This window comes from Malus domestica, chromosome 14 (assembly GCF_042453785.1).
Source record: "Malus domestica chromosome 14, GDT2T_hap1".
NCBI classification, from domain to species: Eukaryota; Viridiplantae; Streptophyta; class Magnoliopsida; order Rosales; family Rosaceae; genus Malus; species Malus domestica.
Window position 1 is genome coordinate 26,692,715 of NC_091674.1, and position 60,948 is coordinate 26,753,662.

General features: G+C 36.5%; 8 protein-coding genes across 10 annotated transcripts; 3 read left to right on the forward strand and 5 right to left on the reverse strand.

The window, feature by feature from the left end:
• Nucleotides 1–16,948: 16,948 nt before the first annotated feature.
• Nucleotides 16,949–18,212, forward strand: LOC103455312 (transcription factor bHLH162-like). Its single transcript, XM_008394897.4, has 3 exons — nt 16,949–17,204; nt 17,470–17,826; nt 17,959–18,212. Exons 1-3 carry the CDS (start codon nt 17,064–17,066, stop codon nt 18,022–18,024), a joined length of 564 nt encoding a protein of 187 aa, XP_008393119.2. The 5' UTR covers nt 16,949–17,063; the 3' UTR covers nt 18,025–18,212.
• A 13,026-nt stretch (nt 18,213–31,238) lies between these two features.
• LOC103455233 (serine/threonine-protein kinase 52-like) lies at nt 31,239–35,376 on the forward strand. The gene is made up of 6 exons (XM_070812020.1): nt 31,239–31,863; nt 32,738–32,859; nt 33,846–34,042; nt 34,179–34,353; nt 34,630–34,764; nt 34,865–35,376. Exons 1-6 carry the CDS (start codon nt 31,518–31,520, stop codon nt 35,069–35,071), a joined length of 1,182 nt encoding a protein of 393 aa, XP_070668121.1. The 5' UTR covers nt 31,239–31,517; the 3' UTR covers nt 35,072–35,376.
• A 384-nt stretch (nt 35,377–35,760) lies between these two features.
• On the reverse strand, nt 35,761–38,085 carry LOC103455232 (bidirectional sugar transporter SWEET5). The gene is made up of 6 exons (XM_008394821.3): nt 37,978–38,085; nt 37,401–37,437; nt 37,090–37,306; nt 36,682–36,843; nt 36,290–36,409; nt 35,761–36,158 (listed from the first exon to the last, which is right to left on the reverse strand). The coding sequence occupies exons 1-6, from the start codon at nt 38,018–38,020 to the stop codon at nt 36,027–36,029; spliced, it is 711 nt and encodes a 236-aa protein (XP_008393043.2). The 5' UTR covers nt 38,021–38,085; the 3' UTR covers nt 35,761–36,026.
• Nucleotides 38,086–41,986: 3,901 nt separating this feature from the next.
• On the forward strand, nt 41,987–42,433 carry LOC103455314 (RING-H2 finger protein ATL56-like). Its single transcript, XM_008394898.2, has one exon. The coding sequence runs from the start codon at nt 41,987–41,989 to the stop codon at nt 42,431–42,433; it is 447 nt and encodes a 148-aa protein (XP_008393120.2).
• Nucleotides 42,434–43,190: 757 nt separating this feature from the next.
• On the reverse strand, nt 43,191–44,966 carry LOC103424514 (protein DELETION OF SUV3 SUPPRESSOR 1(I)-like). 2 transcript variants are annotated; one of them, XM_070812078.1, is made up of 3 exons: nt 44,790–44,966; nt 44,050–44,163; nt 43,191–43,461 (listed from the first exon to the last, which is right to left on the reverse strand). In XM_070812078.1, the coding sequence occupies exons 2-3, from the start codon at nt 44,138–44,140 to the stop codon at nt 43,325–43,327; spliced, it is 228 nt and encodes a 75-aa protein (XP_070668179.1). In that variant the 5' UTR covers nt 44,141–44,163; nt 44,790–44,966; the 3' UTR covers nt 43,191–43,324. The 2 variants fall into 2 exon arrangements, with proteins under 2 accessions (XP_070668179.1, XP_008360815.2); XM_008362593.4 differs by lacking the exon at nt 44,790–44,966 and adding an exon at nt 44,251–44,386.
• Nucleotides 44,786–45,469, reverse strand: LOC139191262 (U-box domain-containing protein 19-like). Its single transcript, XM_070811839.1, has one exon. It carries the CDS (start codon nt 45,467–45,469, stop codon nt 44,786–44,788), a length of 684 nt encoding a protein of 227 aa, XP_070667940.1.
• Nucleotides 44,960–46,961, reverse strand: LOC103455230 (U-box domain-containing protein 19-like). Of its 2 annotated transcripts, XM_070812077.1 has the most exons (3): nt 46,041–46,961; nt 45,872–45,945; nt 44,960–45,782 (listed from the first exon to the last, which is right to left on the reverse strand). In XM_070812077.1, the coding sequence occupies exons 1-3, from the start codon at nt 46,904–46,906 to the stop codon at nt 45,712–45,714; spliced, it is 1,011 nt and encodes a 336-aa protein (XP_070668178.1). In that variant the 5' UTR covers nt 46,907–46,961; the 3' UTR covers nt 44,960–45,711. The 2 variants fall into 2 exon arrangements, with proteins under 2 accessions (XP_070668178.1, XP_070668177.1); XM_070812076.1 differs by having other exon boundaries at nt 45,519–45,782; nt 45,872–46,961.
• Nucleotides 46,962–49,947: 2,986 nt separating this feature from the next.
• LOC103431162 (aldehyde dehydrogenase family 2 member B4, mitochondrial-like) lies at nt 49,948–53,850 on the reverse strand. The gene is made up of 11 exons (XM_008369305.4): nt 53,565–53,850; nt 52,605–52,724; nt 52,325–52,467; nt 52,022–52,175; nt 51,696–51,925; nt 51,433–51,522; nt 51,183–51,356; nt 50,957–51,094; nt 50,707–50,844; nt 50,554–50,615; nt 49,948–50,471 (listed from the first exon to the last, which is right to left on the reverse strand). Exons 1-11 carry the CDS (start codon nt 53,668–53,670, stop codon nt 50,198–50,200), a joined length of 1,629 nt encoding a protein of 542 aa, XP_008367527.2. The 5' UTR covers nt 53,671–53,850; the 3' UTR covers nt 49,948–50,197.
• Nucleotides 53,851–60,948: the final 7,098 nt, after the last annotated feature.

Below are 60,948 nucleotides of genomic sequence, written 5' to 3' on the forward strand. Positions count from 1 at the left end.
ACAAAAGAAGATATTGTTAATTTATGTCCCATTAATTCAAAATATTTCAAAATAAAAAAAAGAATAAAATTTCTATAATAACAAAAAATACATTCAATTGTGGGTGGAAAAAGACAATTTTTTGAACAAAAGAAAACTAAATGGTGATATTTTAAACGTACTAATGTACTCCAAATGTGATACCCCGTATTTAAAAATGGCTATATATATATATGTATGTTTGTGCGAAGTTATTTTTATTGGGTTCCTTATATAAGTTATGAATACCCCAAAAAAAAAAAACTCGTATTTTTAGCATGTAAGTTAGTAGAGATTATTTCACTACAAAATTATATTTTTGTGCCTAACCAATACTTTTCAACTCAAATTTCCCCAACTAGAGAGGTTTCTAGTGTTTGCCATCCTCACTGTAGTTTTGTAATTTTGTACATAACTTATATATGTATTAGATTGTTTTTGGTAGGCCTTAAAGTTGTTTTTACTTGCTAATGGCAATTATCATTGCTATAGCCGAGCTTCAAGTGGGATTATTTGAGTAGTTTTTGCTTGATTCATTTTTCTCCCAAGGATGAGGTGGAAGTTGAAAATTAATAGAAGTTAATGATTAGGGTGAAGAGGTGGAAGTCTACTTAAGGGTGAGTTGGCAAGTTTGTAGTCATTAGGAATTTAGTAGTTAATGATTGGTGATGATTCATTCCCCAAATTTGGAGAGGTGTGAGTCTAGATAGGGCCATAAGCATGCAGGTGGCATTGTATTGTGATTTATAGGGGTGCTTACTCACTAGCCTAGGGGAATTTCAATTATTTGTCTATATTCTGATGCGAAAATTAACTTAACACACAAATTAAACCCTCTTGTTGTCAATTGTAGCAAAGAATGTAAGTAGGGATCGTTCTAGGCCGGGGATTAGGAGGGATTGCTAAAACACCTGAAACTGACTTTAAAATGTAGAATTAAATTTAAAACACCAAACTAGACTCAAAAGATGCAATGCAAACTAAAAAGACTCAAAACTAGTTTGAAAAACTCAAAACAGCTTAAAACAATGAATTAGACTCTAAACTGACTCTAGGGATGGGTTTGGACGATATTGGGTTCTAACTTGACTCAAGACACTTAAAAACACAAATCAAAACAGATTTTGACTAATAAAACACTTTAAAGAAAAGGGGGATTGGATTTTGATGAATTTGAAAACAAAACAAACAGATTGTAAGCTAAAACAGATTTTGGACGAATTTGGGTAAACTATGGATGATAGGCTAGCTAAAGGGTTCTTCTCCACACATGACACACTTGCACATAAACCAATTTTCAGTTGTTCTTTCAATGAATCATGAAACTCAACACCCCAGATTAATTAAGTCCGCTTAAATTAACCTTCAAGTTCTCCTTGAGTTATTGAATTGGATAGGAAAGCGCATACAACAATTCAAGCATTCTTCAAAAGTCCTTTACGTGAACAGCACAATAAAGAAACAATCAAAGATCATTAAGCATTATGAAAACTATAAGTATTGACGAGGCATTCGTTACTATGATGAGCATGAAACTCCTGCCAAGAATTTATTTAACGCGATCGTTTATAAGCGACCTCCACTACTTGTGAATATAAGTTTGTAACTATTAGGTGAAACTCCCTTATATTCTAGCATCATATTCATGCATGCAACTAAGTGTGCACTCTTAATAAACATACACGAATAAGTTAACAATCAAGCAGCTAAACAAATTGAAATCACAACTTATGAATCACAACTGAAAGCAATCAAATCATATTGCAAGCATGAACATGGTTTCGAATTCCCCCTAGCTAAGTGGGGTTTAGTTACTCATAATTGCAACAAAATCAAAAAATAACATAGTAAACATTGAAAGCAAGAACGAAGTACACCTAAAAACGCTCCAAAGTTTCAAGCTTGAAACGCCAAGGACCTTCGTTTTCACCACCTTGTTGCAGCACAAGTGTTTAAGGATGTCTATGGATATATGGAAAGGTTATGAATGTATTTAGGATTGGCGAATGTCTCGGCCAAGGGAATGGAGTGTATAGAGTTATGAGATGTGAATGTAGTGTCTTTTTTTATGGATTTTTTCTGATCTCTTGTTATGGTGAAGGGTGGATGTATTTATAGGCTAGGGAGAGGACCACCATCTAATTAAGGTGGTAGTGGTGTATGTTGTGGTAATGAGTGGATGTAATGGGTGTAGTGGATGAGTGTTTGGTAATGAGTGGATGTAATGGGTGTAGTGGATGAATGTTTGGTAATGAGTGGATGTAATGGGTGTAGTGGATGGATGTTTGGTAATGAGTGGGTGTAATGGGTGTAGTGGATGAGTGTTTGGTAATGAGTGGATGTAATGGGTGTAGGTAATGAATGGATGTAATAGCTGTAGTGGATGGATGTTTGGTAATGAGTGAATGTAATTGGTGTAGTGGATGAATGTTTGGTAATGAGTGGATGTAATGGGTGTAGTGGATGAGTGTTTTGTAATGAGTGGATGTAATGGGTGTAGTGGATGGATGTTAGGTAATGAATGGATGTAATGGGTGTAGTGGATGAATGTTTGGTAATGAGTGGATGTAATAGGTGTAGTAGATGAGTGTTTGTAGTTGTAGGTCAACACACTTGCACACACACATGCTGATTTCTAGCCTTCTAAACTTCAAAAACATCCATCCTCATGTCTCCATGCTAGCACTATCCAATCTTGGCCCAAAAATGCTCCAAAATGCTCCAAATAGCACTTTGTTGCCAACTTTGTTATTTGAACCTACAAACACACGAAAATAACTTAAAGTACCAAAATAACTAGAATTAAACTAAGTAAATGCCAAGAAACAAGCTCACTAAGTTGCATAAATATGCTCCTATCAAATTCCCCCACACTTGGCTTCTGCTAGTCTTCGAGCAAAACAAAAGAAACAAAACGAAACAAAACAAACAAAACACAACCTAACCTTCCAACATTTGCCTCAGGGATTTCCAATGCACATGACATGTTAAAAATCATCATTCCCACATATTTTGGTTATCTTCACAATTGAGCACAAACTTAATCACATGCACTACTTACTAGTTCACAATTAACCAATTAAAACGATGTTTTGAATGTAGTAACATGCCTTAGAGAATTTGCTCAATTCCTTACAAGATACTCTCTATTTTCACACACATTTTCTGACTACACACCCTACACTAGTTATATGTGAGAAGATTGATGTAACACGAAAGACTGGGACTCACATATGTTATAACAAATGAAGCAATTTTCTGGAGTTATTAAGCATGTTTGGATATGATCTCATGAATAGAATGCTACTACTTAGATACGAGAACCAGTGACACCATATGCTCATACCAATTTCGAACTCCACAAATAGAAACACACAACACTCAAGATTGAAGTCGAGGGTTGTAACAGGGCTTGGGGGTAATGGCTAATAAAGAAAGGGTAGGAATAACAAATGTTCTTAAAGCGATAGCAAGCAAAGCAATGAAATAGACACTTGGAATTCACTTTAGAATGCAGAATCAACTTTTACATACAAAGGGAAGATTCATGCAACTCTTAGGGCCGAATTCAATGTTTTGGACCATTTTTTAACAAACAACACTTTAGAGCTCTTTTTCATACTCTTTTTTTTTTTCTTTTCTCTACCCGTGCCTTATTAAGGACTTTGGCAAACACACACACACAAGAATCACTTCCCCCACACTTGCTTTCTGCAATACATTGATAAAAAAGGAGTTCATTTTAGGTCATGCTTTACTATGCTTCAAGAACAAGGGTATGGATGATCCTAAAACTAGGCTAGGTAAGGATAGTGTGGGTTAACAAAGAATATAGGCTTAACAAAGCTCAACGGGGTTAAACTTAAACACATAATGAAATAAGGGCACGGCAATTTGGCTTTGGTGGTTACTACACAACTTCATCTTGAATATGTGTTATGCAAATCAATAGCATGCTTTGAATGAAATAGGCATGAGTTCTAGCATTTGGAACTAAATAATGAAATGCATTCTAAGTAGTAACCAAGCTAAGAATAATGAGACCATGCAACGACTTTAGAAAACAATGATGCATAGATTATTAACTCTCCAAATAAACGTTTAGGCTCAAGTCTCACAAGGTTGTAGCGTTCATTTGATCATTTGAGTTTCTTCCTTCAAGCATGTTACAAAAACTGATTTTTCCTTTATGATTGCATGTGAATTCATAAATTATAACAACAACCAAGCATACACCAAAGAGGAAATCAAATTTTCATCCATGTTTATAACTCTCTTTAACAGTCATGTACTTAAAAACCAAATCATCATCATTGTGTTGGAAGGTACCCTAAGACACAAATAAACACACAAAAACAACTCTTTTTGGGTTTTTCAAAACAGTTTTTCAAATTTTTAAGAGATTTTTGGATTTTTATGTCAAAACACACTAAAACATTCCAAAACAGCTTTAAAACACAGCAAGGAACAACACTAGAAGTAATGGGTGATAAACTCCTACGAATTTCATGCAGAACAACTTGGTTACCCCCCCCACACTTAAATCAAACATTGTCCTCAATGTTTCAAGCATAAACTCACACAAGAACAAGCAAACAAACAAACAACGAATAAACATGACAAGTATAGCAAAGTAAAAACAAGAAAGAGTAGAGTTTAGGAACGCAAATCTAGTTTTGAAGATAGATGATCTTGGCGACTTTCCATAGCTTTGATCTCGAACTGGTTTGGAATTCTAAGCGAGGGATATTAGAGTTCCTTGGTTTCAACTCAGACTCCTTGTGCAGTCTGCATTCTTCTTTGCTTGTTGCTTCTGCACGACAGGCCGGCACGAGGTAGAGGTGATGGTCTGTTTCTTTGTTTAATCTATCCAAGTGCCGACTGATTGCTTTCTTTCTTCTTGTAGGCAAGAGCAAGGGTAAAGGAAAAGCATGCCATGAGATATCTTTGTCTTCGACTTTGACGATATGAGATACTTTTGCTTTTGAAGAAGTATCTTTCCACATGCTTTTTCTTGAACTGGGCTAGGATTCTGAGCAAGGAATAAGAGAGTTCTTTGGTGGTGGTGAATTGATAGCATTGTACGGTGAGGCTTTGCGCTTTGGTGATGGTGCCGTCAATATGTTGTTGAAACTTTTCGAGCTCTTTGTCCTTAGTTGAAGATGAATCAGCACGTTGTCTCCACATGCTTCGAGGTATCATTTTCACTTCCCTTATCTGTTCTCCAGGCAGATGTGGTATCTTTTCTTGAAGCATAAGATGTTGAAAAAAATGAGTACTCGAGAGCAATGCTAGGTAAGCAATCGAGAAGGGGTTCCAGGCAGTTGGTTCTTAGATCGGAAGATTGATACCAAGTGCTGGCCGATTGCTCTTTTTCTCCTTGTCACAAAGACAAGGAAAATGACAGGGAGAAAGCATGATATGAGATACTCTTGCTTTCAACCTTCATGATATGAAATACTTTTGCTTTTGATGAGTTGTTTGCAGAGGTACCCCAGGGAATAAAGAACACTGAGTGACTCGAGAGGCTTCGTTAGGAAGGCATTCTCGGAGATGAATAAGGGTTATGTATGTCTGCCTTGTAATGGAGGGTGAAGGTCGACATTTATATGAATTAATAACCGGTACTATTCTTTCACTCTTGTCGGCAACCGTTGGATGATTGAACATAAACTTCACGTGCTTTCTACTTCACCAGAAATCTTCGATCGATTGCCCGTTATTTCCGCAAGGCTGAGTGTGCATGTGACAGGTGATGACACGTCTAAAAAAACAAGTGCCTCTTCGATATCTGAGATCGGCGATTCGACAAATTATCCGTGATTTTTGCAAAACTGAGTGTGCATATGATAAATGATAACACGTCTTGGAAAAATAGGTGCCTCTTCGATATCTGAGATCGGTGCTTCGACAAATTATCCGTGATTTTCGCAAAGCTGAGTGTGCATGTGATAGGTGATGACACGTCTGGAAAAGCACGTGCCTCTTCGATATCTGTGATCGGCGCGTGGTTTCTGAGTAGCCCAACTTTTGAGAAATAAGGCGTCTCTTCGATTTTCGAGATTGGCCCGTGGTTTTTAAGTAGCCCAGCTTTTGAGAAAGCAGGCGTCTCTTCGATTTCTAAGCAGGCACCTCTAAAGCTCTGTCGGGTGCTGATTTATAGAGGCACGCATTACGTTTCAAAGCACACTTGCATTGCCACCTATAGAAATTTCCTTTTTGCACTTCTGAAATCTTGATTTGTCTGACCTCTTCTTCAACACCTTAGGAAATGTCTTGCCCATCTGACCGTCATCTTAACTTGAATGTCGGGTAAGATATTGACATGTCTTCTCCAGACAACATTTGGCATCCATCCTTCGTATCCCCCAATGGTCCTCTTATAGTTGGGGATTCTATGATGATGAACGATACAACTGCTTCGGTGGTGGCCAGAAATCTTCTCACTCCTAGAGACAATAGGATACTTTCCAAGTGGTCCGATGAGCTGGCTGTTCAGGACTATCTGGCCTTCAGTGTCCGATGTGCAGGCTCAGTATCAAACATGGGCCAACGCCTTCTTGCTCGATCTCGTCAGGTTGAGTCGTTGATGGCTGAAGTGGCCAGTCTTCAGCAAAAGGTCAGAGTGCTTAGGCACGAGAATAAAGAGTTACACATGCTTGCAACTAATTACTCAACAAGTATGAAGAGGAAGCTTGACCAACTGCAGGAGTCCGAAGTTCAAATTCAGAGTGATCATCAATGGTTTGTGGCCTTACTCCAGCGGCAACTTCTGCCTTCGTCATCTGGCACTTCACCAAGTGTTGTGGCTCCGGAAAATCAAATTATGGCGCTTTGACTTTCTGGAGGTCCGTCGAATGCTAAGGCACCACCTAACCAATGAAGGCTCATTCCTGCTCATTTGCACTTGCTTGTATTTTTCTACCTTTCTACCTAATGTTCCTTTTCCACGAAAATTAATGTAAAAATACCTTGTTTACCTGTCAATGTTTCAAAAATAAACCCACACCAAAAACAATTAAACAAGCAACAAATAAAAATGACAATCATGGCAAAATAAAAATGCAGAAAAGGGAAAGTTTTTAGGAACGCAAAACCAATCGTGGAGCAATTCAAAAATCTTCCTTATTTGAATACATGGGTTGCTCCTCAAGAAGCGCTTGCTTTAACATCTTCCAGCCGGACGATACCCCTCTTTAAGTTCCCCTAGGTCCCATAGCATGAAATTGATCCTTGAATGGAAGGTGATACTTGACGTGATCCGACAATGGTTTAAATTCTAGTGTAGGTGCCTGAATCATCAAAATCAGCAAGTTAGTAGAAAATGAAGTTGGAAAAGATAGCTTACTTGCTTGCTCTGACACAAACTCAATTATGAACACCACATCTTTGAAGGTTGTAGGGATATTGGACTTGGCCAGATTGAATGTGATGGTTGGGCCTTGTCCCATGCCATAAAATTCAACTTCTTTGGGCTTTGTTGTCTCATGTACAACCTCCTTGATGCATTTTACACATTCACCAACCACTTCTTTCTCTTGACTCCTTCTTCTTGGTGTACAAGGTTCTTTGAACACTTCAACACAATCTGGAACTTGACTTGGTGTGCCAAGAATTGGGATATCACTTTGCACCTTTGGAATGGCTTCCAAAATGTCTCTTTCACTCTCATCTTTCTTGGGAATTAAAAACTTGAGAGGAAAAGGTGCATTCGGAGGAATAACATTAGAATGAAATAAAACTGGGACGTTCTTACTTATGGTGGGTGGTTTAGAAGGCTTAGGGGGCTGCGGCAAGGGTTGTTCTACCATTGCCGTGTGTATGTCTTCTTCCTCCTCCTCAATCAGCAGCTCCTCATCCACTTCTAGGCTATGTTTGGACATTTTTAAGTCAGCTCCAACCTCCATAGCACTTCCCAAAGTGATAGCATCATGGATTTCAAAATCTTCCTTCAAATTTTCAATAGTTGAGTTGAAGAGTTCACTTTGCTCTTGAATTTGTGCCATGAACTCCATAATCTGCCCAATTTGCATCTCCAATTCGCCCGTCTTCTTGGCTTGATTTTGCATCTCTTTGTTTCGATTTTCTACTTCCTGGTTCAAAGAGGTGAGTAACTTATTAAACATATCATTATCCAAAGACGTACCTGAATTGAATTGGGCAGATTGTTGTGGTGGCTGTATAGGTCTTGAATAGAACTCCTCTTCTTGCTGCCAATATCCATCTTGTTGGAATTGTTGAGGTTCTCCCTACATGTAATCTGAACAATCTCTCCAATCCAAATTGTAAGCATTGGAAAACATGTTGTCTCATGATTGGCTATGGCCTTCATAACCCCAAACATCTTCATTTGCAGCGAATTGAGAACATTGATGAGTTGGATATCCTTGCCCATAGGACACACCACATGTAGGGATACTTTGCATTGTGGTCCTTTCGGCTTATTGTGACAATTGAGAAGTAAGTTTCGCCAATTGAGCTTGAATGGTAGCAAAATCCATGTCTTACTTCTCTAGTACCTGAACTCAAGGAAACAAAACTAAATCAAATATCAAAAGTAAAAATAAAAGATACAAACAAAAACAAAGTCAGTAACTAAAACAAAAGACATGTAAAAGAAACAATGGGGGATTAGCAAAGTTGCTAATCCCCGGCAACGGCGCCAAAAACTTGATGCGAAAATTAACTTAACACACAAATTAAACTCTCTTGTTGTCAATTGTAGTAAAGAATGTAAGTAGGGATCGTTCCAGGCCGGGGATTATGAGGGATTGCTAAAACACCTGAAACTGACTTAAAAATGTAGAATTAAGTTTAAAACACCAAACTAGACTCAAAAGATGCAATACAAACTAAAAAGACTCAAAACTAGTTTGAAAAACTCAAAACAGCTTAAAACAATGAATTAGACTCTAAACTGACTCTAGGGATGGGTTTGGACGATATTGGGTTCTAACTTGACTCAAGACACTTAAAAACACAAATCAAAACAGATTTTGACTAATAAAACACTTTAAAGTAAAGGGGGATTGGATTTTGACGAATTTGAAAATAAAACAAACAGATTGTAAGCTAAAACAGATTTTGGACGAATTTGGGTAAACTATGGATGATAGGCTAATTAGAGGGTTCTTCTTCACACATGACACACTTGCACATAAACCAATTTTCAGTTGTTCTTTCAATGAATCATGAAACTCAACACCCCAGATTAATTAAGTCCGCTTAAATTAACCTTCAAGTTCTCCTTAAGTTATTGAATTGGATGGGAAAGCGCATACAACAATTCAAGCATTCTTCAAAAGTCCTTTACGTGAACAGCACAATAAAGAAACAATCAAAGATCATTAAGCATTATGAAAACTATAAGTATTGACGAGGTATTCGTTACTATGATGAGTATGAAACTCCTGCCAAGAATTTATTTAACGCGATCATTTAGAAGCGACCTCCACTACTTGTGAATATAAGTTTGTAACTATTAGGTGAAACTCCCTTATATTCTAGCATCATATTCATGCATGCAACTAAGTGTGCACTCTTAATAAACATACCCGAATAAGTTAACAATCAAGCAGCTAAACAAATTGAAATCACAACTTATGAATCACAACTAAAAGTAATCAAATCATATTGCAAGCATGAACATGGTTTCGAATTCCCCCCTAGCTAAGTGGGGTTTAGTTACTCACAATTGCAACAAAATCAGAAAATAACATAGTAGACATTGAAAGCAAGAACGAAGTACACCTAAAAACGCTCCAAAGTTTCAAGCTTGAAACGCCAAGGACCTTCGTTTTCACCACCTTGTTGTAGCACAAGTGTCTAAGGATGTGTGTGGATATATGGAAAGTTATGAATGTATTTAGGATTGGTGAATGTCTCGGCCATGGGAATGGAGTGTATGGAGTTGTGAGATGTGAATGTAGTGTCTTTTTTTTTATGGATTTTTTCTGATCTCTTGTTATGGTGAAGGGTGGATGTATTTATAGGCTAGGGAGAGGACCACCATCTAATTAAGGTGGTAGTGGTGTATGTTGTGGTAATGAGTGGATGTAATGGTGCAGTGGATGAGTGTTTGGTAATAAGTGGATGTAATGGGTGGAGTGGATGGATGTTTGGTAATGAGTGGATGTAATGGGTGTAGTGGATGAATGTTTGGTAATGAGTGGATGTATTGGGTGTAGTGGATGGATGTTTGGTAATGAGTGGATGGGTGTAGTGGATGAATGTTTGGTAATGAGTGGATGTAATGGGTGTAGTGGATGGATGTTTGGTAATGAGTGGATGTAATGGGTGTAGTGGATGAGTGTTTGGTAATGAGTGGATGTAATAGGTGTAGGTAATGAGTAGATGTAATGGGTGTAATGGATAGATGTTTGGTAATGAGTGGATGTAATGGGTGTAGTGGATGGATGTTAGGTAATGAGTGGATGTAATGGGTGTAGTGGATGAGTGTTTGGTAATGAGTGGATGTAATGGGTGTAGTGGATGGATGTTAGGTAATGAGTGGATGTAATGGGTGTAGTGAATGAATGTTTGGTAATGAGTGGATGTAATGGGTGTAGTGGATGAGTGTTTGTAGTTGTAGGTCAACACACTTGCACACACACATGCTGATTTCTAGCCTTCTAATCTTCAAAAACGTCCATCATCATGTCTCCATGCTAGCACTATCCAATCTTGGCCCAAAAATGCTCCAAAATGCTCCAAATAGCACTTTGTTGCCAACTTTGTTATTTGAACCTACAAACACACGAAAATAACTTAAAGTACCAAAATAACTAGAATTAAACTAAGTAAATGCCAAGAAACAAGCTCACTAAGTTGCATAAATATGCTCCTATCATATTCTCTCTTCAATGCTTCAATCTATCATTCCAAATATTCCAATGATATGATAACAAATGAGTTTCAGACGTCAAGGGGGACAAAAGTGGCCAAGTAGCAACAAGAGATATGATTCCATTCTCTATAAATGAAGGAGACGTAAGTGACCAAATAGCAACAAGAGATATGATTTCATTCTCTATAAATGAATATGATTTCATTCTCTATAAATGAAGGAGAAGAGCTAAGGAAAGAACACGGGAGGGAGAACAGCAACACCACCACACCAGTAAGAAGAATGTCTTCTTTCTCATACCACTCCCTCCTTCACTATCCATTTCTTTCATATTATGTAAAGGCTCAAAGTCATCTCCATTGTACTTTGTAAATCTTCTTACATAGGGAAAACACAAATGCATATGCAACTCTAGTGGACGTAGCCGATTTGGTGAACCACTTAAATCTATGTGTTCATTATTACAAGCTGTAAAAAAGAAAAAGAGTGCGAAGCAAAAGCAAGAATGAAAAGGAATGAGAGAATGAGTAAGGACAGCTGGGGGTCGGTTTATAGAAAAGAGAGGAGAAGAATTTCAAAGGAAAAAGATTAAGCTAGCAGTGGTTATTGAGGGAAATGAAAAGAAGTAACAAAAAGATGATAAAAATACATTAAAAGAGTAAAATGTTGTGTGGAAGGAAAAGGAGAGACAAGTGAAAGAAGGTGATCAAGTTTGTGAGTGAGAACATAAGGGAAGTAAGATGAGAAGAAGTAGAAGTGGTGGACTAAAATAAAAATAAAAGATGATGTTTGGAAAGGGAAAAGTTAAAGACATGATTTCATGCTTTGTGGCCTTTGACATATATTTCACTCTAACGATTCTCTTATCCAACATGGATGTCTATTCCTTTCTACTAAAAACAGGTTGCCGACCAAGATGGACAAGACGATGGAAAAATAAATAGAGTGGTCAATGAGCAACACTTTATATGATGGATTATAAATTATTACCTTGCTTGTTAACTAGTTTGAATTATATGTTGATTTAATGGGCACGTGATTTTTATATCTACATTGCATTATATATGTATATGCATTGCAAAGCAAGAAAAAGAGTCGTGTTGTGTGAAGTGCTCACTTAGATAAAGTGTTTGAGTTGCGAGGATATGCAAGGGCTGGAGTTTGCATTGAATATAAAATAATGAACCTTGTATATGCTAGGCGTCGGGTGCAGGGCTTGAGTATACAAATTGGTTGATTTTATAAATAATGAAATCTTGTATATGTCAGACGTCAGAGGAAGGGCTTGAATATACAATTGGGCGTCGGGAGAAGTGCTTGTATAACAAAGTGGAAACTGAGAATTTAAATACAAAAATTGGGTTTAAGGGATGAACAGGAGTTAACTAATATTCTAAGGTATTTGGAGCCAAGTGGTATCAGCATGGTATAGGACGCGCAGGCTTGGATGCCTTAGGTATGTGTTAACGGGATTAGAAGGGAATGAGTACATTCATCCATCTCATTTGCATATATTTTATGCATTTGAAAGAATTGTTACAATTTAATTGTTATCTAATTGGTAGTTTTTATTGTGAATTAATTTGTGTACTATTGTTATTTCCGCTGCGTATTCAATAAATTATATGTGATAAACTCAAGTTTTATCATGTAAAACTTTGTGACGTGAATAGTGTTTCAATTATTAATCAATTTTATTTTAATTTTTCCACCATGTCTTGGTTGTAAAATTTATTTCTATAGCTAAGATATGGTTCACACCCTAGCTCGTGAATTGTCTTTATTCGCGGGTCAGGCATGACACCAAATGATATTACATACATGATATATATATATATATATATATATATATATATGCAGGCCCATGTATATTAAAAATAGTCTACCAATAAATTGGTACATTATTGTAACGTCATGTAATTCAAATGTGTGTGCAAATTAGTATTTTGATATGTTATTTATTTTTTGTTTAGATACGTGCCAGGTTATTGATATGTTTATGTTATCATAATTTTAGTATGTGAAAACCTAACGGCAAGTTATGTGTAACCTAAACTTACCGGTTCATTTCAAACTAATATGGGTACGTTCCAATTCAGCATGGGCAAATTGCAATTTAGTAAGCATACATTGTAATTCAATATGAATATGTTCTAAATTAGTATAGGTACGTTTCAATTTGAGAGTTGGTACATATCAATGTTTTTTTTTTAAGAACAATGGATCATATATACTTGAATTTCTAGATATGAAAAAAAAGAATGAGAAATAACCATTAAAACAATAGTTACAGTAATGAATAATAAAGGATGACACACCCGTTAATTTTAATTTTCTCATTTCTTAACGGGGTCTTAATGAGGGGTCATTTAACTTATTAATTTTAACGAGATGATACCCCTGTACCTATCAATGTGAATCACGTACGTCCACAATTTGTATGGAAAGAACATTCCTATGGCCCATTATTGTTTCCTGATCTCTGACACAAATTTCCATCTTTTGTCTGTAGCGTCGTGATTTCTGCCTAAAACTTCAGCAATATCTTTGTCTCGTAACTGAAATCCGTCGATATGATGACTATTTAGATTGTTTAACTTGGGCTTGTTTTTTGTTTTAGTGTTCTTTTTGTTTGATCATCATTTGGATTTAATTCATGATTTTTTATTTAATGTTTGTATTTATAACGAAATCGTTATTATTTCCTAGAAAATTATAATTAGTTTCTAGTTCTAGAGTCTATAATTTAACTGAGCATTAAGATGATGATCTCATCAAACTCCAAAGGATAATGAATAACCAGCTCGTTATTTCTTCAACCTAACATGCATGACTTTGTCAAGATTTCGGAAAAAACAAGACATTGGCTCTCTACTAACCATATTATTGTCCTCCAACTTGTATTTTATCACCCACACATCAAACTTTCATCTTATCACATGCAGTGTGGACTCAAGATTTGATTCTTGGATGGTCTCAGTATTAAAGGTCTAAGCTTTTTAGATAGAAACAGTGTGTGAGGCGTGTAAAAAACAAATTCAGTTTATTCATTGAGACATTTGTTCGAACACTTGATGAGTAGTATCGAGAGAATTTGTCGAGTGTTGTCCATGCAACTTGTATGGCTAACATGTATTACATTAAACACTTAGTAGGTACAAGAGGACTCGTAAAAAACATTTGGAGAGTCCAAGGAATACCTTGGTCCCGATGTGCATCTGCTTCTGACCGCATGCACATCACATCCATTCAGGCTTACATATCGTTCAACTAAATACCGCCTTTCAAAAGAACAAGTCAGCAGCTTACTACTAACTACGACATGTTGTCCTTAACTTGCATCTTATCACATGCACAACATGGCAATATGAAGGTTTCATTATAAAATAATAATAATAATATTATTAATGTAATCGAAAATAAAACCACTCAATATACCTATATGTCATAATTAAAAAAAAATCGATTGTATAAATCGATTCATTTATTCATGAACGGACTTTTCTTGCGACGTGTACAGTATATATGTGTATTTGCTTGACTTCCTGGTGGTACTGCACTCGAATTCTTTCATCGAGCAAAAGCAGACATAGAAATTTCTTCTTCTTTTATTGACGACAAAGTGAAAACTCATTGCATAAATTGGTGGCTGGTGCAAGTACAACTAAGTTCCATAATACTCCCGGCCCCCCAACCACACGGTGCGGCTAAAATTGGTACGGTGCGGCCAAAATACCAATTTTATTGTTTTTTTATCTAACATTGACTTAGTTAATATGAATTGACTTAGTTAAATATGAAGTGATACACGGATACAATTATATTAACAACACTCCCCCCCCCCCACCCAACCACACGGTGCGGCTAAAATTGGTACGGTGCGGCTAAAATTGGTACGGTGCGGCCAAAATACCAATTTTATTGTTTTTTTATCTAACATTGACTTAGTTAATATGAATTGACTTAGTTAAATATGAAGTGATACACGGATACAATTATATTAAGGAAAACTAATGAAAAGGGTTTGAAAACTTTGAGTTTTAATGATAAGGACAAAATAAAGGGTAAAGTGAATAGTACCAGGATTGACTTTTTAGTGTAAAAATGTGGTTTTTCGTTAAAGTAAACAGTACCGAGAGCTTTTCGTTAAAGTTCCCATTATATTAACTAAACTCAATGTTGCACTTCGTCTTTTGAACGGTAAAGTCACATTATATATTTTTAAATCAAATTTGGTGAGTCAAGCTTATTAAATATTTTATTTCTAGTGGAGTTGAAATTGAGTATGTTGGGAAAGTTATAGTAAAAAAATTACAATAAAAAATGAAACGTTAATATTCTCTTTCAAGAAGCCCGTAGATAATTAGGCTGAGACATGAATACATATTCACTTTCTTCAAGGAGTGGTTTGACAAAGTTCACGATCCGGCGAAATAGTATATCTCTTGACTTGTCCCTCCAAAATATAACAACCCAACTAAATTGTTGTATGGACTCAAACCTATCTGCACAACCAAAATAGTACAAAGCTCCACCACAAAAGAACAACCTTTTTGGCCAGTAAGAACACAATGAAAGATGGAGTAGAGAGGATGGTCGTAGGAGAAGTGGGATTCTAAGATGATAGATTAAGCAAAATGATGGGAAAACGCTTTTACTTATTGGTCATCCCTTAGTTAAGGGTAATCAGCACAAAATATCAAAGATAAGTTACAAGAGAGATAAAATGAAAAGCTAAGGCCATCTTCAGTGAAGAGGGTTAAAGGTCTAAAAGTAAAAAAAAAATAGCTATGTCTTCAACCAAAGACTGAGCTATAACTGTACAAAACCCACCATGCCCTTTTTGGCCAAAGGGCATCAGGTTGGCCAAATATAGCCCCATTTTTAACCCTTTTTTTAGCCCAGCTACTCAGTTACAATAATTTATTCAAATTTAACGGCTAGATTTGAAAACATCCAACGGTAGTTTATCTAAATGAACTAATAAATTAAAGTATAAACTTAAAACTAATAAACTATTGATAGGCTATATTTAGCCATTTCAGTTGGAGAGGGTATATGAATATGAACTGACACTGGTCATTTGAAAACAATGTTTTACAGAGTTATAATTTTAGATAGAGCTATGTTTAGCCATTTCGATTGAAAATGGTCTGATAGACTCTATCTTAATTTTCCAATAACAATGATAATTAACCTAATATTGAAAATGCTACAAGTGGTCATAGTCGCATTTAGCTGTGACGAGAACTCAATATGACCCTTTTATAAAACACTAATACAGAATATAAAAAAAAAAAGTTTGAAAAATATGAATCTGAAATAAAAATAGTGACTAGAACAATGTGTTTTTCGCTTTGCATTCCAATTCTTCTCCTTACAATTTAGGTAAATTTACTACATCACATTGGCTGTAAAAAAAATAAATAAATAAAATAAAATAAAAAACTCAAAACTAATTTGAAAACAAATAAACAAAATACAATAATCGGAGGTATTTGATCTGTGAATGCAAAATATAAACTTGTTTCTTTTTTGAAAACAACCCTTGCAACAGAGACGCAGATACTTTTAAAATGTATTTAATTAGCATGAAAAGTGGACGGTGGAAGCGCGGGTTTCTCAGATAAGCAAGCAGTCAAAAGGTCAAGAGTCAGCAAATCAGCCCGCCTCTGCGGACACCTTAAATTACATATCGTTTTGGATCAAACAAAATCCAACGGATCCACGAGAACCAGAATGGGTCCTACCCAATTCAGATCCCGCCACGTACTCTTTTTTAATAGGGAACTTTAACGAAAAGTACCCGGTACTGTTCACTTTAACGAAAAACCACATTTTTACATTAAAAAATCAATCCTGGTACTATTCACTGTATCCTTTATTTTGTCCTTATCATTAAAACTCAAAGTTTTCAAGCCCTTTTCATTAGTTTCCTTTTTAAATATCCGCTAGGGCGGGCCCCAGTTGCCAGTAAGGTTAATGACATCGAAAGTTCACTGTATGTTCCCCTTACTCGTTTTTGCTTATATCGGCTGGACTAGTAGCTTCAACTATATATAAGCATCCAGGTTACAGTAAGCTCCTCCTTATTTCCAAAGTCTCTCCCTTAATTTGCTCTCTATTTCTTGCTTTTCATGCTTCCTTGGATTTTGGGTGTTGTGGCTTTTGCTTCTTTTTAGAGAGAGAGAGAGAGAGGATGAAGGGGTGTAACAATGAGTCTTCTTCCAAACCGGACAGGAAGACAGTGGAGAGAAACAGAAGAATTCACATGAAAAGTCTCTGCTTCAAGCTTGCTTCACTTGTTCCTCCCCAACACTTCAAAACCACCAATTCCAAGGTATACAAATATAGTCATCACCCTCTCTAACTAGCTTTGAAAGATCAGTATCCCTTTACTTAAGAATGAAAAAATGATTCATTGTATCATTTATGACATGTTATGTTGTAAGATGGTCAATCTGAATCATTCAATAATCTAATGACGTAACATATAAAGTATCTGGGATGAGTGAACGTTGATCCTTAGTTAAACATATTTCAATAGAAATCAAATTTTATTATTGGCTTTACTAATTGCAATGTTCCTTTCCCCTATTGATCAGGGTACCATGTCACAGCAAAATCAGCTTGATACTGCGGCATCCTATATAAAGAAACTGAGAGAGAGAATCGAGAATCTGAAAGAGAGGAAGGAGAAAGCAATGAAGTCACAATTAGGCAGTTCTAAGTCTGACATTGGCTATATTGACCCAGAAAAAACCGCGATGATGGGCTCAAGATTGCCAGTTATTGAATTAAGAGACTCGGGTTCAAGCATAGAAGTGATGCTGATCAGTGGGTTGAATAAGAACTTCATGTTTTATGAAGTCATCAGTGTTCTTGAGGAAGAAGGAGCTGAAGTTGTCAGTGCTAGCTTTACCACCATAGGCGATAAAGTTTTCCACTCGGTGCATGCTCAGGTACTAAAACATTTGTCCGAGAAGCTAATATCGTCTAACCCCTTATTTTAACCTTAAAAAAAATACTAAAACAATTAAGGTCATTTATGAAACGGAGTTAATTCATTTTATTTTGGTGATGATTCTTTGTAGGTCAAAATTTCTAGAGTTGGAGTAGATACTTCAACGGTATTGCAGAGACTACAGGATTTGATGTAGCTAGCCAGCTTTACCTTTTGAAAACTGAAAATTTATAAATAAGGTTTTAGCAACTACATCATGAAAGAGCACCGAAAGGAGAGAGATGCTTAATTAGGATAAACTAATGTTCCCAGTTGCTGGACGAGCCACTGAGCTAATGGTCAACAAATCAATTAATATATATACAGATGTCTGGAGTTACATTTTGTTTGTTGTTTTTCCCCTTTCTACATCGGTCCCAAAGTATATACTTAACCATCTTTATAAAAAATTAGAAAATTTTATGTTTATATACAAGATTACACATAGAGGGTGTTGAATCCTTAATATTATGTTTTTACACATATTCATCCTCATGAAATCGATCACTAGAGAGATTTCAAGAAATAACATATTTATTCACTCTATCAGTAATTGAGCTGGATTTGGTGTATCATAAGGGATTTTCCTTTTCTATTGGATTGGATAAAAAACAATTCTTGAATGAGGTATATATTCAACTCCAGGGACAGGTCGCGATGAGTTGGGCTCATGCCATAACGTAATCGGTAGATCCAAGATGTACTCTTACAAGTAAAGGGGGTTCGGACAAATATTGGTTGTGTTTTGGAAGGTTATGAGTCAAGTGACAAGTTCAATCCCAATAAGGATTTTTTTTATAGGCATGAAATAAGGGTTAAATGATCACAAACAAGTTTCAAACTCGCATCTATATATAGAGTCATTGCCTTACATTGATACAGGAAGTGAAGGTTAGGGTTTTCGGGGGAGGAACGTCGGTTTGCAGAGAAGAAAGGAAAGCTAGGGTTTTAGTGTTGTGAGGCAGAGGGCAAACTATACCATGTAGAATTATGTGTTCTTATGTAATTTTGTTGCAAACGTCCATTTTATATAATTACAGCAAGACTAGATTTAGTAGCTAGGATTCTAGCAGTGATACATAAGTGAAGCTTAATTAAATAACAAGTCTTATATAAAAATCTTAAAATTATGGACTTTTCTAACAAGAAGCGAAAGCGAAGGAAGAGAAACGAACATAGGATTTCGAATGCCAAAGTAAATACTTATAACTACTTGAACTATATATATATAACATAACTATTTTTTTCTAGTAATATAGTTTGTGTAAAATTAATCAACGTTAATGTGCTAATCATATGAAACGGAGTATTCCCTGTCTACCTTTAGGTTAATAAGTTTTTGTATAACTATTTTAGTATCATATATGGGGATAAATCTGTGGCACCATATTTTTTACGCAAAATTTGACACAAGTTTTAAAACCATTAAATTATCCCACTATCAATGGTTAAGACTTAGTCTGATAGCTAATTAGTTATTATTAATTTCCCTTCGTAAGAAATTATTATTACTTTTTTTATTACTTTTTTTAACTTATATGCAAAATAACAATTAAAATGCACAGTAATCAATCATGCCTCGTATGGTACGAATTTCAAAGGTTAATCAAGTAAGAAAACTCTCAGTAGCTCTCCATCTCCAGTTTGTATTCACCACTAATTAATGATATTCTTACCATAATTTTATACCACATTTTTTTATCATTTTAGATGGCAGATGGGTTGGACAAGCTACATCATTTAATTTCAGTCTTTTTATTAATTAAAACACTTAAATAATCTTAGGTGGAAGAATGAAACTCCTTGTATACCACAATCATAATTTAATTAACAATTGTTTTATTAATTATTGATTAACATTTTGAAATTAAATGCTAATTAATTTAGATGATATGGCTGTCCACATCAAATGCCACCTAAGGTGGTATACAATTGTGGTACAAAAATATGATAAGAATAACATTATTGTTCACCACTGCAGGCCAAGGAAGAACATGCTCTCCCCTACGCAGGCACTCCTTCATATTGGATTTTCGAAGTTGTTCCGTCTCTTTTCCTTGTTCACATTGAGTGAAAGAACCTAAATTTTCTTTAAAAAAAAATTGACTATCTTCCAAATACAAAAGGTTCATTGCTCTTCTTTAGTTTTAATCCGGGTAATTTGGAAACTAAGGGTTCCTCTTTTTCGACATGAGTATCAAAAAAACAAAACTATTCTATCAGCCAACGCTATTTCTTCCCTTCCTTGTTATTTATCTCTGGAATTCAAAAGAGTTCTGCAATGATTTGCATAAGAATTAATATTTAACATCGTTTAGTAGAAGCAAAAAAATTATCTCAAGTGAGGATGGATAGAGAAGAGAGATGGAAGATTATTTTTTTTTGTTTTTGTCAGCACTGTATGAAGTATGACCTTAAAGCTGGGGTTAACTTTCAATAAAATAGAGAACAGAAGAGATTGTTGGTGAAGACCAAGAGAAAAGAAAAGGAAAAAAATGGAAAGTTAATGGGGATTAGAAGAGATTGTTGGTGAAGAACAAGAGAAAAAAAGAAGAAGAAAGGTTTCATATTTTTACTTTCAATGTATGTTTTTATTTAAAAAAAACAAATTAATTAATTATCATATTAGGTTAAATCTCAACTATTGATAGTGAGATAGTTTAATAGTTTAAAACTTGTGTTAAATTTATGTAAAATTATGGTGTAGGATTTACCCCATTAATAATTATTTTTGTACGTCTAACTAGTTTGTTCTCCTAGCTATGTGCCAAAAATACTACCTATACATTCTTAACTTGTAAGGAAAAATTACAGATGTCCATATAACCCAAACACATTCTTTTCCAAAAATTTAAAAAAAATGATAAAGTGAAGCTTTTATCCTTTTATTGAATAAAAAGGTGAAAGGAATAATGAAAATTTGACACCTGTTTTAGGGGTTAGTAAATTCATCACTTATATATTAAATATTACCGAGAATAAATATAATAATATATAGTTATGCTTTAGTAAGACATATTTATAGTCAGTCTTATGTTCAGTTAAAAATTTTTCGTCATACTGTTATTTTCATTACGATTTATCTTCTAGTTACGATTCGGCATGGATCTACTTTGTAATCATATATCTCGTCGGTTTTTGTGACACTAGCAATAATGTCGCTTTGAAAATGCGACATTACATTGTTTTATGTCGGATTTTTGCTAAATTTCCGACAGAAATCGGATTTCTCGTCGGTTTTTTCTCCGACGGTGATAGCATATATTGTAGTAGTGATATACCCATAAAGACTAACTGTTGTACAATCAAACATATATAAAATATCCTCCACAGTCCCAATCAATGTATAAAATATCGATGATATCGGAAATATCGGTAGTCCAAAAACACGGAAATTTCGATGGAAATATCGGGATATTATCGATATCGATAAAAATTAAATAAAAACCACGGAAATTGTTGGAAAAACTTGGAAATTTTTATTGAAACTTTGCAAGATGTTTATTTAGTCAATTATCTATTAGTTTATCACAAAAAATTGGAAGGAAATGCATTGCATGATAGATATAACTGATTTAAGTTGATTATATAGCGAGCTGACAAACATTGTGAGTGTAAAAAATATGTAGTAATTAATGGAAGAAGTTTAAACACACCATAATCATTTATATATAATGAATTAGTACAATATTTTACACTTTATACATTGCATGGTAAGATACATGAGTGACTTAGCAAGGTCTAAAATATCGATGATATCGGAAATATCGGTAGTTCCAAAAAATATCGATAGTCCCAAAAAATATCAGTAGTCCAAAAACACGAAAATTTCGATGAAAATATCGAGATATTATGGATATTTTAGACTATGGTCCCAATTACTCATGTTACTCACATATGATTTAGTCATCAAAACGCATGCATTCACCAATGCATGTGTATGAGAAAATTTTAGAATATATTAAAGTGCCGATACTCAAGTTCATACACAGAGACTGCAGAAAGCCATGTGCAGGTTTATAATAAGTACGGCGGATTTTCAAAGACCATTCGTACGGCCGCATGCATGAATAGTTTTTTAGGGGAACGGAAGAGTCAAATTTTATGTAGAAAATTAATTTTGGAATTGAGCGTCAAACCAGCTAAAACACGCTTTAAGGTTTGGATACTCGTATTATTTGTATTTTAGGGATTCCGCCTATTCCTCACAAGGTCTCTACTTTTCTTTTTGTGTTATGATATCCTTCTTGAGACTTTTGGATTAAACTTTATACGAATGGTTTGTCTAAAGGAAATTTTGGTCCTGTTACTTGTGGGGGCAGTTTCAAAGAATTTCGTGATTGGTTTTTTGGCGGTTTATGTCAGGATATTGGCCATTGAAATTCCTCTTTCGCAAAAATTTATGTCATTATTATTGGTGTGGAATTTGTTTTTTAGAAGGGTTACCGTTGTCTTTAATTAAAGTGACTCTTCTAGTATTATTTCCGTTTCTCTATTAGAATGATCTTGATCCTCCTTGTCTTCTTCTTGTCTCAGAAATGTTGTAGCCGATAGTTTTGCTAACATATGCATGTCTTCTACTAATTTGGTTTGGCACGATTCTCGGTTGTCCATACTGCTTTGTTTACAGATTACGTGTGCTTGCATGGATTCCGCTTTACAAACTAATGCATATCCCATAATGATGTATTATTTTTTTTCTTTGTGGGTTTTGGCTTCGTCCCCCTTTACATTTATTCTTTAATGATCTTTATTATTTACTAAAATTATATACATGCGGGACAAGAGGTCAGTTTATTGTAGAGTTAGCCCTTTCTAAACGCTCTGAGCAGGAAAGAAGTAACCTAATTTGCAGGTGATGGCTAAATTTCGGGGTCTTGATTCTTTCTGATTGTCATGTACTGGTTTAGACAGTATGATTAATATGGTAGACCAATAACCAAGCCTTATATGTAGCTAACTTCCTTAATCAGTTATCATCCTTTTACTAAAAAACAACTAACACGCAGGGCCGGCCTTGAGAATAGGGGCCCTGTGCAAAATTTAGACAAGGGCCTTCATTTTCTAACGGTGTATTTTTTTATATTATTTCTTAACTTTCAATTTATTCAATAAAATTGAAATATTACAAATTAGGGAATCAAAAATAAGTTTGTTTTATAGGAGTTTTTTTTTTTCTACCTTCAAAAGGTCTTGAATTCAAAACAAGGTGAATGTTTTTGTGTAAATTTGTCTGCTCAATAAGTTATAACATGCAAAAAAAATTAAAATTCTAAAGCAAAGCCATAGGGAATTGAAACCCAGTCCTAGGTGAAGGAGTAGGAAGCCTAAACCACTACCGCTTGCAGATAACTTCGATATTCTCTTGCACATTTAGTATATTTATATGTATATGTGTACATGTAAAGAAATTTTGGGGGCCCTTCCGAATTGGGGGCCCTATGCGGTTGCACCTTTTGCACACTCTCAGGGCCGGCTCTGCTAACACGCTTAGCTTCATGATATTTTCAACTGATAAATGCATGTCTAAAATTAGATGGAGCACACACACTATGCGTGCCTAAAATTTTCTTTCGGTTGAAATATTTGTGTGTAATTTAAAATGAGAATATAAAAGAAAATAAAAAAATCGTTGAAAATGGAAGTAACGTGAGAAAATGTAGAAAGTGGGGGAGAGAAAGTTGAAAAGTAAGATGGGTTGAATTTACTATCTTTGTTATTTCACTATCTTTCAATTGATAAAGAGTATTCTTTTTAGTAATAGCGTGTGTGTGTGTTGGGGATTGAGGCGAAGGGTTGGCTCTTGGTTTCACAGCTGGGCGGAGACTAAAATTGAGTTTCAAACAGCCAAGAAAATTAGATTGGTACTTGACTACTGTGATTCACATGGTGATCAAAGATTGCATAATTTCCAACCTAATAATCGTTGTGCATGTGTGCTATATGCATAATTTCAAACAAAACAAAATAAGTTTAATTTCTTGCAGGAGCGATTCAAAAATGACTTATAGGACGACACAAATTTTGAAGAGAACATTAACCCAAGTATATATATATATATATATATATATATATATATATATATATATATGCATAAAATATCATCCCGAAGTTAGATCGTCTATGAGTACTGCGGTGTCGCCATTTTTCCATTAGTCAAAACTAATCAGAGGTGAGAGAATAACAACAGTACTTTGGAGTGGTTGACGAGGATTTGAAGCTTTTGATTTATTTAAAGAGCTTTGGTCAACCCTCACAAATATACTCCTCCCATGGCAATGACTTGGACTTTTAATCACATTTCGATAAGGAGAATCTCGTAAAGTGAGATTTTTTATGGACTTTCTATTACTTTATGTTTTTGAGATAATTTTCATGCTAACATTATAAAGTATTGTGAAGAAAAAAAAAACATGAGGTGGTGGAGAGTCCATGAAGAGTTCCATTTTTGTGAAAGTCTCTTTAACATTCCTCTTACTTACATAAGATGAAAACTAAATTATTCTTCTTTTTTATACACTTGTGTTCATTAACACATGGATATCGAATTCATTCAAATTCCTTTTTTATGTATCTAACAACAAAACAATTGAAAACGATTAGACTAAGTATGTGTTTTAACTTTAAATTCGTAATACAATACTTGAAAAAATCAAGAATCAGATTGAGTAGCTCGAGAGAACTAATTGATCTCATTTATAATTTTTTTTCCTTATGCGACGTGTTTACTTGGGGCTCTAAGTTTCTTGGACAAAGGGGCTATTCATTTATTAGATGCGTTGGGTCTAGATAAACCTTAACAAGAAAGGCACCATACATTCACGTACAAGCTCAATATATTTATTTCTTGACTTGCTTAGAAAACGACATTGTTGCCTCTCGGCCGTTGCCATATTCTCAACGTAAGACAACATTACATAGTATTGACTATTCACATTATAGAAAACGACATTGTTGCCTCTTGGCCGTTGCCATATGGTCAACGTTAGACAACATTACATAGTGTTGACTATTCACATTATAATACGAAGTTCATTTTTTCTATACGTTAGAAGCACTACGTTCGATATTATTAGTCTCACAATTAAGTATGGAAGTCTTGTGTGTAATAAGTCAATTTGTAACTCATTTAGGGGCTATTTGATGGGCTGGTTGAGATAGGTTGTAGCAATTATAATGGACTTGAATCTAGTCCTTTGTTTGTAGCGTCAAAATATGAGCTGGACAGGACTGAAAATGATGGGTTATGAATTCACAATAAAGTGAGTTATCTAACATGTTCTTATACATACATAAGTAACAAGTCTTGTCTTACATATGCATGCCAATACAATTGTATTCTTAAGACCCAATCTCATCCAACCCACCAAATGGACGCTTAAGATATGTGTAACTAACTAGGGACGGACCACAATGTACCCACCTACCTCAATTCTTCAAACCACCTCAATTCTCAATTCTCATCTTAGTTTCATCCTCGGAATGTAATTAGGATTAAGTTACTTGTAAGTAACAACTAACACTGCACTTAGTGCTGTGCTAATTAAGCTTAAGTGGATTGGGAAGAGGCCTAACTAGCGGGAGGGTGCATGTCAATTTGAAGTAGCTACTTGGATGGTTCAGTGTTTGGTGGCAAATCGGTGGTCGGTGGAGATATACATTCACATTGTATCATTACTGAAAACACAAAGCCAAGAACAAATATATCTACATATTATATATATAGTCTCTTTTGGAGACATCACCATTCAATATCATGTCACGGTTGACATTCTTTGGACGTCTCCTCAATCTAGGCTTGGTCTATCTCTGCTCTTTAGATCAAAAATCACAGCTTATATATTATATATGCCTCATAAAATTGAGAATTTTTTTAGTAGGCTCAGATCATAGGGTGGTACATCACATGTCATTATATAAGTTAAAAAAAAGAATTTATTTTTCAAGTGTCTAACTATTTATATAATGACTCGTAGGGTAACAGTCTGTATTCCAACATACTCTTGACAAAATTAGTGTTGCTAATGACTCGTGGGGTAATGCTATCATCACATTATAATTATGCATGATTAAATATTAGTCATTGGAGACACTAGTTTTACAATCTAGCGGTACATATAAACTGCGGGTTGAATTCCATGAACTGCGAATTTGAAATTTGATTATGACCGATCTATCCTGTGGCTTAACTAAAATTCCAGTGTCGTTCAATCATAAACTTTAAAAAAAAATTAATATTAATTAATTCTTTGGAACCTAATGGGCTGGGCTGAGTCAATCTATTGACATCCGATTCCTTGCTCATGCTGCTATGTCGACCCTAAAGTCGGGCAAGGTCTACAATAAGGCCCAGTCCCGCTTTAGACGAGACAAAATTCACTTGCTATTTTTTTTTATTTAACAATGAAATAATGACATCTAACAAAGCTCTTAAGACACATAATCTAACCGCTTGTTTAACGGTATTCAATTTCTACTTTGTTATATGTTGTTTCTAGTTGAAACCTCATAAACCACTATTGTTAATTCAAAAACAAAATCGAGACCTCGCATGTATTTTTGTATCACCCAATCCGTTATTGTCACATACAATCGATCATACCCAAGAACCTTTCTTATTTAGGACATTGTTTTAATCATGTTTGGCATTTAGTATTTGGATTAGTATCAATTGGCGATGGTGGTGGTCCAACTTCAAAGGGTTCGTGAACATATTGTACACTTTCAATCCAACTTTTATACGTTTTTTGGATTCTGATATTTCAAACCTTACAAAGTGAAAAAGTCAAACAAACAAGAAGTAAACGATGCATAATTTGATAAATCAACCTAAGACTGAAGACGAACAAGCAAGTTGGTTCGAGTTCGCCAATTTAAAGATTAGATTGTAGAAACTTCAAACTTTCACTTTCATATTTTTTTCTCTAATTCTTTTTTGGTGATGTGCTGTATTGAGTAATCAAAGCTCAAACGTCAAAATCAACTCTTTATTTTTTTTTAATCGATCATTTTAACTTTATAAGATTTTTAAAAAATCTAAATACACTCCAAATTAACCAATGAATTTATATACACATTGATTTTTATTTTTTTATTAAAAAAAATGATAACTGGTGACAAACCACGATTATTTACCTCTTATGTCAAAAGTAATATTTTTCAATCAACGTGTATTTGATTGAAAAATATTTCTTTTGATGAATTGAACATGAAATTAATGTTTTGGACGCTTCACCTGAGTTAAGATTTCATTTTTTTTTCATTGTTATAGTAATTTCAATGCAAATTAATTGATATCTTAATAGATATTCGCGATTGAGCCGCCTTCTAAATTCTAATCCAATTTAGTTACCCGAAGAAGAAAGGGGAGGACAAAAGGGTTCAAGGAATTTTTAATAAAATAATAAGAGTTGTGGTAAAATTACATACTTTGGTATATTTAAAAATTTTATGGAATTATTACATACTTTGGTAATAGTGTGACCAGTAAGCCATAAAATTACAAGTTTGATAAGTTAAAGAATCGACATCCTTTGTACCTAGTCTTTTCTTTTTAAACTTATTAGCTAATTTAGTTATGAAAAATATCATGTACCTAATTTTTATTGTGATGTAACATATGTTATTTGAAGTTGTGACATCAAAACAATTTCTTTTAAATTCGAGTTTGAATTTGTTTTTTTAATTTTTAAAGATTAAAGTAGTTTTTTTAACAAATAATATCAAGAAAAGAGATTCAAGCCTGAACTTGAATTACATATTTTTTGCATAGATTAGAGTAGTTTAATTATCACTTTGCCATTAGAAAAAATTATAGAAAAATAAAAGTGGAAAGGCATATATGTAGCATAATATTTTCTAAATATAGTGACTTTTATTAACTTACCAACAAAAATAAAAATAAATAGGTGTGAATAAAAATGGGGAGAGGAGTTCAAAGAGAGGGGAGGTTGGGACTAAGTGTCACAGCCCGTTCTGAATATTTAATTTTTGATGATGTGAAATGATAGTTTTACCCTTGAACGTTTCGTGGTATTGTGTGTTTGTATTTTGGGTTAAGAAATTGGGCCAATTAGTTCTATTCCTAACTAATTGGACCCAATTAGAACTAAAAGATTAAAGAGTTTTGATTGGTGTGCATTTTGGGACTACACACACACCCATACCCTTTCTCTCTCTTCTCTCTCGTACTCTCTCTTGGACTCTCACTCTCTCTCTCTCTTCTTCCTCGTACAGACCAAGCTCGAGGTGAGCTTCTCAGTCACAGATCGAAGATTCTAAAGGCACCATTGCACTCCTCGTGCCATTTCGAGTTGATTGGTACCCATTTCAGGTAAGAACTCGTCTGATATCACGTTGAAAACTCAAGCTCCGAGTTGAGCACTATTCATGAACTTTTGGAATGGTTATGTTTTAGGACAATCCAAGCTCACGGCCAGCTCTAAGAGGTTCTTATGAAGCTCGGAGTGCTTCGTTGGCTCGGTTTTGACGTTGGGATCACGAGGTTAGAAGGTGGCCGGTTTTGGTAGGATTTTCCTGACAATTTTTCGAAGGATTTGAAGCTCCAAAGAGGTATAACCTTCTTCCTCTCGTAATTTGTGGCATTTTGGTGAAAATTTTGTGGAAAATGGTGCAAAAACGAGTGAGAAAAAGGCAGTTGCAGGTATGCCTAGAATCCGGTGTCGGTGACACTGTTCCGACGTCTAGAGGTTGAAGGTGATGCGCGTGAGGCCGTGCCCTCCCCGGCGCGTAAGGGCGCGTGAGCCACAGAAAAATTATTTTAAAAATATCACGATGTTCGTGAGGTTGTGTAGGTCATGTTGGTATATTCAAATACCAAAATTGAGTTTTGTATGAGAAGTTATTAGCTAGTTTTACCTATGTACTTTAAAATAACGTTTTTATAGTTAATTCGCATATAGGTGAGACTTATCCCGAGGACGAGCGTATTCAAGGGTGACTCGGGGGCTACGACCCTTCGACATACCAGTGAGTGGGCTTTTGATTTTTAGTATATATTATATACTTGATATTTTCCCAGAAATATGTGTTTAAATAATAATATGCCATAAATGCCATGCATATAAGTTATAATTCATACATGATTTGGTATGTAATGCTTTACATATATAAATGTGGTGATGTGGACGCTCAGGTAAGCTCAGGTAAGTTGTGTTTGGTTATGTGAATCATCGATGATGCGATATGTGATTGAATAATGTTGAGCTCATAAAACTGCACTTAGGTTGATTATGATTTAGCCATAGATATGGCACATGCCTGTTTATTATGTCACCTCCCGCACCATATGCTCATATTGGATCCAATTTAGGTGCATAGTCTTGTCGTACAGACCTTATTTATGGTTCCGACTCGTAGGTGACTAGTGATTTATCGTCCAACGATTATGTGAGAGTAGTATTGAGCATGATTGTATTACACTCATTATTGTCGTACAGACCTTTTTGTTTGGTTCCGACTCTTGTGCAGTATATTGTCGTATAGGTCATAGTAGTGACTCCGGCTAGAGTGACTTTTGAGCTATGACTTTCCAGCTCACATGTTATATTTCTATGAAATTATTCTTACCTGAATTACTTACTCTATTATATCTTGGCATGGCATACATATGAAAATGATTATATGACGTATGAATTGAATTGAATTGATATGATTTCATATATATTTATGTATATACTTATATCTTGATTATGAGAAAAATTATACATGTTTTACAACAAGGGGTTAGATATGTTGTTAAATGAAATGGTTTTGTAAAACATTTGTTTTTGCCCACTCACGTTTTCTGTTCCCCTCTAGGTTTTAAGTAAGCTTGTTCTTGGTGGTTAGAGGACGTCAGCAGTTCTAACCTATGAATTCAGTTGTACAGACTACCATAGGATTCTAGCTCACATGTTATATTTCTATGAAATTATTCTTACCTAATTACTTACTCTATTATATCTTGGCATGACATACATATGAAAATGATTATGTGAAGTATGAATTGAATTGATATGATTTCATATATATTTATGTATATGCTTATATCTTGATTCTGGGAAAAATTATACATGTTTTACAACAAGGGGTTAGATATGTTGTTAAATGAAATAGTTTTGTAAAACATTTGTTTTTGCCCACTCACGTTTTATGTTTTGCGCCCCTCCAGGTTTTAAGTAAGCTTGCTGTTGGTGGTTTGAGGACGTCAATAGTTCTGACCTATCTAAATAATAGTAGGACATTTCTGGTACTGTATAACTAGTACTTGTCCTACTGGACTGCACCTAGACTTATTATGCTCTGATTAGGAGTGTTTACTTTTGTAACTAACTCTTATCACTTCTTGTTTAGTAGTGCACTCTAGTAATTCGGTTTTTAATTATTCGTATATTTCTTATCTTTATTGCTTCCGCACTGTGCACATAGCTACGTCACTCTCACGTGACGGTCAACATGCCTTGATCTCAGTCGGGGTGTGTCACTAAGGATGGGCAAATACTCATCGGTTATGGGTAACCACGGTTACCTGCCCATTTAAATTTCACGATTACGGTTATAGATAACCGTTTAGATAAATAAACGGTTATGGGTATAACCGTTTACCCGTAAAATTTAAATGGACTGTTATGAGTATTAACTGCGGTTATAAACGGATAACCATTTACCCATTTATTTTATATATGTAAAATTAACACAAACCATGTTCCCTATCGGACAAAACTTAGATCAATGCTATTGACTATAGTACATGATTTCTATAGCTAATATAATATAGTTTTCCTTAACCACTTTAAATTTCATGGTCCATTATATATATTATGTTAATATTTTACATTTTGAGTTAAATAATCCAAGAATACTATCTTTTAACAGTTTTCGTAACCCCAGAATACTTAGCAAATTTTATATTACCTTCATTGCTAACAGTTAAAAATATTGTCTGTAAATTATTATTTCAATTATTGGAATGGTATAAGGACTTAAAAAATTAAAATGCGGAAATGTATTATGAATGTACCTATAACAGTGTTTAATTGTTAGAAAAAGAAAATTATGACAATTTTTTTTTAATTTTCAAGTTGTTAAAAAAACATGTAGACGGGTGAAAAATGAGTAAATGGTAAAAAAGAAAGGATAAACGGGTTTAAAAATGATAAATGGGTAAAAGGGTACTAAACGGTTACAGTTAAATGGGTACACGGTTATGAGTATGGTTAACCGTTTATAAACGGTTATGGATATGAATATAACCGTTTAGACAATTACCTAACGAGTAAACGGTTATGCGGGTATAAGAATAAACGGTTATGGATAAATAATTACGGTTACTCGTCCAACATAACTGTTACTCATCCTAGTTGGGACTCAGGGGAGGAGGCCAAAGTGGGTCAGAAGACTCAGAGACACGTTGATTGTAGGTAGCACCATGTGCTCGCATGTCACATGCCCCTCTTCTGATTCATTCATTTCATTTCTTACCCCCTCCTCTCCTTTGCTCTCCTCTCTCCTCTCTCCTCCTCCTCCTCCATAGCCTCTCTCTCTCTCCTCAGTCGTAGTCAATACTCATCGTTTCCAAGTCAAAGGACAAAACGAAACAGAAGCCAACTCATTCAATTTCTAAGCTTCTGAAATCAGAAGCAGCAAAAAATGAAGGAAAGCTCAGATGGGTTTGTGAGGGCAGATCAGATTGATCTGAAGAGCTTGGATGAGCAGCTGGAGAGGCATCTCAACAGGGTCTTGACTTTGGAGAAGAACAAGATCATGAGAGACCCCGAAACCAATTCCAACAGCATCCACCTCACAACCACCTCCACCTCCAATTCAACCGTCACAACCACCGCCACCTCCACTTCCTCCATGACCCTCTCCATCCCCAAACGCCACCGCCAGGAGTGGGAGATCGACCCCTCCAAGCTCCTCATCAAGTCCGTCATTGCTCGTGGCACCTTTGGCACCGTACACCGTGGCATCTACGACGGTCAAGACGTCGCCGGTATTCCCCTTCTGCCACTTGCTCTTCATCTTTCATTTGGGGGTCCTTTGAAAGTTGTCAAGTGTCTGCCCTTTGTGATTTTTTCCCAAAAATCCAATTTTTTCTTTCGATTTCGATGCCCATTTCTTAAAAAAAATAATCTTTTTGTTGTATTTTGTTTCTGCTGTGTATTATGGATGTTTTTAGCAAAACCCAATTGGTTTTTACTTTAATTTTATTGAATTTCGGGAGATAATTGAAGATCTTAGTAATTTCCACTTTGGTTTTTCTACTGTAAAATGTCGTTTAAGCACAAAAGTAAGGTTGCTTGTAGTGTTGTTTTACAATTATTCACTTTGTTTAGTCGGTTCAAATGTTGGATTAGGTGTACTGTGTGGTTGATCTTGCAAGTCAATACAAGTTTCTTACTTTACATACATTTAGGTATTTATATATATTTGTGGCAAAATTCCAAATGTATATTATTCAAGGGACTGCAATGAAGGTTGCCGATTGTCCACTGTAATTGTACTCTTATGGAATCCGTGACTCTTACACGGGTTTGTGTTGAATTTTCTGTTGAGAGCAACAACTTGGATAATGTTGCTGTACTCCTCAACTCTCATGTGACTTCCCCACCCGTTAGTTGAAACCTATCCAACAACTGAATAGGAAAAATGCTCATACATACATATTTATGTTAGTGAAACTAAGATCCTTATTTGTCGACATATTATTGTAGTCGCTTTCGTCATCATCGTCTAATTCAACCAAATTATGACCCTTTCGATTCTTTGTATTTTCTCTTCCTTTTTCTTTTTATTGGTTCGTCATGATATACAATCGGGTTGCAAGTTCTACCATTACAATGACGGCTCCTTTTTTTTAATGCCAGTTAAACTGCTTGACTGGGGTGAAGAGGGTCACAGGACAGACTCCGAGATTGCTTCTCTAAGAGCAGCTTTTACTCAAGAAGTTGCCGTCTGGCATAAACTAGATCATCCTAATGTTACTAAGGTAACTTTCTACCTCTCTATTTTAAGAATTTTTGTTAAGTGTCAATGGATTTGATCGATTCTTCTAACTTTTATGAATATCAAAACCCAAATGTCTTTGTTTTAAGGAAGCCTTTAGCATATGTAACGTTAAAAACATTCACTACGTCACTTCACTAGGGTTGGTTTTTCTGGCGTTATCCATAATGTGTCCGCAGAGAGGTTTCTAACTTCCTAGTAATAGAATTGTTCTCTAGTCACCATATCATTAACCTCCTTGATGTATCACAGCCTAAGGTTGTAACCTTACCCGAGACAGTTGCCTTCCTTCTCTTTGGTATCCTTCAGTTGCATCTCTCACCACCTGAGTGAGGTAGAAGCATGAGTTTTTGTATCATGAATTTTCAGAATTTACTGAGCAATTTCAGGTAGCAAATAAGTTGGATAACTTTTTAAATATCTGTACAGTAGTGAATACACTCTACATTTTCTTCTGTTTGGACGTCATAAATACGACAATTTTCTATGCTATTTAACAGGTTATAAGAAGTTCAAAACTTAAATGCTGCTTTAGTACATAAAATGCATGCATAAAATATTTTGTGATTATATTTTGATTTCCAGAAATATGATATACATTGCAATTAGTTTCTGGTAGTTTTTATTACAGATTGAATCTTGCTAAACTTCTAGTCTATTGATGTCCAGTTTATTGGGGCGACAATGGGTTCATCAGATCTACAAATACAGACAGAAAATGGTCAAATTGGCATGCCAACTAATATCTGTTGTGTCATCTGGACGTCATAAATACGACAATTTTCTATGCTATTTAACAGGCTATAAGAAGTTCAAAACTTAAATGCTGCTTTAGTACATAAAATGCATGCATAAAATATTTTGTGATTATATTTTGATTTCCAGAAATATGATATACATTGCAATTAGTTTCTAGTAGTTTTTATTACAGATTAAATCTTGCTAAACTTCCGGTCTATTGATGTCCAGTTTATTGGGGCGACAATGGGTTCATCAGATCTACAAATACAGACAGAAAATGGTCAAATTGGCATGCCAACTAATATCTGTTGTGTCGTCGTGGAATATCTTCCTGGGGGTGCTCTAAAATCATACCTCATAAAGAATAGGAGAAGGAAGCTAGCTTTTAAAGTCGTTGTCCAGCTGGCACTAGATCTTGCTAGAGGGTATCCTTTTTCAGTTCTTATACTATTTTTAATTTCCTTTTCCTTAGAGCATTGTAATTTGGTAGATAAAGAGTGAACTTCAGGCTGCGTTATTGTCAAGCCAAGCACTTAGACTCACTCGTGCTGTATTTTCCAGGTTGAGCTACCTACACTCACAGAAAATTGTTCACAGAGATGTAAAGACGGAGAACATGCTGCTGGACAAGAGTCGTGTAGTCAAGATTGCAGATTTTGGTGTTGCTCGTGTTGAAGCTTCAAATCCCAATGACATGACTGGGGAGACTGGCACGCTTGGTTACATGGCTCCTGAGGTATTTGGTCTACTCTGGTTGCTAAAATTATTGTGGCTACGACTTCACCACCTTACCAGCTACGTTTCTTGAATCTTAGGTAGTTGGTAATCACATGTGTATGCGCATGTAGTTTCTTGAATCTTATTGCATGAAAATGAAACTTTGGCATTTCCAAACCCTGTTTCGCTTGACTTAAGGAGGGTGGTTTTGCTAATATTATGCTAAGAAAGGAAACGTACAATAAAATAATTGTTTACTGTATGTTTAGTGACTTGACAAATGGGTGGGTGACAGGTCCTCAATGGCAACCCGTATAACAGGAAATGTGATGTTTACAGTTTCGGCATCTGTTTATGGGAAATATATTGCTGTGACATGCCATATCCTGACCTTAGTTTCTCCGAAGTGACTTCAGCTGTGGTTCGCCAGGTAAACCATTTTCCTATCTCAACCATCAGCCTAAGTTGTCATTTTTTGTTCCTCGAAATTAATCCTTTTATTGCTATCATGTGCCTCTTTCCAACCACAGAACTTGAGACCTGAGATACCTAGATGTTGTCCGAGTGCCCTTGCAAATGTAATGAAGCGATGCTGGGATGCGAACCCAGACAAGCGGCCGGAGATGGATGAGGTAGTCACAATGTTGGAGGCGATTGACACAACGAAAGGCGGAGGTATGATCCCTCAAGATCAGTCTCAGGGCTGTCTTTGCTTTCGAATGAAAAGAGGACCTTGAAGATTTTATTCGTTAAGATACCAACTGGGATATGATTATTTCCAAGATCAAAAGAGTCCAATTTGTACTTAAGATAGCAAACAGAGAAACAGATATATGGGATATCAAAAGGAGATGAACAGAAAGGTATAGATTGATGGAGCAATGCTATTTTTCTCATTTTCTTCGAGGATGTAAAGCTTTTATTAAATATTGTTACCCTTTTTTTTTTTCGTTAAACGAATGTGTATTTATTTGATTGGCACTACCAGCACCTTGTAAGATCCGTTATATACTAGTTATATTGACATGAATTTATGACTAAATTGACCATATTTTTTTAATTTTTTTTGGTATGTGCCTGTTTGATGAATTATTTAGGTAATTGACTGCATGAAAGTGTTTATCCCAAAATAAAAATAAAAATAATTCAGCACAGTGAATTTAAGAATACCCTTTTATGACCAATTAACATTGCAAATTGCAATAATATTTGAGAGCAAATTAATAAAAGAATAAATGAATAAAACTCAAGAATTAGTTGGTCCTGAAAAAGATCAAGAATCTTGAAGCAGGAGTTCTAAACATCAGAGAGCTGAACTTGTTTTATTGGTTTTGGTATACCAAGAACAAAAGTTTGTGTTTTAGCTTTTCCCAAGGACAGAGAAATGGATAAAACTTATTCAAGAAGTAATAAGGATCAACCGAGCTAATTTGAGGTGATAGGACCGCTAATATACAAATAGCATTACCTCAACTGATACAGTTAATTACAGCAGTAATCCATCTAATGACTAACTCAACAGATAATTCAGGCAAAAACCTGCAAAAATTTTGAGGAACTAAATGGCACAAGAACTAGTTGGCCATAAAAAACAAAATAAAAAACAAATATTAATGCCTTAATTTCTCTCTAAGCAGTCAACCCTACTTAGTGGGATAAAAAAAAAATTGTTGTTTGTCAATTAGTTTCTCTCTAAACATTGGACACTTGGACCTCCGACCGCGGTCTGACATCAACGTCGTCTTCCCATCGAGTGGTTTTGTAGAAGGCGGCGTACAAAATGAGCTGCAATGCGCCGGAAATCGTTCCCAAACCATTTGGAATCTGCCAAAGTTATTCAAACAAATATGTTAAAATTTTGCACTTTTGTATGGGAAAAGGTTCTTTTATTTACTAGTTGGCGCTCATATGGTCAATTAATATGTGTTGAAACTTAATTTGGTTCATAAAATTACCAGAATATTGATATCCAGTTTGAGGAGTGAGTAGACCAGCCAAATAACTCCATTGAAGAAGTTAGCAAGTGAGAGGTAAAATGGCATATACTTTACGCTCTTTGTCTTGATCACTATACCCTACCAGTCAAAAGAAAAACACATAAATGTTTGGAACAGATTTTCTCATAGATCAACGAAAATATGAGAAACTTGGGTAGGGCAACAATAATCACGCATTCTCACAAAGTAATGGGTCTCATATTATTTGGCTATGATCCGGGAACCTTATAGAACTACAACTATCAGTGAACACCATCAAAATCTCTATGCCCTACTTAAGTTCTTCTCTAGTGGAGAGATTGAATATTAGTTGAGAGTACTAATTAATTCATAGAAAAATATATACATACCATGACTGTCAATGGTGATACATACATAAGGATGTTGAAGACAATGCAGATGATCCCAACTACCAGAGACCGCTCTTTAGTTGTACTGAAAACGTACATGGTAACAAAAACCACAATAACAAAGAAGACAACTTCAACCACAAGTGCAATAAAGACCTTCAACTGCAACCCAAGAAAAGGAAAAACATTAGGATATAAGTTTTACCACAACGACAAAGAAGATAACTTGAATCACAAAGAAATATTAATACTTGATGCATTTAACAACATGACGTATTTTGGCACACCAACTAATACATTTGTTAATATACTTTTTAATAAGGGTGGATCGTATCATTGTGTGTCTAAATTATTTTACTTTTATTTCGTTAGCATAATATATACTTACATGTTGCAATATATACTTACGCGTTGTGAACCTGGAGAAAAGATTAAGAAGACGAAAATGTAGGCGAGTTCGGTGACAAATCCAATGCCATTGATTGTTATCACAAGAATGCTGTCAGGATGGACAAAGGGCATGCCATAGAAGAGCCATAAGGCACAATTCAGCAACGTTACTACGTAGGGATCCGGCTTGAAATCTGATACTGCTTTTTGCTTTACTATTCTATAAAATGTTGGGCTGCAATGTTGGATTCATTATTCAACACAGCTAGATTAATTAGTTTTTTAATTGCAGATGAGAGAGAGAGAGAGAGAGAGAGAGAGGGAATTACATTGGGGAGAGAAATAAGCACAAAGAGATGACATTTCCTGGATGCAAGGTATATAGGGAACAAGAAAATCATTAGAAATGTAAAAGATTTAACTGGAAAAGGTGAAAAAATATTAAATACTAGAAAAACCTAGATTAAAGAAGATTATGTTTAGATAATTTTGTCACAAGAAAACACATTCAGACAAAAATCAACATGGTAATTATGTTTAAATAATATATACAGTTTTATCAAAATGTAGAGAGCATTTCCGATGTATTTCTTCCACATTATACGTGCAATATCTGCAGGTCGTTTATCTTTGTGTACACATTCATGTTTGATTCTTTGTCAGCCATCAGTTCATGCAATTAACCAAAAGACGTCACACATTCTTTCTTGATAAAACAGTCATTGGTTAATTAGTATTTTCGTTTAGTTTACGATTTTGACAAAGAAACCCTAAATCAAGTGTTCATGCATGGTAATTGCCATGCACAAGGTCACCAAAAACTTCATATGTCGCTACTGATAAAAAATAAATTTGAAAACGTAGAAGTAAGAGGTAAAAAGCAAACACCAACACAATTTCACTGACCAATAATGCCAATAATCGTTCTGATTAAGCCTGTATCCACCATTTTTCCGTTTAAAGAGTGCTAGTTTAAGTACTTAATGTCTTAATGAATCCAATTTTTGATTATTTAAAGGGTCAACCTGCCTATATATGAACGGATGCATGAAGTTTTGGATCAAAACAAGATACCATCCACTAAATTTGGGGGGTCTCTAAATCTATTGACTAAATTTTCGTCCTTAATTTTCTAATCAACCGCAATTAACATTTTCTTTTGTTAATTAATATATGGTTCTGGATAATTCACCGTTGAATTAGGAGTGGTGTGAGTCTGGTGAATCATCTCCTCACTATATATCCGTTTCAAGATAGTATAGAGCGGCGTTTCATGGATTAGGGTTCCACAAAAAAATGGAAAACAAAAAACCCCCGCAGTTCAGTAATTTCAGGTAGAGTATACAGCAGCCCCGGATTTCTCTCTCCTGTAATACGTTCCACATGTCCAGCTTCAAGCCGGTGTTTCAATTTCAATATCAGGAATTGTTTTCGCTCACCATCTTCAGGTGATGATGATACTCAACACTTTATTTATAACTGTTAGATGAATTTAAATTTCAAGATCTAGTAAATTCTAGATAGACACAAACTTCAAAATTTAAACTCATCAAATTATAATAAGTTGAATAGTGAGCAGTATCACCACTTCAGTGTGGTGACAAAAATTACATCCTTTCAGTATCAACGTGCGGAGAAATTTTTCTGGTGACTAGAATTCAAATAACATTAAGAAGACAATAGTTACTACACATCTGCAGCAACTGTCAATTAGTTGGTATGCTCAATGTTAATTAGTTGGTATGTTAATACTATCTACTCTTTTTTTTTTTGAAATAAATATAAACAACAAGCTCTTAATGTCAGATTTGTATCTAAAATATAATCCGGATCCTCTTTATGAGGATTCCGGAGATCCGTGAATCGTGTTCGTTAATCGTACATTGTACGGTTAGAAATCATTTTAAATATTTTTATTTAAAATTAAACACAAACAGTACCTGATAAAAACTGACCGTACGATATACGATAACGAACATGATTCACAGATCTCAAAGATCCTCACCAAAAGATCCTCATCAAAATGATCCGGAGAGGATCCTGTTGGCCTAAAATATTCCTACAAAATAGAGCGGAGCTGCTTTAACCCAAAAGAAATTAGGTCATCGATCTGCACTATCTTATCTACTTGGTTTCCAAGCTTTGGCATTTTCTTTACCAAAAAGGCTTTTGCATTTTCAGAAAACCTTTAGGTTTTTATTAACAAGGAAATTATTAAAATCAAATGGTTAAAAAAAAAAAAAACAAAAACAAAACAAAGAAACCCCCGTTAGGTGGCAAAGAGTTTACGAAGAATCACACTTTGAAGAGAGTCTCCGTATGATTTCTCATAAATCAAACATAGTAGTGTCATATACATCCTTTTATGTTGGAAAAATTCCTACAATAACTATAATATTGATTCTATTAATTGAATAGAAATTGAAAGTGGTGCCTTTTGGTTTTAGATGTGTTTATTCTAATATGAAATTCAAATAAACGGTGGGAACTTTTGAGTCTTTATGAATAGTAACATGCTTTTTGGAGACACATCTCTACTTCTGTAAATAGGCAAGTCCCCAAGTAATCATGAATAACTTTTTTATTATTCACATAATCATACATAGAATGTACTAAATATTATAGTCTCATTGAGTTCATATGAGAGAGTTTTCAATATAATCATGGTTTAGAGTGCTACTATTACACAGGCAAAGCTACAGGGGGGTCCCATCGCTGAAAGTGAAGCCCATGAGCGACGGTCCGCCCTTTTGCTCTCTCGAAAAACCTGCAAGTCATGGAGCCCTTTCGTAATCGGCCATAAATTCGAAAAGCGCATTAGCGGACGCCTAGGAGGGAGTAGGAGGGACTAGGCGGAACTATACACTGCTCAAATCCTCCTTCCAGTGTTTCGGGTAATTGGTTTGATACTTATGAGTGGTTGAAGTATAGTATAACAAGAGATGTTGCATTTTGCTGTTATTGCTAATTTTTCAAATGTGATTTTGATAAAGCAGAAAATGTTGGCATTGATGTATTTATTGAAAAAGGTTTTCAAATATAACTTATTTGTATTAATAGAATATAGACGACATTACTATATAAAAGGATTTGATTGTTGCATTTTTTTGAATCTTGCACTCCTTTAAATTCGCCCCACCCTATATAATTAATTCCTAATTTCGCCACTGATAATGGGCCCCGATAAACTTGCCTCGACCATTATTAAGTTTTCTGATCTATTTTCATATGCATTTAGCATTGTTTTTCTATAATCTGTATGCATTAAATTATTTATTTAATTACAAGACTTCGTTTTATTTTATATATACTTAATATAGCAATTAGATCCTATTTACCCTTTATTTATCCTTGTCAAACTTTTGATATTGCATGTAATTATCGACCCACTTTCGTACATGATTAAACATGATAATTTGATAAAAATTATTAATAACTAGATTTAATTAAAAGTAAGGGGCATGTTTATATGAATTCTCCAATTACCACCATCTAAATTATTATTTCCGCCTAAAAGTTGGGCTAACTAACAAGCTTGCCTTACATTTTATATCTCTATTAATTAATGAAACTCTCTTTATCAATCAAAAGAGAGTGAAAAACTACTAGTGTTCTATCACACAAAAATATGAAATAATGTAATTTCACAGGTCCAAATTTTAGTGTTTTTTATTGAAGGATCATCTACAAGTGATATTAAAATACCTCCACTATTAAAATAAAATAAAATAAAATAAAATAAAACCTCCCACTTCCCCCACGTTCTCTCTCTCCCTCTCTCCTTCTCATTTTCTAAAAAAATGTAAAGTGTGTAGGCCAATACTAGTATATATATAGGGTTTAGGGTTTAGTGTGTGTGTGTGTGTGTGTGTGTGTGTGTATATGTATAGTATATATACAGGGTTTAGGGTTTAGTGTGTGTGTGTGTGTATATATATATATATATATATTATACGTAGGTGTCATTCTGGTGGTTGATATCATAATTATAAATCAAAATAAACATGCCCCTTGTTTAATTGAAAATGTCTAATTAGCAAACTCTTGTGTTGTACGAGTTTGGTTATAGAATCGACGTTTTAAGAACCTAATTTGTTGATGAGCAAAATCCAATTTCTTGAGCGTTTGTTTAAATTAATCGGTCAGATTAATGATAAGTTATGATCGTTAATAAATATATAGAGTCATTACTTTTTATATGCAAGTCACAATAAGATATGAATGCAAAATTAGCTCTCTAAAACCATTAACATAAAAGTTTATGCACATATTTCAAACTCTAATTAGCATTTAGCCTGGCCTCAACTTTAAACGCAAAATTAACTCTCTCTGCCTCTCTCTCAATCAGAGAGCTTAACCTAATTTTCAATCTTTTTAACCATAGATTACTTCTTATTTTGGATGGATTAGTCTAAATTTGAATAAAATCTTTCTGCCTCAATTCTCATGGCCTGGAATTTGTATCCTCTCTATCCATAATTTATTAGCGCAAAGGGACAGAAGCAGCCCACTTGTAACTACAAAACTGTCATGCACATAATTCAACCAAAACTCAAACCCCAAGACACACGTTATAAGCTTCTGTTCTTTCCTTCTGTTCCAGTTTCTTCATGCCACCTGAACCGGTCTGTTCAAAACTGCGTTTTTTCAGATAAGATCGATGGTTTTGATGCATGAGGTGGCCTTCAAAAGCTTTCGGGCTCGTTTAGGTTGCTTCTCTAAAAAGTACTTCCGTTAGAAGCACGTTAGAAAGTTTTTAAAAATCCAATCACTTGGAAGAGAGCTTCCTGAATAAGTACATGGCAGATGCGAGTTATTCTGTCAATTGCTGTTGGAAGTGCTTTAAGCCATTCCAGAAGCTTTCAGCTAATTGGGTTTGATCTCGGTTGTGTCACTTCTGTACAATATTTAGGGAATGGAGATTTTAATCTCTGTGATCTTACTGTTCGTGGGGGTTGCTGTTTTAGTAGTAATTCATGTGTGTATCATTGGGAGAGCATTCAACAGAGGCAATGATCAAGGTGTTAATCGGGTTCAAAGAAACAGCATTGTTGCGATAAAAAAGATGTCCAATGAGGAACTGAACATGCTGCCTTGCTTCGACTACACGGCAGAAGAGAAAGGGACCACGACCAACCACCCTGTGGATTGTGCAGTTTGCTTGGAAAGTTTCAAGGGAGGCGAAAAATGCAGGTTGTTGCCAAATTGCAGGCACAGCTTCCATGCTCAATGCATAGACTCGTGGTTGCTGAAGACTCCGGTTTGTCCGGTGTGTCGGACTTGTGCTAGAACTCCAAAGATTGATGTGAGTTTGGGAGGGGCAAGTGGCGTTTCCGGCGATTTTCGAGTGGAAATGACCTAGCAGGCAGGTTGCTCTAAGTTTTGTATTTCGCTGCCAATAATGATTTTTTTGTAAAATGTTTCTTTGCTTGCATCCTTTTTCATGAAGAATTCAATGCTGGTTCTGTTTAATGTGATCGCATTGGGAAGGGGGAAAAAATTTGGTTTCTGCCGACGGTAGATTGGGATTTGAAGCCACAATAGATTGCAAAATTTGTTATGGTCGCCTTGCATTAGGGGGCAAAGGCTCAAGGTTCGCCCTGTTTGTTGATCTTGAGCCTCGAGGACTTACATAACCGGGGACACCAACTGGTAGTGTTTCAAACCAATAATGCAATCACATGTTACTAAAACATACGGCGATGCATGATATAATTGGAACACCGCCACCTTAGCGTTCCGGTTTCACGGAGTTATGTAATCGCTTTGTGCAAGCCATGAAAACGCAAAGGATCAGTTAATTCAGAAGAACGCACAGCAATGAAGATATGTGATAACTGTTTCACCATTCTTGGTAGATAGAATAGGCATGCCCCTCGGACATTAACGAGGGGTTTTCGGACAACAACGTCATGGTCACGCTATAGATACAAAAGCATCGCCATATAAATTTCAACTCACGAAGACCAGGACATCATCTACTAACATGTTAGCTTACAAAATTCGGATATTTACGCGTACCTCTAGGAAAACACACAATGTAATGTGCTCTCAAGATTTCACATTCACAGATACAAGCTTAACCTTTGTGATTCGAAGCAAAACTAAAACTCAGCTCAAACCACTAAATCTTGAGGCTTTATAAAAAAAAAGTTCATTGGAAAGGTAAAAGCTAGTGTTTTGAAACGAAAGATAACAAGAAAACCCATCTCAAGTTCACAAAACAAAGAAAACTACCGACGTAGTCTGCAGACTAAGCTGAGCTCTTCTCAGTATTGTTCTCAAGTTCCCTCCTCAGCTGCAGAGAGAAGTCATCGTTAACATCATCATCATCCCAGTCGTCTTCCCACTGCTGTGTCACTTCCTTGCCTTCCTCTTTGTCCTCCCATTCTGTCATTGTTCAAAAACAAAACAAGACGAAGTTAGAACGATGCATAACTCCTATCTGATCAGCATTGCAAGCGTACACACAACAGCATGAACCATAAGTAAAAGCAATGCAGGTACTCTAAACCTAAACCAGATATGCAGAGAATCACCGTGCTTACACAAATCAAGTCTACAAAACAATACCGAACACAACTAGAACGGCTCCTTCTCAAAGTAGTTACCCAATTTGAATTCTTCGTCAAATTAACGAATATTCAAATAAGTTACCCAATTTGGGAAGCATGAGGCCCAGAAAAAGTTAACCAATTTGAATTCATAAGCAAATTAACGAATTTCAACAGTTTTAGCATACCACAGTATCAAAACTAAGAGACCCAAAAACTTAAATCCACCTACTAAATGCTAATGCAGGCGAGACATTGCAAAAATCCCCAAATTAATTAAAAAAATACATACAATAAGTCAATAACAGTAAATTTCAAACATTTCCAATCAATTGAAACCCTAACAAATAAATAGCACAAATTGAGATTGAATTGAAACTAAGGCTAAACGATTCAAACACGTATTGAAGCGCAGAATTCATACCTTCGTTGATATCAAACTCTTCGAACTCGTCGTCGTCTTCGAATAGATCCATCTTCGCGACCTCCGTCACCGCCTGGGGCTCCGCCGCCATATCGATCCTCAAAGCGCACACACCTAATACAACAAAAAGCCGATTCAGCTTTCAAATTCCACGAAATCAGAATCAAAACATAGAGAAATTAAAGAATGAGTAGAACATACAGAGAGAGATTGGAGAAGCTGAGAAATTAGGAATTAGGGATTTCAGGTGGGAAACTTCTGGGTTTTCTACAAGCGTCAACGGTCAAAGAGGTAAAAGCCCAAGTGAGATTACATTCTTATATGTGGGCTTTTTATGGTTAAGCCTTGGGCCCATTTATTTGTTCTTGTTGATACTTAAGGACATATTTACCCAGGAATCTGATTTTAGTTACGGATTATTCTTGTGCTTTTGATAAAAGTTTAGATGAACAAAAAGTGAGTGCGGCTCACTACAAGTAATTGGGCCAAGTTAAAGCCTAAATAATATTTCTTACATTTGAATTTTAAAGGTAATTACTTAAATTATATTTTGCAGATAATATAATGTCTAAAATCAATCGACCGCCTTTTTAGGTTATTTACAAAATATATTCTAAAATCATAATCTTTGTAGCATTTTACAAATTTACAAAGTATAAAGCCTAACTAATGGTTGTTTTTAAATATTTACACCATCTATGAATGTATTTACATGCAAAATCGAGATGAATCACGGTTACCGAACGCTTTGTTTGCGCCGAACTGCAGTACTCATCCATCTCGGTGCGCTAGTTTCACCGAAGTTATGGAGAAATTTGATGAGGGAGGACGCTTCATTGATCGAGTGAGATGTTCCATCAGTCAAGAGCGAAAACAGTCTAGGCATTAGAGATGGTTCCGTCGCCAAAACAGCAACAACTTCCGCCCCGCCATTGATGCACAAAGACAGCAATGTTGAAACACAATACTTTTTCGCTCTTTGGGATGTCGAAGTTTGAAGAATGCGGATGATCAAATGCAGATCAATGGCGTAGAGGATTTCATGTGATCCTACCGCATTCTCGGCCAAAATTGCGAGAATTGCTAATGCATCATCAACAAGCTGATCAGGGTTTTCTGATGATGAAGATATTATGTCAATTAGCAATGGAACAATGCCTGCGTCCAGCACTTTTTGTAGATTCTTGGCACGAAGGAGCAGCCCGAGAATTGCAACCACGGAGTTCTTTTTGCCACACGTTGTTCCTTCCCTGATCAGCTCCACAAGAGCTGGGATGGCCTCAGGTAATTCTCCAATTAGTTTTCGATACTGGCTTGTCAAAGAGAGGTGAAATATCGTTGCAGCTGCGCATTGCCGGGCTTCTAAACTCAACCCATTTTTAAGAACAGCAACAACTGATGGTAGTCCTCCCCATGACATTATCAATTTCATTCCGCTTGCGTATTTCGCGAGCTTCAACAAGGCTGCGATTGCATTCACTTGCGTGGATGCATCCGCGGAATTCAGTAGTTTCAGCAGAGGAGGGATGGAGCCAGCCTTGATAAAACAAGACCTATTGAAAATGTTTGATTTGGCTAGCAGCCGAATCTCATAAGCAGCCTTGTTTTTCTGTTCGCTTGTTCCGCAAGCAACCCTTCCGCTGAGAAATCTCGAGAGAAACTTCATTGCTTGTTTAGCAACGGGGCTACCATGCGCGACCGTTTGATCTTTGTCGGAGCTTTGCGTTCCTGGCCTGCCAAGAGAAACGCCATTGTATTCACAAAGATTTTTTAGTAGCTTGCGAAGAATCGAATTCGGTACCAACTCTGTGTTTGTGATCACCTCTCCTGTTTTGGGGCAGAGCATGTTTCCGGCGCGGAGCCATTTCTGAATCGAACTTCGATCGTATGTCTGACCTGTAGATACAGTCACCGGATCAAGCATTAGCTCAAGAGAAATCGGGCACTTGAAATCTTCAGGGTTTAAGCAACGAAACATCTCCACGTTGCACCTGGAATCGATTTGATTCGCAGCGTTTTGATGATCCAATGTTTCGAAGATCACTCCCCTGCTGTAGCTCAGGAACCCCACCAAGCTACTGAGAAAAGGAACCTCCCTCTCGTCGCGATCGGAACGCTTGAAAGCGATTTCTTCTTCCAAGAATTTGATCTCCATGTTGCAGTCGCTCCATCTTTTGACTCGAAGGTAATCGAGGACCCGCTTTACGGCATTCAAATCGGGCTCGATTCCCCTTTCGAATTGGCTCAGAATCGCAAGCAATCGTTTCGAAGCCAATTCGTCATCCGCTTCGAGCTCGATTTTGACCTTCCACGATTGCTTCGACACCAATTCAACCAATTCCTTAACTTCATCGCCAACATCGATCAATTTCAACGGAAAAACATCAAGAGCCGTCGCCAAAGCTCGAATCAGCAGCCGAAATTGGGTAGCAAGAAACTCGCATTTCGTCAGCATCAAAATCCGACCGCCTTCTCTCGTGCAGTCTTCCAACAAAAACCGGATTTTTTGGAAGACGAAATGAAGCTCGGAGAAGCAGAGGACAGCGGAAGATTTCGAAAGAGCCGAATTGCACTCGCATGCCTCCTCAAAGAACATGAGAAGAACACGAACTAGGCGAATTGCTTCCCGGCTATTCTTCCGTTGCGTCGCGAAGCATTTCGAGTGGAAATTGCAGATTGTGTGGGAGAGAGGGATCAGAGAGTCGAGAAGGGTCTCCGGAGAAATACATTCGCAAGGGCGCACCGCCGGAAACATGAGTATCCGGCGGTCGTCGCTATCAAATCTCCAATTCATTGATACAATTGTGTGTGGAGAAACAGAGTGGCTCTGTTTTTGTACATAAAATTGGTGTAGCATTCGACTCAGAAGAGAAATGGTTCTCTGTTTTTGCTCTCTGTTTGTTTTCGGAATTAATGGGAGGAGCAGCGGCAAAAGTTGCAACAATATAGGGAGATAACGGGCACGTGGCGGGATCCTAGTAGTCCACGTTCCTAAGTTGATTAGGATTAAAAACATAACTGGATAGGCTACCTGGACACGTGGGGAGGTGGGGTTCGCTAGTGATCGTGGGGACCACAAGCCGACTGGGACACGTGGACTCAGCTTTTGGGCGACGTGTTGCGGTGGCAATGGGGCACCCAGAGGAACACGCGTGTGTTTTCCTGTGTTTTGGGTCAATTTTAATTAGAGACAAAAGTCGATTGACTAAACAGAAAATTAGAGTTTAAAAGCATGGGCTAACGCATGCAAGTTCACGTTAAACCGACCAAAATTCTTGAGTGTAAACTGTTCATTACTAATTGTTTTATGTACAAAAACAGGTTTGATTTTAAAAGAACGTAAGGTGTGACTTTTATTAGGTCGCTTCGATCACTAAGTAGAAGTAGTGCGTAAAATGATGGTGAATGAAAAACAAACACAAATGCAAGTGGTTCACTTTAAGTTGAGTTACGTCAACCAGGGTAGTGGAGTTCTCATTAATAATGTAGAGCTTACATGATACAAAGGTTCAAGCATAATCATCAATAGTAAATTCTAATAATGGATTAAGGAATCTAAGATCATAAGAGGCTTAATTGTGGGAGAATGATCTTTTTATAATTGATGAGAGATCCTTGTTTTTGTCATCGGTCGATGTGGGACTCTAAGAGTTTTATTCTAGTGTTGACAAGTGTCAAAATATATTGATCTCTTAGTTCGAGAGAAACTCATGTGCTTCATCAGTTGTGCCTTAGCATGACCCCTTAAGTAGGTCCCTGAACGAATATAGTGACCGGTACTCGGTAGTTTCAGGATAAATGAAGTATGGTTTTGAGATATAGACACAAATCTCAAAATTTAAACTCATGTAATAATAATAAATAGGATGGTGAACAAAAATGCACACCATTATTCATGAAGAATGGGACTTGGCTACTGAAGAATCAACAACACCCCTGCTGATCACCAATCACGACTGGACACATGTCCAAGTTGTTGATTTTTTAATCCAACTTAAACACGTGTCCAGCTGTGATTGGTGATCAGCAGGGGGTGCTGCTGATTCTTTCAACAGCCAAGTTCTATCAATTCATGAATCATGATTCTTTGAATTGTGAATGAACTTCTCTGAATATGATTTTATAATACTTCTTTCATTTTTTAATAAAACATATTTTCTAACAACAAACATACGTGGCATACTTGACGTCGAGAAAATAAATAATTATTTTAATCAGAATTCATTAATATATTAGAGAGATCTTATCTTAAACAATGTTTTAAGACTAATGAAACTGCTTTAGGTGTAGCGGTGAAGTAATTTCACCAGTTTTATTTCTCAAGCAATTTGGTCACTTAAGCAATAAGTTAATACATAAATAATCAGTTTTATTTCACCAATCAAATTCTTGTTTGTGGCCACAAAAGGGGTTTGACAAGTGGACCAACAACATTGCGCCAAGTTGACCGCGTCTATTTTTTGGAGATTAGTATATTAATATGCGTTCATTGGATTTTGGTTTATCCTATAATTGTGATTGGGATGTTAAAAAAAAATGTCTTTGACATCATTCCCCATGGAAAGAGTAATTAGTCGATGCCCGATCAAGTGGCGTTACCGATTTATTAATATTATAGTATACGTTGTTGTTGAATATCATCATACTCGGGAATTTAGATTAACGAGTTCTGATATATTATTTTATCGTCTACTTATATTATAAAATATGAGTTAATAACATTTCACTGCAGTGTTAAGTTAGAAGAAGAAGAAACATAGAGGAAAAACGAATCAATTTTTTTTTATTTATAAAAGACACTGTTACATTGACATATCGGGACAATTAAGTAACTATTTTTGACTAACTACATTTAGTTACATTCTAATCGGATAAGGATTGTCTACCCTCCTTGTTGTTTTGTATGATCACGGTTAAGCCACGTTAACACTTTATATTATGTTTTTTATAAAGATAATAAGACAAAAATGAATAGTAATATAAAATATTGACGTTGTTTAACTGTGACCATACAAACAAAAAGATATGAGAGCAACTCCACCATTGGAACCCTTCCCCCTGGCAATCCACTATTGAATCCACCCTATTGAACAGTAACTGCCTTTAATGAATAGTAACTACCATTAATGAACAGTAATTACATTTTACATCTCCACCCTTGGAGCCCTCCCCCTGGCAATAGGTAATAAAATAGTAGTTTTTTTTGTTTGTTTAAATAATATAAAATTAAAAAAACATGGAAATGAGGCTGTAGGCCCACGGGCTGACACAAAAAAAAATAAAAAAATGCCTGGCCCTCGGGCTGCAGGCCTGTCAACTCCCCACCCCCCTTGTGCTCGGGCTCCCACCCTCACTTGGGCTCTCCAAGGCTGGAGGGTTGTCCACTGGGCCTCGGGCCCTTTCCTGATGCCTGTCCCCCGAGCAATCCACAAGGGTGGACTTGCTCTGAGAGGGCACGGAAACAAGAAAGGCAAACAATCCTTGTCCATTCTAATCATCTCATCTAATGGCTGTTATCCAATTTGACGTGTGGCTGTCATTGAAATTTTTCTCAAAAAAACCTTCTGGTTTTTTGACATTTGACGTGCTTCGAAAAGTTTGACCCCACTCCTATATTATAATATTTTAGAAAGAATCTCACATTAAAAAGTTGACATGGTTGGCTGCAATGGCAACAAAACCATCCCTTTTCAGCCGGTTGTGGGAGAGGAGGGATTCAAACCCCAACATAACCACGTGTTCTAATCCTTTGAGCTACAAATCTCGTTCCGTCTACCTTGAATCTATTCCTGAAAGTGCCCTAAAAAAAACGAATCCTTTCCTCTCTAATCTTAAAATTCGATAGAGATGAAATTGAATATTTTTTTTTTCTTTGGATTACGCAAGAATATATGAATATATCCGATTTAATCTTCTTGTTTCTATACTTTCAACAACTTGGTACAAGATTGTAAATCTGTCTTGGTTATTTGTAATGAACGCCGAAAAGCACTAAATTTTGAAGGGATGAAACTTCTGAAGCATTCCCATATAACAGTACAACGTCTTTATGCTACCAGAAACTCGTCAAACTTCTTTGGATTCCAGACAGACTTTGTGTTTCTTTATTATTTGAAACCACATAAATCGGAGCATATGGTTCGGTCTTCTACAACCATGCCGGATTCTTCAAAGGAGTGACAACAGCCTTCACCTGCAAGTAGTTATGAAGGCTGTAGATTCCCTTCTCTCTGCCTATTCCACTCATCTTGTATCCACCAAAAGGAATTGCAGCATCAAACACGTCGAAGCAATTCACCCAGACTGTCCCAGCCCTCAATGCCCGTGTCAAGTAGTTGGCGGTGTCAATGTTTTTGGTGAAAACTCCGGCAGCTAGACCATAGCGTGTTGCATTTGCCCTTCGGACCACTTCGTCGAGCTCCCTGGTACACAACGTGAAATTATTAGGCATGTAAAAAATATTCCAATGCAAGAACCTGATGCAGAGTGACAGTTTTAACTTACTTGAATTTCAAAATTGATTGCACCGGGCCGAAGATCTCATCCTTTGCTATCAACATATCGTCCTGATTGAAATGTTCAGGAATCGTGTTACGTGAAATGATATTTCAAGTGTATAAGTTGAAGCGGCTATCTTTGGACGAAGAAATAATATACCTTAACATTTGAGAAAACAGTAGGCTGGATGAAGTATCCCTTGGAGCCCAATCTTCCACCTCCACATTCGAGGGTAGCATTGCTATCAATGCCAGCTCTTATGTATCTAAGGACCTTCTCAAACTGCTCATTGTCGATCTGTGAATTGTCGCAATGATTAGAAGCCTAACTTAAAAACTTAAATTCTTTATATCACAGATGAGTACATGAAACGAAAAGAACATCGTTGAAATGACAAATATTTGAGTACCTGAGGGCCTTGTTCAACGCCCTTCTTAAAGGGATCGCCAACAACACGCTTCACAGCACGTGCCTTTGCTTTCTCTATGAACTCATCATACACACGCTCATGTACAAAAGTACGAGACCCGGCACAGCAACATTGCCCCTGCACGTCATCCAAGCATTCATTAATGATGTGTTCCGAACTTCTGATTGTACAGAACCCGGATTCGTGGAGAACTAATTGAACCAACCTGATTAAAGAAGAGAGCAAAGTGCGCAAGCTCCACAGCATGATCAATGTCAGCGTCTTCACATATAATGAAAGGTGATTTCCCTCCGAGCTCTAATGTTACAGGCTTAAGATTGCTTCTTGCAGCCAATTCAAGAATAATCTTTCCAGTATCAGTTGATCCGGTGAAAGCTACCTGAAAAGGGACGCGGTAATGGTTTTAAGGAGCTGGCATATCCAGTGTACAGGGAGAGAGAAGGACCCAAAAATACCTTGTCCACATCCATATGACTGGCAAGAGCAGCACCAGCAGTTGGCCCATCTCCAGAAACTACGTTTAGAACACCCGGAGGAAGACCAGCCTGTCACAGAGGAAGCTGAGTATACTAGAAAATGAACTAGGACGGAAAAGAAATATAGAATGCACACACTTCATGCTGATGCAGAATAATAATACTACAGATTTATTTTTATATATTTCTCTTGGCACGTAGATGTGTACTGAGCGAGGGAGAGTGAGGCGTCACAGGCCTACCTCTTGGAATAGCTTTGCGACATAGAGGGCAGTCAGAGGCGTCTGCTCGGCGCTCTTTAGGACAATAGTGTTACCACAAGCCAGTGCAGGCCCAACTTTCCAGGCAAACATGAGTAGAGGAAAATTCCATGGAATAATCTGTCCTGCAACACCAATTGGTTCATGCAGCGTTTGCACATGATAAGGTCCATCAGCCGGAACAGTTAGACCATGGATTTTGTCAGCCCATCCTGGATAATTTGAGGAAGAAATTGTATATAAAAACAATGTAAAACAATGTAATGAATGAAAAAGCAAAACAAAGCAGTTCATTTTAGTGTTCTAACCAGCATAGTAGTGAAATAGACGAGCCAACATTGGTACTTCGGCTGTCAGAGCTTGTTCATAAGGCTTCCCGTTATTCCATGTCTCTAGAGCTGCCAGCTCTTCACTGTTTTTCTCAACCAAATCAGCAAAGCGTAATAATATCCGTGATCTTTCCTGATAAAAAGAAGAAAAAAAAAAGATGAAGTCTCGGTGAAAATGCAGATCAATATCTTTATATCCCTCGTATACTAATCCAGCAGCGAAAGCACAACAGAATAATGTACTTTACAATCCAGACCAATGCGATGTACAAAAGTTCTTACATAAGCGCCCATCTTCGGCCACGGTCCCTCATCAAATGCCTTGCGAGCAGCAGCTACTGCACGGTTAATATCTTCTGCGTCACCCTCAGCCACATGAGCAATCACTTCTCCTGTACGAGGATCGTATGTTGGAAATTTTTTTCCTGGCAAACAAGAATTTCAAACATTAGCTCCATTACATTGTTTTTCTATCCGGCAGCCACATCTTTTTGCAAGTTCCAATTAGCCAAACACAAGGGCATCAAATGAAAATCTTTTGCTCAATGAAGAAAAATATTACCTGACGCAGCGTCAACGAATTTCCCATTGATTAGGTGCTGAGTGTGACTAATTTGAACAGGTGGAATGATTAACTCCTCAGTTGCTACAGCAGTACTGCTAAACCTGCTAACACTTCCCCCTGAAGATCATAGGACGAATATTATTCGTCATATTAAATCAAAGAAAATTAAAATCAAAATGCCATCCTTGGTTGTATGATGGCATCTGAAGAAATCAATTTTGCATAAAATTCGATAGTCCCTCGATTCCTTCATTTTTCGTTCTGTAAATCGTTAGTTGAGTCATGTGATAAGTGTTTTTTGGTCATACTATTTCCACCACCCTCCAACACAAGAAGAAAGCCATCATTCAGAAATTCCACACACACACACAAAGAGAGAGACACCAAATCAAATACAGAAATTCATACAGATCGTCGTCGCATGAACTTTGTCAATCAACAACTAGCCTTTCTATTGATCTTGATTAGTTCCAGCTTGAATTACTCGCAAATGTGAGTTAAGTCAGTTGGTCACGGACAGTGTGCCCAAAACTGAATTTTACTAAGTCATCTCTCTTTTCCAAATTACTTGCATGATCTCAGTTGGGTTGCACATCAACTGTAAGGTTTAACATCATTTTTGTCATCAGGGGATCTTACATCACTAAGTTTTCATTTCTGGGGGATTCAGCTAGCTTTTATAAAGATCCAAGATGCTAGTCATATATTTATAATCCACAAACAAAAACAGTCAATGCCCTTTTTAATACTAGATCAAACTAGATTAACAACAGATTAAATTTGGAATCTGATGATCAGAGAGAGACAATATCAGATCAAAACAGTAAAAGCATGCATGAAGATAAAAACCATGGAATCAAAAGAAGAAACCAAAGAAAGATTCACAGAAGAAAAAGCGAAACAAAAGTAAAAAGGCAAAAAAGTAGAAAAGGACAAAGGTGGGAAGCAGGTGACCACCTCGAGAGCGAAGCAGAGAAGCTGCAGAACCAGAAGAAGAAGAAGAAGAAGAAGAAGCGGCTGAGAGGGAGCGAGAGAGTAAAGAGGAGAGTCTCCGAGCTGCCATATCCACCCACAGAGCTAGCTGCTGAGAAGAATACCTCTTATCTTTTGAGTTTTGATTCCAATCTTATAGAAAAACAGAGTCCTCTGTCTTCTGCCTCAAAAGTTTCAAGGAAGACAAATAGCGCTCTCTCTCTCTCTCTCTCTCTCTAACCCACTAGACGGCACAGACAAAGAGCACTGTATTTTTAAATTTAAATTGTTATAGTTTTTAAATTTAAATAATAAATTATGTTTGATCTTATAGTCTTTTGATTTTTGGTTAAAGATGATTTTTTGTGATAGGGCTAAAACAAGCCGTATAGCCATTTGGTCCTTGGTTGGAGATGAAAGCAAATATGATCATATATTGTTCATTAAAATATTAATTTCTTAAAGGACCAGAGGGTTAAAACGAATTTTCTAACCAGCCTTCGGTTAAGGATAATCTTAGTATAACACCAAAATCCAAATGAATTTAAAAATTAAATATTATAAAACAGCAGAGAATATTACTAAAAAGCTAAACGAATAAAGAGTATGCTGTGAATTTTCAGTTAAACTTTTATAATTGGCCTAATTTTTTAGGCATTAGATTTTAAATTTTTTTTATTCAAATTTTTATGTATTTTAACCACGTGCACGACATATAGCAATTGTTTGTTAAAAAAGAAAGATAATTTTTTTCCTAGTATGGACACCATTTCTTCTTCTTTTCTTCTGTTAGTTTATTCCGTACACTTTTGTTTGAATTTTAGAATTTAAGGAAAATTTGACTAATTGTAAAAAGTTCATAAATGTAATGAGTTAAAATTCAAGTTCAGTGGGAAATCGACAGACACTCCAAGTTCGGTGGAAAAATCTGCCTAACCCTCTATCAACTAAACAAACCAGAAACTATCTATTCCATCAGAAAATAATCGATTATGCTCCGATTCTTACACACTAATTTACAAATGAAAAATCTCTTACGAGTTTATTTAATATTCTTCTCATCACCAACCCCTATAATTTTATTGATATCTTTCCCACATCACAAAATTTATGGGTCCAAACGTTATTAAGCTTTACAAGCACTGCTATTCTCTTGGTTTCATCGTCATCTTGGAGTATGTTTTTGAATGGAAAAATAGATGTCAACTTTTAAGTTGTGTTTGGATTTTTTTTATGTCAGCGACACTAAATTTATATTATTCATTGAAGTGGATTCGAATTTAGATTCATATGGGAAACACAATGTCTTAGCCAATTTGATAAAGCTTTAGGTATGCAAGGTGTTCAAATTAGTCGTAGAAGATTAGTTATGAATGAAACTTATCATTTCTACTCACAAAAAATAATAGGATTTGTGTTGAAGAATACAAATCTTCCATTAGAGATTTTAAAAATTAAACATGGCTTATATTGATTTTGTGATAAAATTATTACACTTATCGCCTTGCGCATGTAGTAAAATGTAAGTTGTGAGACAATATTTATGTTGTTAGTAGTGGATTTATGGTTCGACTTTTTAAAAGACTAACATATAAAATTAAAATTTGAACGTTGTCATTAATTTCTTGCTTCATCATACATTTTATTTTATCATCAATTTCTTGTCACAACACCTTTGATATTATTTTATATTAAAATTTGTGTTGCTAGTAGTGGGTTGATAGTTCTTTTTAAAAGATTAACATTTAAAATTAAAATTTGAACGTTGTCATTAATTTCTTGCTTCATCATACATATTATTTTATCATCAATTTCTTGTCCCAACACCTTCGATATTATTTATATTAGCACATTTGAAAGCAAAATCGGCCGCAATTGTGTAATCTTTTTAGGGCACGACACCTTAGGAATTAATACAATATGAATATGGTTAAGTATCTTCAGCAATCTGACCGAATGGAAAAAGTTCCTAATCTACACTAATAGGTAAAAACTAGGAACGCAATAAATTAAAAAAAAGAAGATAGTTTTAACAACCAAAGCAATCTACCACTTATAAAGACGTTTAAAATGATAGCATTTGTTAATGCACAAAGTCGGAGGTCTTGGTACAACGTAAATCCGACCGTGAATCTGCATGAAATGTAAATAACACAAGATGTATCGTGGTTCACCCAAGGTTTGGGCTACGTCCACACTGATTGTATTATATTTCTCTATTGAAGAGGGAGAGAGAGCTTAGAGCTTAGGGGTGTGAGGAGGCTTAGGGTTTGTGAGGGTGAGGAAACCTTTTTATAGAATAAGGGCTCCTCCCCTAATTACATATTTGCCCATTCCTTTATTACATAATTACATTTAAGTCCCCTGAGTATTTATACGAGGTCTAAATACGAGGCCCTAAATATGGTATAAACAGTAGTCCCCCAAGTCTTCAGTCAAGAGAGTCTTTTTGGCTGGAGACTTAAAATTCAGTTCATGTGTGGGCCGAAGTAACTAGATGATGTCTTGAACTGATGCTCGATATGAGGCAGTGCTCAATCTGAAATAACGGTTAACTAGAAGTAGCACACGCTGCGAGACTGCTCGGCTCGTGGCTTATGTTGCCTTGGTTGGCTCGGCTTGCAGCATTTGAAGGTGAAGGAGTCCATTTTATAGAATAAGGGCTCGCTTCTCAATCCATGAATGATGGGCTAGAGTTGATGCTCTCTAATGATGGTGAGGGAGTCTCTTTTATAGAATAAGGGCTCGCTCCTCAATACATGAGTGATGGGTTATGAGTGATGCTCGCAGCGAGGCGGTTGCTCAGCTGGCGGCGTTGCTCTCTAATGATGGTAAGGGAGTCCCTTTTATAAAATAAGGGTTTGCTCCTCAATACATGAATAATGGGTTAGAGTTGATGCTCTCTAATGATGGTGAGGGAGTCCCTTTTATAAAATAAGGGCTCGTTCCTCAATACATAAATGATGGGCTAGAGTTGATGCTCGCGACGAGGCGGTTGCTCAGTAGGCGGTGATGCTCTCTAATGGTGGTGAGGGAGTCCCTTTTATAGAATAGGGGCTCGCTCCTTAATACATAAATAATGGGTTAAGTCCTTCAAGTATTTTTCATGAGGCCCAGTTGAGGCCCAATATATGGTACATAATGTAGTCCCCCAAGTCTTCGGTCAATAGAGTCTGTTGGCTGGAAACTTCAAATTGAATCCATGTATGGGCCAAAGTGGTGGTTGTTCAGAGGCGGTATTTGTATACCCTGCACTGAAGCTTTGTAGGTGAAGCTTTGCAAGTGAAGCTTTGAAGCTAGAGCTCTGTAAATGAAGCTTTCGAAGCTGGAGCTTTTGTAAATGAAGCTTTTGAAGCTAAAACTCTGTAAATGAAGCTTTTGAAGCTAGAGCTCTGTAAATGACGCTTTTGAAGTTGATTGACATGAGTGATGCTCATGAATGTTTATGTTGATTGACATGAGTGATGCTCATGGATGTTGTTATGAGTGATGCTCATGGATGTTGTCATGAGTGATGCTCATGAATGTTGACATAAATGTTTATGTATGATTGTCATGAGTGATGCTCATGAATGTTTATGTATGAATGACATGAGTAGTGCTCATGTATAATTTGGAAGTATTGGGCGTACTTTTGATCACCTGGTTGGTGGTAATAGCGGCAGGTTGCTGAATAATTTTGGAGTACTGGGCATACTTTTAATCACCTGGTTGGTGGTAATAGCGGCATGTTGCCGAATAATTGTGGAGTACTGGGCGTACTTTTGATCACTTGGTTGGTGGTAATAGCGGCAGGTTGTCGAATAATTGTGGAGTACTGGGCGTACTTTTGATCACCTGGTTTGAGCTATTTTGGGCTTATGGGCCTTCGCCCTCTACACAACATTCCAGCCCATTTTTTTTGGGCTTTTGCCCTTTTTTTTTTTTTTTTGGTATTATTACCTTCTGATGGGGTTTATACAGATGTCTCCGAAAGATAAAATAAATTACATCATTCAGAAATAACAAAAGTAAATCATATATGGGATGTTTATTCCTCACTTTTGCTTTCTCTTTTCTGTTTTGTTCCTCACTGCTTTCCTGCTTTCCTTTTGCTTTCTCTTTTCCACTGCTTTCCTGATTTCTTGAGTATGAGGGCCTGGCTCGAGCACATTCTCACCACATTCGAGACATAGCAGATAATCCCTTAGAATATATGCACAATGTCACACACAACTTTTAAACTTTAATCACCGACAGAAGCACTTGAGTACGAGATAATCATGCGAAGATGGCTAAGGTAGATGAGGCCCGCGCGGACCCCATTGGAAACCACCTCTCAGATTCAATTTCCTCGTGTGCTTCACGTCTGGTTCAATTTCTTCTTTTCCAAAATTTGCTTCACAGATTCAACAAACTTAGTGCGCCCATTCATCAACTTCGGCGTCTCTTCCAGCAGAGACTCGAGATGTTTGTCAATGGAAGACACTTCATTTCGAATTGCGACCAACACGTCGGAAGCAGCAATGAAAGCTCGGTAATTGGCCACTGCCATCTCCTGCATTTGCCTCTGTATTCGTTCCGCATCGACCCGGAGAAGCTCCGGTTCCTTATGAAGGCGATCGAGGGTGAAAGAAAGGAGCTCGGAGACGTAGGGTTGCTGGGAGACGGAGGCCAACAGGAGGAGGTTTGCCACTGCGGATGAGTCGTCGGCAGCATTTCCAGACTCCATCATCGGATGGTGGAGCTCTGAACTGGATGGAGGTTTCGGATTTCAGACCCTTCGGTTAGGGGTTTGGACGTATCGGAGGGAAATGCTGATTTTCAGATATGTTGCTGCTGCTATGCAGATTTTCTATTCCGTTCCCACTGCTTCTGTCGATGCGGATTTCGGCATCCATATAGTACGTCCTTAGTGGGACCGCCTCAAGTTAGTCCACTTTAGACGATGACGATGACGGAACTGGAAGGAAGAGGTCAGAGATGGCGACTGCTTCGCCCACTGGTTCTGAAATTCATCTCTTCTTGCTGATTGTTCTGAAACTTGTTGGTGGCTTGTTCCAACTCATTCAAAACCTCAATTTCGCTGTACAAATTCGAAGTTGTACTCATATACCTCTCCATTTTTCTCACCATGCTCTCCATGTCTTTTACTAAAAACCCTAACTCCTTCATATGGATAACCCCATTAACGAGGTCGGCATAGACGTGCTCGAACCCCTGTAGAGCAGGCTCGGCGCACCGCTTCCCGAGCCTCCCCACGATGACAGCGACCCCGTTCAGCTCCTCCAGTTTCGTGACTCGGACTCCGATGAGTTGGCGGATCGAGTCAGCAACAGAGACGTCGAGCAGAGGATGGGCGAATGAGGAACTTTTGGCGAACGGGTTTCTGGTCTTGGCGAACAGGTTTCTGGTCCTGGTGAACAGAATTGTTAGGTCAACGTGTCAGGAGAGCGAGGTCCGCGAGAGGATAACCGTCAACTACTAGCATGGTTGCCGTTGATTCTAGTGAGGACACTTCTGCCGAGATCCGTCGCAGCCTCCACTCCTTCACGCTCCCCTACCATCTTCCTTGTCTTCGCGCGACTACCAGGCTCGCTCCTACTTCCTACCTCCGTAGGAATTGGGAACTGGCAGGTGAGATGAATTTGGAGGTGACTCGATCTCAAAATCGCCTTGGACACGAAGTCCCCCACCATGTTTTGGATCGCTTGAGGAGAGAAAAAAGCGAGAGCCAGACAGAAAGAGAAAAAGTTTAGTTTAGAGAGGGATATCTTCTGAATCTGGAGTTTTTTTATAGAGAAAGCAAGAGGGATGGACGAACGGTGGAGTGTGGTGAGGTTCTGGGTTTCTGTCGATTCATGGTGGATGTGAAAAAATTGAAAGATAACCGACATAACTTTTCGTATCGATTCCCACAAATGGCGCCAAATGTTGATGCATAAAACCGGAGGTCTTGGTACAACGTAAATCCGACCGTGAATCTGCATGAAATGTGAATAACACAAGATGTATCGTGGTTCACCCCAAGGTTTGGGCTACGTCCACACTAATTATATTATATTTCTCTCTTGAAGAGGGAGAGAGAGAGCTTAGAGCTTAGGGGGTGTGAGGAGGCTTAGGGTTTGTGAGGGTGAGGGGGCCCTTTTATAGAATAAGGGCTCCTCCTCTAATTACATATTTGCCCCTTCCTTTATTACATAATTGCATTTAAGTCCCCCGAGTATTTATACAAGGTCTAAATACGAGGCCCTAAATATGGTATAAACAGCATTATTATGAGAATAATTTGTTTTTTTTGGGTAAAATACTATTTACTACCCTTATTCCCCTTCTTCTCCTTCTTCCTTCTTCTTCCTCCGAATTTGAGGAAGATTTTTTTTTTCTTCCTCCTTCTTCTCCTTCTTCTCCTTCTTCCTTTCTCCTTCTTCCTTTCTCCTTCTTCCTTCCCCTTCTTCTCCTTCTTCCTTCTTCTTCCTCCGAATCTGGAGAAGATGAAGGTTTTTTTTTTTTTCTTCCTTCTTCTTCTTCCTTCTTCTTCCTTCCTCCTTCTTCCTTCCCCTTCTTCTCCTTCTTCCTTCTTCCTTCTTCCTTCTTCTTCATCTTCCTCAAAAAAAAAAAAAAAAAAACCTTCATCTTCCCCAGATTCGGAGGAAGAAGAAGAAGGAATAAGGAGAAGAAGGAAGAAAAAAAAAGAAAAAAAAAGGTTGTAGTCGGAGGAAGAAGAAGAAGAAGAAAGAATAAGAAAGAAGAAGGAGGAAGAAGGAAGAAGAAAAAAAAAAACTTCCCCAGGTTCGGAGGAAGAAGAAGAAGGAGAAGGAGAAGGAAGAAGAAGGAATAAGGAGAAGAAGGGGAAGGAAAAAGGAGGAAGGAAGAAAAGAAAAAAAGTTGCAAAAGAAGGAAGAAAAGAAAAAAAAGAAAAAAAAATGTGGATGACACGTGGCGCCCAGTCATTGTCTACGTGGGCGTCACGTCACAATTAACGGTAGATTTAACAGTTTGACTAACATATGTATGAGACTGTCCCAAAATTTACACTTTAGGTATGAATCTGAAATGAAAAAAAATTGATGTACTAAATGTTGAAAACCACAAAACATGAGGGTAGTAAACAGTCTTTTACCCTTATTTTTTTAACAACATTATGAGGAGAATTAAACGGTCACAATTGATAAGGAATTACAATAAAATTAAATTAAAATAAAGTACCACATAAATGACAAGTGTTTAAAAGCTCGTTTGATAGTGCTTTTAAAGTAGCTGAAAGCGTTTTTTGTGAAAATATTTTTGAGACAATTCTTAATAAAAATGCAAGTGAAACCTGAAAAAACGCTTAAAGTACTTCCTACAAGAAGCACATAATTGGTACTTCTTGCATGAAGTACTTTAA

What these genes read in the sequence shown, in the direction of transcription:
- LOC103455312 (XM_008394897.4), top strand. Translation starts at nt 17,064, where the DNA reads ATGAAGGGGTGTAACAATGAGTCTTCTTCCAAACCGGACAGGAAGACA. An exon ending in TCAAAACCACCAATTCCAAG is followed by an intron (nt 17,205 to 17,469) that starts GTATACAAATAT and finishes CCTATTGATCAG; the next exon opens with GGTACCATGTCACAGCAAAA. An exon ending in TCCACTCGGTGCATGCTCAG is followed by an intron (nt 17,827 to 17,958) that starts GTACTAAAACAT and finishes GATTCTTTGTAG; the next exon opens with GTCAAAATTTCTAGAGTTGG.
- LOC103455233 (XM_070812020.1), top strand. Translation starts at nt 31,518, where the DNA reads ATGAAGGAAAGCTCAGATGGGTTTGTGAGGGCAGATCAGATTGATCTG. An exon ending in ATCATCCTAATGTTACTAAG is followed by an intron (nt 32,860 to 33,845) that starts GTAACTTTCTAC and finishes ATTGATGTCCAG; the next exon opens with TTTATTGGGGCGACAATGGG. An exon ending in GCACTAGATCTTGCTAGAGG is followed by an intron (nt 34,043 to 34,178) that starts GTATCCTTTTTC and finishes TGTATTTTCCAG; the next exon opens with GTTGAGCTACCTACACTCAC.
- LOC103455232 (XM_008394821.3), bottom strand. Translation starts at nt 38,020, where the DNA reads ATGGTGGATACAGGCTTAATCAGAACGATTATTGGCATTATTG. An exon ending in TTTCTCCAGGTTCACAACGC is followed by an intron (nt 36,844 to 37,089) that starts GTAAGTATATAT and finishes CTTGGGTTGCAG; the next exon opens with TTGAAGGTCTTTATTGCACT. An exon ending in AACTGGATATCAATATTCTG is followed by an intron (nt 36,159 to 36,289) that starts GTAATTTTATGA and finishes TAACTTTGGCAG; the next exon opens with ATTCCAAATGGTTTGGGAAC.
- LOC103455314 (XM_008394898.2), top strand. Translation starts at nt 41,987, where the DNA reads ATGGAGATTTTAATCTCTGTGATCTTACTGTTCGTGGGGGTTGCTGTT.
- LOC103424514 (XM_070812078.1), bottom strand. Translation starts at nt 44,140, where the DNA reads ATGGCGGCGGAGCCCCAGGCGGTGACGGAGGTCGCGAAGATGGATCTA. An exon ending in AGAGTTTGATATCAACGAAG is followed by an intron (nt 43,462 to 44,049) that starts GTATGAATTCTG and finishes GAACAATGACAG; the next exon opens with AATGGGAGGACAAAGAGGAA.
- LOC139191262 (XM_070811839.1), bottom strand. Translation starts at nt 45,469, where the DNA reads ATGTCATGGGGAGGACTACCATCAGTTGTTGCTGTTCTTAAAAATGGG.
- LOC103455230 (XM_070812076.1), bottom strand. Translation starts at nt 46,906, where the DNA reads ATGCTACACCAATTTTATGTACAAAAACAGAGCCACTCTGTTTCTCCA. An exon ending in TCTGCCCCAAAACAGGAGAG is followed by an intron (nt 45,783 to 45,871) that starts GTGATCACAAAC and finishes TTCTCTTGGCAG; the next exon opens with GCCAGGAACGCAAAGCTCCG.
- LOC103431162 (XM_008369305.4), bottom strand. Translation starts at nt 53,670, where the DNA reads ATGGCAGCTCGGAGACTCTCCTCTTTACTCTCTCGCTCCCTCTCAGCC. An exon ending in GGCCGAAGATGGGCGCTTAT is followed by an intron (nt 52,176 to 52,324) that starts GTAAGAACTTTT and finishes TCTTTTTATCAG; the next exon opens with GAAAGATCACGGATATTATT. An exon ending in CTGTTTTCTCAAATGTTAAG is followed by an intron (nt 50,616 to 50,706) that starts GTATATTATTTC and finishes CATTTCAATCAG; the next exon opens with GACGATATGTTGATAGCAAA.